Genomic DNA, 70,566 nt, shown 5'->3' on the forward strand with positions numbered 1-70,566 from the left:
TCTCGGTCGACACGCCGCTCGCCTCGAACGCCGCCCGCTGGCCGACGCCGGTTCCGGTCGGCGCCTGCCACGCGTCCACCACGCGCGGCCGCCGCGCCTGGCCTCCGTCGCTGACACCGCCGCCTCCGTCCATCCCCGACGACGTTATGCTCACCGGCGTGCACTGCCCGCCGCCAAACTAGTCTGCGCGAATCACCCTCTGCGTCCCGTCCCCGCCAATCTCGGCCAGCAGCTCCTCCAGGCTCCCCCCTCTCTGCATGCTCGGCGCCGACAACCCCCTGGAATCCGTCGCCTTTGCCCGCTCCCCGTCCTTGTCCTCCTCGTCCCCGCACCCGCCCCCGCTCCTGCTCGCACCTGAGCATGATGTGCACGCGCGCGTCGCGCGTGATCCTGGTTGTGGTGCTGGTTGTGGTGTTGTTGTTGATGCTGGTGCTGGTGTTGGTTTTGGTGGGGTCCACGTCGGCCACCACCACCACCTCGCGTTGGATGAAGGGGTGCAGCGGCAGCAGCAGCAGCCGCGGAACGACAACGGCGGCACGGTGTCGGTGCACCAGGCAGACGGGGGCGAGGAGGATGGAGGAGGACATGTGCTGCGAGGCGGAGTCCGCGAGCGCTTCGGGCGGGTGCGGGAAGACGGGCGGAGGCGGGGCCACGCGCGTGGTGGACGAGTGGAACGTGAAGGCCAAGGACGGCAGGGCCGCGGACAGCAGCGGGTCCATGTGCAGCGGCTCCACCGAGAACAAGAAGTCCAGTTGCCAGTTGCACATCACACCAAGAGCAACAGTGGCGGAGTAGTACCCTTCATGTGGCTGTGGAAAAGCATCATCTCGCTGCTCCACGCACCTGTCACAGATCATGTGAAGTGGTTACGTCGTTCGGTATTTTACACACCACAAAAGCATATTTACTTCGTGTTTTCGTCCCCGTATAGCTGTCTCAGTGCGCAAGTAGCGACAGTATGAGTCTCCGAACGGCAAAGAGAGCACGTATACTTCCTCTTTTATGCTGTTGGTCCTTGCTCGTACCAGCTCTTTTTTCGCTTCCCCGCGTTTTTGACTGGCTTCCCGCGAGGGAAAGGGATAGCTTTTGGGATCCGTAGGTTCTGACCTAATGCTACTAAACGTTTAGACTCCTTGATGACTTTGTCTACAGCGTATTGCGCCGGTATTGAGTAGCACAAGTCGTAGTACTGCTCTTTCCATGCTCGCGTTAAATGTCGCCGCGCAATGTGCTTGAACAAATTGTGGGATCCGTACTTCTCACATGTCACAGCCGTCCCATGATAGCATGGAAAACCGGAACCATCTCTCGAATGCGTGCAGCATGAAGGGGGCGTATTTGGCTCTGAACTTATAATTACACGCCTTACGCGCGTTCCGTCAACGACGCTTCGGACCGTCGCCTCCATATGTCGCGTTCCTTCTACGAACCTGACGGACTGCATATAAACTCTGGATCTCTGAATGAGAATCGCGAGGTGGTGCTCAATTTGAGGTGGGACCGGACTCTTGAAGTTAAGTATAGATGCTTGCCGCTTCAGGAAGGCAGCTCGCTGTGTGGAAATAACTCTGTCCAGCATCTTTTGCGACTCTACTGTCCTGATGTGGTTCCGCAGGGCAGCTGCCATCCCACTCTCTGCTCCTTGAGATGTTGTGATCAGATCTTGCAACAAAGAGCAAGATCTGTACAGCTCACTGTCATTAAACTTGTTAAGGTATTCTTTCATCTTCCTCGGGAAGTCGTTTTTGGCTTCATCAACCTCATCCCTGCTTGGGTTTCGAAGCGCTTTGTCATACATGCGCAAACCAACGACCTTTCCCACACCCAGCGTGGTACCGAAATTTTTTCGGACATGCAGTGGGTCCAGAAACAACTTTGCGTGCTGCATGCAGAGCTTGTACGCGGCGTCGATAGATTTCTCCTGGTCGACAATAGTCGTCCTGCCGGGTACATCAAACTCGAGGATATCGGCGGCAGCTTGGAACACTTTCTCCCATGTGTCCATTCCTTCCGCTCCAACGAAATGGGCGAATACCAAAGGGCATAATTGATGATTGGCGTCATATCCGAACACTTCGAATTTTGTTCCGTATGAGCGGCGGCCCAAACCATCGCAATGCGCGGCATCCGCTGCGCATGTCATCCTTCCCTTTCTGCAGAATGCTTCTGCGACCATCGGGATGAAGAGGAACCCCCCGTAGTATTTTCCCTCGTCTACAATGTCCGAGACGTCCACATCCTCCGCCTTGAACTCGGTGTATGATCTTTGCCTTTCTGAATATGAAAGTTTTTCCTGTTGCTTGTGTATGAATCGTGCAGCTTTGATGCGCTGGGCTTTCATTTGCGTACCAGACAGAATAAAAATGTCTACTCTGTGCCCCAATTCCCTCAGCAGACCGCAATAACCTTCTAGGGCAGCCAGGTCAACGGCTCGAGCAGCTGATATGTATCTGTTCAGCTTACGCCTCACAGCTCGCAGGTGTGAGTTTGCTGGCTGTCGACGATAAATTGACTTCGCTCTTAAAATTGACCCGAGGAAGCTGGTGGGCATGTTAGGGTTCAAGGCGAACTCATGACGAAGCGCGCGAGCAGCTTTATCAGCAGTATATGCCGGTCTATTTTGACAGGACTTGTCGTCAATTGAATTCCCATAGCACTCGTTGTTGTGCTCTTGGAACCGATTCAACTTCCACAGGCCTGATTTTGGTTGCCGATTAAAAGTGATAGTTCCGACGCAGCCCTTTCGCCGACAAAACATACGCATCATTTCAAAATTTTTCACAACATTCACTCCCTGTGGCAAACCCAAATTGCAGTATATGCTCGAATGAGCTGCTCGCAGCGCCCTCGTCCGGAAAGCTGGATTCCAAGCTTAGGGGTATACGGGACGCATCTTCGGGGAACCCAGGTCATCTCTGCTACTCTATCAGCAGCTATTTCCGCCTTTGCTCTTCTCTGACTTCTCATTTTTGACGCTCTCTTTTGCACGGAAAAAAGGCGGGCGGACCATGTTCCGCCCGCCTTTTTTCCGTTCGAATTCAGACATGTTCCGGCGGTCAAGCGGCAAACTAGTTTCGGCTTCTGCTGCAAAATCATCAGCTTCTCCTTCACTGCTGCTGTTCTCAAGTGTTACAGCTATGTATGCGCGCACATCGAAGTCATCGTCGCAAATATGTTCTGACAGAGAGGAAGGAGATTGATTATCATTATCTTCTACGGATATATTTTCTTCGTCAGTTTCCCCTTCTTGACGCATTTCCTCCTCACACGACTGATGCACTTGTTCTTGTTCAGGTGAGAGCGAGGGCTGTCCTTCCCACTCCTCCTCGTGTGGTGTCTCTTTTTCTCTCGACGCTGCCTCCATTCTCCCGCGTTCCCTCTCGTTCTCGAGGTTCTCTTGGTTTTTTTGTCTCAACTCCTGGAATATTCTTTCTTGCATCACTTCCTCAATACGGCGACGCTCACACTCACGCTCCTCCCTTTTTTCCTCTTCTTCATGTAGCAATAGTTCGAGCAGTTTTTCTTTTGAGGTTCGCATCAGCGTAAATATTAGCGTTGGGGGAACCAGCTGCGAGGTACCCTCCCCGTTTTCCATTTCCTCAAACCGAATCTCTCGCTCCGCTTGTTCCTTTGCGCGACTGAGTTTTTGCATAGCTTTATTCGCGGAGGAGCGATCTGAAGCACATTTGTCGGGATGGACAAGAACAGAAAGCTTCTTGAAACGCTTCTGCATGTTGCGCAAAGTTGGCTCCTCACTTTTGTCCGACGAATCTCCGGGATGAGCGCAGCAAAAGACGTCTATGACGGGCGTTTCACCGACTTTGACTGTCCCGAAGTGGTACAGGGCCTTCCCAGTGTCTTTGGGAAAAGACCGCATAATTATCCCGCCAAAATGTGAGATGGAAGGGGAGGAAAATGATGAGCGACAGAGGGTGACAGGGCCAAAAGGGAGATGAGGTGCGGGGGTAGGTTTCGGACGCGGGTATTTGTGGGGTGACCGTTGAGGGAAGCGGAAGCGGCAAAGCGTCTCTGAGATATTAGGGTATTGGAGACTTAATTTCTCATCCCGCGATACCCACGTTCTTTTTGCTCGGTTTTGAGAGCTCTGTGTTCAAGCGCGAAAAGTTGAGTTGGCGTACTTCTATGGGGTGATTCTGAAAAAACTGTGAGTTTCTAAGGCGGCTTTTCCAAAGTACAAGCCTCTTCCGAGACGGAGTGATACTTTACGGGTTTGTACGGTGACATACGCGATGATGGGTTTTTCGGAGGTGACGTATTGATCATATTTCCTGTTGCCCCAAGAAAAGGTCATTGTCGCCCCATGTAGAGAAAGCAAGGTCCAATTTCACCGGATCAGAAGCACGCCTTCTAGACGTGTCGCCCTATAAAAGCACTTGAAAACATAAAGTCGCATTACGAAGATTTCACTTTGGGCAGGTGTCGCCCCCTCATTTTCGCTTTTGCCCTTCTAAAAGATAAATCCCATTCAAATGCCAAAGGTGAAATGGAATGAGGCAAGAAGTGCGTTAACACATGCACATGCAAAGCCGTGGAAATGTGCTTACAGTAACAAGTAGCACACGTTGGAGAAAGGAACGATGCAGAACGACGTTAAATTAATGTCGTGATCGCGTGATTGCGTGATTGCATGATTGCCAATCACGATGAATGGAATGGCCCTGAGTTCCAGAGTGTTTTGAAAAACGGAATCAGTTTGGTCCAGGCTCTCGCAAACACAGTATTATTGTCTGGTGGATATGGAAGATGTCGATGGCAATGGGCTTGTGGCGAAGCTGGGAGCACAACCACCCCCCTAGCCATTGGTCCAGACCTGACTATTTCAGATGTTGCGTCTGCGCATACTAGAGATGCTCTGATGACCAGTGCGAATGGCGAATATGCAGTATGAGAATGGTAGTCATGCTCTTCGCCATCTGTTCAGTACTCAGATCAAATCGCGCACGTGTGCTCTCGCAGATTGATTTTGGTTCCACAGTTTTTTTCCGCGTGGCATCTCGCGTTCAGTGCAGGGAAAAGATTGGAATGAGGACAAGTGAGGAATACTGTACGTGAAGCTATTCCACATTATCCTGCAACAGGTTATTGAAACTACTCATTTGCACGTCCGGTAGAGAACAGAGAGATCGCAGTCAGACACTCTTTCCGAGATGAAAGAAATTATCGATCTGTTTGGCTTGTATGTCGTCGCCTGTGTAGACCCCTTTCACACAACTGGCGCTTCATGCGTATTACACCGAACTTCTCTGTGCAGTTTGCACGTGAAAGCCGAGTAACGCACGCGTATCTCAAACATGGTCACCACATGTCGGAATGAACTGAAGTGATCAGATAGTCTGAAGTTCACTGCTAACTTGCGGAGAGGTTTCAAGGCTGTTGATCTTCCTGTCGTTCTGCATCCTGCAATCCGTTACTGACAATCGGCCGCACATGAGTTGACCGTCTTCTGAAATTTGGTGTCCTCGATAGGACTATAACCTTCTTTTTACTGCCCACTGCGCTGTGCTATTGCTATTCGTCAAGGACGACTGCTGTACATGGTTATGCACCAGATATGGTGTACCGTATTCTAAGTGAAACAATCCTCCTTCCCGTCGTCACTCGTCGATTCGCTGGAGTCCACGGGTGCGGCAGTGTCACATGTTGATCTACTGAACTTGGTGGCACATGCACGTCGTAGATCGTTCTCATCCTGTTCTTTATCACGGTCATCCTGTGAAAAGTACGCCAGCCCAAGGTCAATAAACCACACCCTCCAGATCACTGCTCCCTCCTCATCAATCTCTCGTCTCGCCCTCATGTTCCGCGCGCCGATGTCCATATGTCGCAGTCCAGTCTCATGGAGCTCTTTAAGTGCTTCGTGCGCTGCATGTGTTAGCAATTCACTATCTCTGCTGTCAAGCACGACATTCCCACACCTCAACACTTCATTGAGCCCGTTTTCGTTTGTTTCCATGCTCAAAGATTCTCCCACATGCTCTGTCACAACCACTGTGTCTGTTACCGGTTCTTTCCAAAGCGCCACTACACGCGGTAACACTGTCCCCAACAAGTGTGGACATGTATCTGCGACTTCTTCGTATACCTCAGCCTCGTTCACGATCATATCTAATCCTTCTTGGCTAGCGCAGTTCCAGTACTTCACGGCTACTTCAATGTCACCATTCCAGCTCCGCAACACCGTCGAGTGCCCGTCCGTCGTGATGATGTCATCTGAAGCCTCCATTAAACGGCGGATCAGTTCTGGCTGATACAACGGTGCTGCATCTTGTTCAAGGAATGCGCAGTCCTGGGTTTTCGGACGCTTATGTCTGTTCTGGATACATGCTGCCATATTTGCAGCTTTAGTGCCACTACGATCAGATGTCGCGTCATTGACACGAGAGCCCAGCCCCGTTTTTTTCTTCTCGGGTTGCAAAATGATGCGACTACTTTCATTGGGCCCAGAGCTTTCACGCGGATTCTTCCTCAGGCGAGTCTGCTGAAAATCATTGAACGCTGCTTGCAATTCATCGCTGCTGTCAGAGCTGGTGTCGCTTTCGCGGAGCACCGCGATGATGCCATGAAACGAGGACTCGTCTGCGTTACATTTGTAAAGCCTTGAAACGTTGACCTCCAGTTTCCATCCGCTCCTCCCGCTGTGCGCTTCAACCTTAATGAACATGGCCTGGTTGTGGTTTGTTAAGAAGACGCACCCATTCTTCGTGTGCATGGCGTGTATCAAAGCCTGCGACATCATGCTGACGTACCAGCTCTTCCCCTCTTCTTTGTATCCGTCATTGTGCGTGGCGGCAACATGCACTGAAGAATTCTCCAGGGCAGGAGCTGGAGTGAGTGGCATTGACGGCCCCTTCACTACTCCTGCAACCAAAACAATTTGTTCTTGATTCCGGTCCATACCTTCCGAAAACAAAAACGCTGGAGAACGACGGAAGACCAAATCAATCGGTGGCGACCCACCATACCGGAACACAGACGATGGAATGCGTTCGTTGTGACCAGCGGTAGCAATTGTTGGCCTTTTGTTGAGCTTTCCGTAAACATCTGCCACAGAAGCAGATGCAGTCTTAACAATATATGACGTATCACTCTTTGTGGTTATGATTTGGTTCTGTGTTAATTGCTGTCTAGCTACAATAAAGCCGCACCCAAGCTCTACACGTTCGGTGCCAGAGAGAGAACTGATAAGAATTCTGCTATCATTACGTGCAGTTCTCACCATGCCGTCAAAGTCGGACCAAGAATTAAATCTTGTCCGCTCGGGTAAAATCTCAATTAGAGTGTTACCTGTGCTTGTATGCCCCTTGTACGCGGGAGAGACGAGCGGAAGAGTCCGTGGAAGCTGCAAGTTGACGAAAAAGTTCTCATTCTGTTCCCTAGACCAAGAGCGCAATGTTGACGGTTCCGGGGGGAACAGATGCGCCATATTCAAGAACGTAGAACTATGAAAAAGGAAGTTTCGTTCAGAACAGTCACTTGGGTGATCTTCAGAACGCAGGCGGGATGATGCTTGTCGTAAAAATGGCGCAGATGTCTTCCCGCGTCTGTCCGCTTCCGCCCTTGCACGCCCTCCCTCGCACACGGATCTTTGTTCATAAGGTAGTAGAGTTGGGTAGACCTGAAAGAAGTGCACAACGCCGGGGGAAGGGCAGGCACTACGGCTGTACTCGATATCCGATTATTTGCGTGGAACTTCAGCTCTGCTGGGGAGCTGGCACCAGTACAAAAAAACGTGAGGTACTGTAATGAAAACAGGGCGGCAGTGACGTGGTATTTTAGAAAACAGGCTTCCGTAAATACTGTAGAGGCTTCAAACTGAAGTTCAGAGTGTAGGAAAAGGCACACCCCTACAGTTGATCGTTAAACTGTGGTAGGAATGCTAGTCTCGAGCGGAAGCTGAGGCTCGGTTTCCCTGAACGTGCGCAGCGGAGGGAGCGGAACGGAGGTGATCGAGCGAGGCAAAGCGAAAGGCCACAAAAGCCACCGGGGGTCTTTTTTCGTGAGTGCGTGAATAACCCCCGGATTTCTAGTCCCTTCAATTTCCCCTTGATTTAAGTACCTGGTCAAATTCTCCTTTGTATTTTTGGGACCGGCGGCGCACCACCGCGGACAGTGCCAGTCGCTTAGGGCTAGCGCTGTCCTCGCTGTACAGTGCCCACGACATAAACAACAGACGTTTACTGCACAGACGTACAGTAACGATACAGTAAAATGAACGATTTTGGGAGATTGCCTAATCTTCCAAAATTGTGCCTCGGAGAATCGGCACCAAACAGCACACAGGCGCATTTTGGAGCGGTCACAGGAGTGAGTGGAGCCTTCTACTTTACCCTTACAGTATAGAAGTTCCTCTCTACAATACCGTAGGGCCAGAGAGTACAATACTTTGATGCATCGCATGGTTGTCCAAGTCTGAGACGGTAAATAGAGAAGGCAACCCAGGCACGAAGGGAGGTCTTCTTTTTTTTATCTTGTTCCCGTTTTGCCTCTGCGATTGCTTTTGATACTGTACAGTACCGCCAATAATTATAGCCGCACCCCACAAATATGCATTGCGGGTAAAGGAATCTTACTTTGCATAAAAAACTGCTTTGTCCTTGACGCATTCCTGCACGCCGAGTCCAAAACAATGCTCAGATTTTGAAACGCATCAATAGTTTGGAAGATATGCATCAAAAACCATTTATGGGGTGACAGTAATTATAGAGTACAGTGCTTCTAAACAACCATAACTCTGGTTCAGTACTTCGTAGGGCCACCTTTGGCCATCGCACAGTCAAAGCAACGCTTCTGCATGCTCCCTACTAACTTATCCAACGTCTCAGTGTTCATATTTTCCCAGCAGTCCATTATACATTCGAGTAGCTCATCGATATTATTAAACTGCCTTTCATGTGCGTACACTTTCCTTACCGAGATCCCCCAAAGGTTTTTTATAGGGTTGAGGTCAGGGGACTTGGCAGGCCAGTCCATAACGTGCACTTCCTCCTCTTCAAACCATTCGTAAACGCGATTAGCACGGTGTACAGCTGCACCATCTTGCATAAACGTCCAGCTAGGACCGAGCTCTTGATCAACAAAAGGAAGGAGATTGGTCTCGAGAGTCTGAATATGCTTGAGCGCATTCTGCTTCCCTTCTAAAACGACCAAGTCACACTTCTTTTTCCCAGCAAACGCACCCCAAACCATCACCGAATCACCTCCTTGCTGGCGCTTTGAAAAAACCTTTCTATCCTTTCGTAAGTCATGCCAATAAATCGCGAAGCCGTCTGGTCCGTCGAAATTAAACTTCTTCTCGTCAGATCAGACTACATTTGCCGAATCACCAGGCGTCCAGGTCACCTTATCTCGAGCCCAACTTTCTCGCGCGATTTTGTGGCGCGGAAGCATCATTGGTGCGCGTGCCATGCGCATATACCGAAGGGTGGGAGTGCTGCTGAGTATTGCACGCACGCGGCTGGACTTAACAGGGAGCTGGAGTGTCTTGACAAGTTCTGTTGATGTCATTTCTCCCTTGTGCGCCTCTCGGATCAGCGCCCTTTTTGCCTGCGCAGACAGCGTAGGCTTCCTCCCGCTCCTTTTTTGTTCCGTAGAGCTCGGGGGCTTTCAAGTAGTTAGCTACTACTTTTGCGGACCTGCCTAGATGCTTGGCGATGCGGCGTATCGACCACTGAGCATCATGCAGGCCCGCAATTTTTCCTTTTTCTTCAGCCGTTAAGGATTTACCGCGCGGCATAATTGGGGGGTCTGTTGGGTACTTTTTTACACGGAAGGCTGCTTGTGTTGAAGCGTATTGTATTGGGCTTTTAACGCGCTAAAGAACGCGGCAAGGAGTCTTTCGGTTGCCGAGTTCTTGGCGCGAGAATGTACTGTACTCTATACTTAATGTCACCCCATGAATACACATGTATTAATATCTGCAAAAGTATTTATGCTTTGCAAAATCTGATTGCAGATTCGGACTCAGCACGCATTGTTTTATCAAGAATGTTGTTGTTTTTTATGCAACGTGTGCTGCGTGCCACAGCACGGCACAAATTGGGGGTGCGGCTATAAATAATGGCGGTACCGTACCTGCAGCCAAAAGCAACGCAATTCGCTATGCCGCAGAAACCGCGCTAGCGGTCCTGAAACTGCTGTGAGAGGTCTGATATGATGTTGTTATGCTTTTCCCGTGAACGCATCTGCGCAGAATCCAACGGGAAGCAGGGGATTGGTGTGCTCTGGCTGTTGACCAAACCATTACACTTTGTTGACATCAGACACGGTACCTCGCTTCACAATACCGTATACCGGGCAACATATCAAGAGCATGATGAAAAGAAAGTGAACTTCCTTCCCATCCATTTTTACCTTGCAGTCGAGTGTGCGCTGTTACAAAAACGGAAATATTGCGATAGAATTCACTATTCGCCATGTGGCGGAGATGCTCTCACGACCTAAACGCTGCGAACACACTCCATGTTTGAGTGAAAAGCGTGCCATATAAATGTCCTGCGTGGCTGGCGGGTGCCTGCCGATCTGTGTACAAGGGCAGACATGGGCAGATACTCTCCTCTTCTGCCCTTACTGTATAAAAGGCCTGTCTTTTGGTGGGCCAAACCGCCGATATACTGAAGCCCATCGAAGTGACCGGTCTGCACGAAAAATTCCATTGAGGTTGACGCCCTCCCCTGTCCTCTCCTTTATATGGCTTACCCGTACCCCCCATCTCCATTGGCGGTCTCCTTCTCCGCCGGGGCTACTGTAGCCGTTCAGGTCGGAGTCTTCTCGCCGGAACCGACGTCGGTCGCGCGCATTGCGGCCTCTGCGGTTGCTTCTGCGCGATTCGTCCGACTCGGTGTCCTCGTCATCGGAGGGGTATCCACCTCCTCCGGCATCGCGGTATCGCGTACAGCGTGATTCGCGGTTATCATCGGAAGAGTAACCGACCCCTCCGGCATCGCGGCATCGCGCGTAGCGTCCGTCGCGGTTCTTGCGCGTCGCCCTGTGGCGAGGTCTTGTGTCTTCTTCCTCGGAGGGGTTTTCTGTACCCTTCGAGGTGTAGCCTTGAGCGCCGGGTGCGCTTCTTCTGCTCGACCGATACGGCTGTCGCTTTTCTGTACCGAAGCGCCCCAGGCGGTTTTCTGTCCCGCGGGGGCCAGCCGTATCGGCGAATACGGGAGGGCCATTTTCTGTGGGCCCTCCTGTAGCACCATAAATTGGTGGGAGGTATATGGTCTTACCCTCCGGGTGAGGGGCCGTTGTACCGATCTGGGGTGCGGCGCCGATCGGTTCAGCGTGCGTTAGCGTAGAATCCGGAGCGGTTGAGTCGCGCTGCACGCGTGCGTCGACTCCTGCTCCGACGAAGGTCGTGGCCAGAAGATTGGCCACGGCGGAGCTGATCGCTCCCTTTAGAGCCGTACCGGACGGGGATTTTTCATCCACAGTGGTGAGCGCGGTCACCACCTGGCATTGGACTTGAGCGGGTAGAAGTTCGTCCAAAAGCGGTGATATCGCGCTGCGTATGTGCGCGTCCACGAGTGCGGGCACCGTTCGGTCGAGGCATACGCGCGCTACCTGGGAGAGTTCCGTAGCGAGGAACTCCTCGACCCAGGCCTGGATGTGCGGCTGAATCGCGTCGACCATCCATTGGACGCGATTCTCAGTGCCTGCCGACACGGCCGGCGTAACATCCGATGCGGACGCTCGCGTGCGGCCCGGTCGCGGTGGCGGTCGCAGCAGGGCTTCCGGGTTCTCCACCCGGGGGCGCGGTGCGCCACTGCCACTGCTGGTGCTCAGACGCCCGGAGGCGGAGTCTCCGCCTTCTTCCGGTCGGTTCATCGTCGAATACGCTTCACGATCGACGCTGTGATTTCTCAACCTTTTCCGCCCGTACGGTTCTGCACACGATCGAGTGACTACGCGTGCGGCTCAACCTCTAGAGTAATTCCCTCCAAAAGAGTACCAAAATGTGGGATAACTCCTCTCCGCCCTGGGTTGGGTGAGAGGCGGAGGCTTCAGCGAGGGAGCACGCGACGCGGACGCGACGCGTTAATTGAACCGATCGGACGAGCTCGCGAAAAGAGAGTGGCTCACCGGCCGGTTACGCGCAGTGGCCCCGTGGTGCGTGAACGGGAGCGACCGGTAACGGGTTAGAAGCCAGCGCGCGCGATAGACAACCGAAACGGATGTATATACGCGCGAAAAGGACGGGAGCGAGCTTGCCCCAGTTTACTGGTGGGGACGGGTGTCAGGTATTAACCCCTCAGAGGAACGCCTCGGACACCTGTCCCAGTATACAGTACCTGCCGCCTAGTGCATACCAGGTAATGTACGCCATTCAAAAACTAGCCCCTCAATTCCTAATTACCGCGCGGACGCTGCAGCTACACGTGTGTACCATTGTACACACGCGCTGCTTACAGACTACTGCACGGATGCCACGTGTGCTAGCGTACACGAATAATACTAGCAGACTACCGCTTGGCCGACACGTGCACTACTGTACACGTACGCCAGATTACGACCGCTCGGCACGCGCGCGATCCCTACACGTGGGCACACCCGCCCACGTGTCCACCGTGCACGGCCGCACTGTTAATAATCTCCCCGCGCGCGCGTCCGTCGTTATACTACAGACGTCGTCCGTATGATAGCGGCGAATCAGCAAGTGCACCAAACCGGGCCACGAAATTGATCCAGCGCTCCTTAGCCATCCGGATTTTAACGCCGTCATCGTGTAAGAACTGTAATGGCGTTCCGCGTCACACTGCAAGAAATGAGCTATGAATCGTACAGCTACGCCCTCGTTGAGGGGCTGTTCATTAAAGTTGATGCTGATGTCCTTGAGAAAGGACAGCAGCGTTATCGGGGAGGAACCATCGAAGTTTTTCATCGTAGGCCCAATTCCTTGGCCGCGCTTCACGAACTTGACAATTCGTCCGGCATCGTTCTCCGAGAAGAGAATAGAAGTATCGTCATGACGAAAGAGGCGATAGTCGACAACGTGCCTTAAATCTTGAAGTAGGGTCTTCGTGGGCTCGATACCAGGCTCTAGAGGTCCCAAGTGGCCGAAGGGCGCCACCGCGAGTGGCGGAGAAGGCGTTTTCGGTCGGTATGGAATCTTGTGGGACACAAGCAGAGGGGCCGTGGCTCGCGCTCTACGAGCGTGAGCATCACGACGAAGCTCATTCGGTTCCAGACAATCGGAACCTGTAGGAAAAGGGTCGAAAGGTCGCAACAAAACCAGACCCAGTCGTGACACGACGCAAGCGTTCGCAGACGTTGAAGATATATCCGATTCTCTCTCTCGCAGCCAATTCGCGCGGCTTCGTTGCTGTAGCATAACCGCCGGCTACTGTACTATACATTAGATTTGGAATTAGATTCAACGCTGTAAGGCACGGACCTTACAGCGTGCGCGCGCGCCTACCTTACAGCGCGCGCGCACCAACACGTGTACCCCACGTGTAGCATACGGGTGCTGTCAGCCCCGACGGCTGACAGCGTTACAGTGCGGGCCGGCCCGCACTGTCTACAGTAAGCCGACTACAGTACAGTCCGTACTGTACTGTAGACGCTTAATTAACTTGTACAATAAATATAGGGAGCGACCGCCGGTGGGGAGGAAGAAGACAGGCAACCCTCCACCGACGGTCGACCACCCAGCTTACTCTACTCACACCGCCGTTCCGCGAGTAGTGACCACCGAGCGGGTAGTGGACGCGCGCGACACCGCGGCGAGCTGCGATCCGCCTCCGCCTGTCAGTACCGGATCGTCAACCGGTACTGCTCCGGGGCGTCGAGGCGTCGATCCGCTCGCCTACGCGCGCGTCCCCGCCGACCACGCTCTACCACCCGCTACCGGCCCGCTTCCGGTGGCGTTGGTTGGTTCAAGACCCTCGGTACACCGATCCGGGGTCTTCCGCCGAACATCGCGAACACCCCCTCCGCCGGGTGTGGGGTGTTTATGCGACACTGGTCTCCCGACCTAGAAGACCTTCAAGATCACGCCGAGAAGGTTGTCCTCTACCTCCGCGTCCGTACGCGTTGAGATGAGCGCCGAGTACCCGACCTCGATCCGATCCGAGCCGACGGATGTGCGAGAGGCCGCGCTACGCGTCCAAGTCGGCGACGGCGTCGCAGGTCCTCGGGACCGCGAACCGTCGCCCGACTTCTCCGAAGGACGCGCTCGCGCGATGTACGATCGCATCGCCGAGTACATCGAGGATGTCCGGACATCTCTCCGTATCGATGTCTCCGACAGCGTCTACGCCCGCTGTATGGAAGAGTTGCGCTCCCTCCGCGAAGGAAGGTTCGAGCGCGTAACTCAGTCCTTGGAGAACCTGCGTGCGCTCGTCGACCAGCTCCATGCCTGTGTGGTGCTGGTCGAGGACGCGCGCATTGATTCCCCCGCCGTAGAGGTTGCGGGTCGACCCGCGAGTGCAAACTCCGGGGTTCGACGAGACCGGCAACCCTTCCCATCTGCCGAACAGATGGGAGCGTTCGCGCACATGGCGGCAGAACTTAACTCAACGCGCCGCCGTGCCCGTGAGATGGAACAGACCTCGGCCGAGAGGCCGCCCGGAGCCTCCTCGAGTAGGCCCGGTGCCACTGTTCCTCCGGTCGCGTCCGGATCGCAAGAGTGGCGTCCGGCTGGTGCCGTCACCAGCCGGACGGCGGAGGACATCAAGCCGACGGCGGACGCGAACTTCGCGTCCGAAACTCAAGCCCTGCCGCATGTCCCCGGAAGCATGCGGCAGTCACGACGGGTACCGACCGAACTCGACCAGGACCGTGGAGGAGTCGCCCGCGGATCAGGGGAACCGATTGTCCCCTTCGATCCTCGCTGGGGCGGCTACCAGCCGGCGGATCTTACCGCGCATCCCGGCCCCGTCGACATCCGAACGTTGCCCGTCACGCCGTTCGGAACGTTGGGTCCCGCCGAACCTGGGGTCGAGCCCGTCCACACCATGATACAGGAGTTCAGCGCCGTCGCGAACTACTGGATGTATCGGTTGGACAACACCTCGAGGCTCGTTACCTCGGGTGACGCAGGACAGATCGCCAAGTACGTCCAACGCTGCCGTGGGCTCCGCCCCACGATGAAGAGCTTCGACGGTACTGATGCGATTCAGTTGCTCCCGTTCCTGAAGGATATCTGGATAACCTTCAATGCCCAGCACCTGACCGAAGGTGTGGCAGTCCGTGTCTTCGCTCACTTCCTCGAGCGAGACGCGGAGCGGTTGTATACGAGTTACACCATGCGCGCCCTCCGCGCCGGCCAGCTCCACGACGATACGAGCTGGCCTGGTCTCGTCAACCAATTTATCAAACGCTACCTAACCGAGGACGTGTTATGGGAAGCGTTTGATGCTGTTGCGTCGGCGCGACAGCTTCCTCACGAAACCGAGAACACGTTCGCGGACCGGCTGGAATCCGCCGCGTTCCGATGCACGGCCGTGTTCTCAGAACAAGCCCTCGCGCACTATTTCGTGCGCGGGTTTTCCACTGCGACCCGAGCCGCAGTGGCAGAGACGATGCAAAGGTTGCCCGGACAACAGAAGACCGAACTCTCGACGATTCGCCGTATCGCAACGGCTGAGGGAACAACCTACCGCGCCCGCCGCGGATTGCCGCTGCCGGATCCGAAGCCGGCAGCGAAGGGAGTCCGAACTCCGAGGTCGCACGGAACAAGTTCGCCGGCGACCGCCCTCCACATTGGAGAAGATGAGTGGCAGGCAGACCCTGTCCTCATTACGCAAGGTTTCGACCGCGCAGGAGGCCGACCTCCTACGCCAGCTTCCACCGGTTCGACCGGAAGCTTCGCAACGGCGTTCGCACACACGCCGAAGGCCACGAGTGGTCCGAGCCACAACATGGCGGAGCTGGATATCTCCAGTCGAGAAGGAGACCGCTGGCTGCCTAACGTGCCTCGACTCACCGACGAAGAGGCACGCCACGCGGCGACGTTTGCGTCGACCGATGGCAGCGCGTACGTTTGTTGGCTGTGCCGGACGTATGGCCACGCCATGTACGCGTGCCCGTTCCTGTCGCCTGAACAACGTCAGTTCACGGCGTACAGGAACTACCGCTATCAGATGGAGACGCACCCCGGGATGCGCAGTCTCATCCAGCAGTCTACGCGGGAAGACCGAGGCCCCCGGTGAGGAGACCCGAACCGATCGGGTGGGGGCGTCCGTTTCGTCCCTCGCGAAGGCGGGTATCGACACCCGGGAACCGATCAAAGGGATCGTCGTGATCCTCGTCAGATGGATACGCGGTATCCCCGTCGAGATGGAAGAGGCGACCGGGGCCGTGCCCAGTTGCCCCAAGGGGTACAGAACGCCATCATGTACCTCCAAGATTGGGTTGGGGATCCGAACCCCCAGCCCACGGAAGGAGGCGGAGGAGAACCGGTTCTCGCCGCCCCTCAAATATTGCAACGGCCGGACGTTGCAATTCAAGGGGGCGAAGCATCCAGTTACTTCGTAGAGGATGCCCAGACAGGGTGGAGGAACGACGCGCACCACCACGGCCAGGGACCCGTTGACGCGCTAGCTAACGAAAGCAGGGCGGGTAGCTCCGACAGCTCGGGTAGTTCGAAAACCCGTAAAGACGGTTACGTTCGCGCGGTCGCGTGAGCCGTCTTGTCACACCAACCTAGACCCGTTACGATTCAACTCCGGCGGAGGAGGGGAATGTTTGCCGATAATATTCCCCTCGACTCCGCGCGAGCGCACCGAGACTTCCGTAAGTCAGGTGCGGGAGGACAAAAGCGCCGAGGCCACCGAGAGCCCGGCACGACTAGAGGAAGAAGGCACCGTGGCCACCGTGAGCCACGCGCCAAATAAGGAGCGCATCGAACGCGCAGGCGGCCCGACCCACGTGTGTCCGGGGCCAGAAGAAATCAAGTCGCGTACGGACGCGACTTGCCGCGAGGACGTCACCGACCGACGGACGCCCCGCGACTGAGGCAGAAGACCACGGAAGAGAAGCCGGAACCGACGCCGGCGGCCCAACTGGAACGACCTGGCCGTGCCGTCGTCACCGAAGGTAGTCGACGGTGTCATCTGCTTGATAACATCGAAGATATCCAACGTCCTCGGCTCGATCGCAACCGAGGGGAACGCGTTCAAGCCTCATACCATTTCAGTCGATACCTGCTCGGGGTATAACTTGGTGAGGAAGGCCGACCTTCCTCCCGATTGGACGCGCTACGTCGTACGCCTCGCACGCCTGCCACGGTTGGCAGGCGCGAACAGTAACCTGCTCAAGCTGACTGCGGTTGTGCAGCTGGTCGTCCGACTGCGGAACACGACGTTCCGCATTCCGTTCGTGGTCGCCGACCAGCTCGCGGTGCCCGTCTTCCTGGGCACGGCGTTCATCGATGCGCACGTTCGAAGTATCGACATCGATGCGCAGAGGCTCGAGCTCCGACAAGGTGGCTCCGTCGCCATTGTCGATGGGAAGGGGGAGCCGTCTCCCCCAACCCGGCGCCACGGTCGCCAGTCAAGTCGGGCCGACGTACGCGAAGAAGCCCCACAGCCGATCCGTGTCGCCCGATGGGTCACAATCCCCGCGATGTCTCAAGCATGGGTACGAGTCACTACCGCGGGGAGCGGCCTCGTTTTCTTGGAACCCAAGCCCTCACTCCAACGTCGAAACGGAGTGAGGCTCACAAACGGTGTAGCTGAGGTCTTACCGAACCAGACCTTCGACGTGATCGTGGCGAATTTCTCGCGCCAAGCGAGGCCGCTCCCGAAGCGCACCGTCGTCGGTTACGCGAAGCGCAATCCGCTGGCGATCCTGACGCCCGAGCGCCGAGTCGGGGCGGAGATCGCACACGCGCTGCATCTCACCGACTGGGACGTGCAAGCCGGGAGAGGGGGAGCTGGCCGACCAGGCTCCCCGGAAAATAAGACCGCCGTTGGAAGTCACGCCGGCCCCGGCGATCAGCCGGCGGGGTGCCCATCATCGACGGAAGGCACCGCGCGAGTCACAAATAAGAATCCCGAAAATTCGCCGATAAATTGGGAAAAAGAAATGGACTTGTCATACATCGACGATGACAAGCTCCGCGCACGGGTACTCGACATGCTCCGTAAGCATTCGAGTCTGTGGAGCGGTGCGCTCGGTACGAAACGAGCAACGGAGCACCGCATACCACTCGAGGCGGGGACGAAACCGATTCGTTCTATGCCCTACCGAAAGGGGCCCGCCATGCGTGAGATGGTTGCTAAAGAAGTCAACAATATGTTGAACGCCGGAGTTATCGAACCCGCGAGCACCGAGTGGGCTTCGCCGGTGGTGCTCGTCCCGAAGAAAGACGGCTCCCTTCGGTTTTGCGTTGACTACCGACGTCTCAATGCAAAGACGGCAGCGGATTCGTATCCGCTGCCCCGGATGGACGACTGCATCGATTCTTTAGGGGATGCAGCCGTCTTCACTACGCTCGACTGCAATTCAGGCTACTGGCAAATCCCGGTCGCGCCGGAGGACCGGGATAAGACCACCTTCACCACGCATATGGGTACGTTCCGCCATTTGCGTATGCCGTTCGGACTGAAAGGGGCACCAACCATCTTCCAACGCGCATTGGACATCATCTTGTCCGGCGTAAGATGGCAGATATGTCTCGTATACCTCGACGACGTCATAGTTTTTTCCCGAACGCACGAGGAGCACGCCGAACACCTCGACATTGTCTTCAGCTTGTTGAGGACGGCCGGTATATCCCTCAAGCTCAAGAAGTGCGGCTTCTTCCGTCCGAAGGTGCATTACCTGGGGCACGTGATATCCCCAGGTAAGCTCAGCGTGGCCGAAACGGCGGCCGACGCCTTCAAGACGTTCACGTTCCAGAGGACGCTTACGCAGGTGCGCTCGTTCCTCGGGGCGTGCAACGTCTACCGCTGTTTCGTCAAGGGATTTGCCAAGATAGCTCGACCGCTAACCGATATGACCCGCAAGGACGCCGACCCCGACTTCGATAATCTGACGGAGGCCCAGCTTCAAGCGTTCGAGGACCTCAAGGCAAGGATGATCGCTCCGCCGATACTTGCGCTTCCGCGGTACGGTCGGCCGTACATGATCGATACCGATGCAAGTGCGTACCAACTCGGGTGTACGCTGCTGCAAGAACACGACGAAGCCAACGACTGGCGTCCCGTCGGATATTGGTCGTATTCGTTAAACGACAGCGAACGCAACTACAGCGCTACGGAACGCGAGTGCTTCGCTGTAGTGTGGGCCGTCCGCACATTACGCCCGTACGTCGAGGGCACGAAGTTCACCGTCCGAACGGATCACGACGCGCTGAGGTGGCTCATGTCCCTGACCAAGAGCTCCGGAAGACTCACGCGGTGGCGGCTACGTCTGGCTGAATACGATTTCACCATTCAGTACCGCCCCGGGCGCGTGCACCAGGTCCCCGACGCCCTGTCACGCCTCGTATCACCGAGGGTTGCTGACGACCCTCGCCCGGCTGTCGAAGTGGACGACGACATCCACACCTACGACACGTGCACGACCGTTCGTGATGTCTCGGATGAGCTCGCGGACCACGTATGCACCGCAAGCTGCGACCACGAGGCCGACCACGTCTTCGTGACCACAAGGAACCGAACGAAATCCCGAAGGAATTTGCGCGCCCGAGCGCGCGACGAGCCGAGGGGCGACGACGAAGCCCCTGCTCTAGAAGAACCCGACGCCTTCTGGGCAGAGAACGAGGAGTTCGACGCCGCGGACCTCGATCGCGCCCATGACTTCGAAGCCGATACGTCCGGTTCCCAGGTCGCCCCTCCGCAGGACGACCTGCCGGCCCCTCTTACGATAGAGGAGATAGGCGAGGAACAACGCGCGGATGACTTCTGCCAAACGGTATTGGCACGACAGTCAGAGTCCCGGGACTCCGCGTTCTTCGAGGACCACCAAGGGGTGCTCAAACGGAGACACCCCTTCGACCCTGATATCGTACAGGTGGTGGTCCCGCGGACGCTACGCGCCCGGTTGCTGCGGCTCTGCCATAACCCGGCCATCGCCGGGCATCCGGGGCAGAACCGCATGTACTACGCGCTCCGTCGCGAGTACTACTGGCCCCACTTGGCCGCGGACGTCGCGTCGACCGTACGAGGTTGTCGAACCTGTGCGATGAACCGCGTCAAGCTTCGGAAACACCTAAACCGATTAAGGCTGTTTCCAGCGACGCGGCCGTTGGAGAGCCTCGCGATCGATATACTGGGGCCGCTCCCAAAGACCAAGGCAGGGAAACGATTCCTCCTGGTAATCACCGATCGCTTTACGAAGTTAACGCAGGTCGTCGCACTGCGGACGGTAACCGCCTACACCGTCGCAGTAGCGTTTTGCGAAGCGTGGGTCTTTAAATACGGCGTCCCACGCTCGCTACTGTCGGATAACGGACCGCAGTTCAACGCAAAGTTCTTCCAAAGCACATGCCGAGTGCTGGGAATTACGAACCTTTATACGTCAGCGTACCACCCTCAGACGAACGGCCAGGTGGAACGCTATAACCGAACGATTGCGGCGATGCTCCGAAATAACGTGAACGAGCATCAAGACGACTGGGACGTGTACGTGGGACCGTTAACGTACGCATATAACTCCCACGTACACCGAACCACACGAACGACCCCGTTTGAGCTCGTGCTCAGCCGGCCCGCGCCGGAGTTTTCTCTTCGACGAACCGGCGGGGACGTTCCACCTGCCGATAGGGGAACGCAGCGTGCGGAGTTCCTCATGACCTTGGACGCGACGATCCAGAAGGCCTACGGGAGTTTGCGACGCACGCAAGCCCGTTACAAACGTGACTTCGATAAGCGCGTTCGAACGGTTAACACACGTCTCGAGCCAGATAACTTCATCTACCTGAACCCCACCGACGGGGACAAGACGTCTAACAAACTCGCCTTGCCCGCCGTGGGGCCGTACCGTGTCCTCGCCAACGATCGTCGAACCATCACAATCGATCGTAATGGCGTCACCGAGCGGGTGTCCGCAGACCGCTGCGTGTGCGCGCCCCCGCCGATGGACGTGCCACGGGTGAGCACGACGACCCCGCGTGACCTTGCCGACAAGGTCAGGGAGAGAACACAGTACGCCGTGGAGAGACTACTCAAGCATCGAGAGATGGAAGACGGAACAACGGAGTTCCTCATCAAGTGGACGGACTACGACCAACCCACTTGGACGGCACGCACCCACATCCCCGAAGAATTGGTGTCTCGATATGCGCTGCGTCTTCGAAGACGCACGGGGAGGGACCTCAACTCCGAAGTGAACGCGGACGTTCACTCTTAAGGAGGGGCCCCCCTCAACCGCTCCGTCAACCGGAAAAATTAAACCCCCCCCTTCGCGGTCGGAAAGGGCGGGGGTCTACGCAAGGACACAACGAGGGTGGCCGACCAACTTCGGGGAAGCATGGGATGTCCAGTCGACGCACGGACAACGCAAGTCCATGCGACACGAACCGCCATCACCGACGAGAAGAGGGTTGTGAGACATGGCGTACTGTGTCACGAACAGTAGCCCTGGGACGTGAAGTGAAATGAGGGAGGACACGACCTCCCAGCGAACACGACGACATGTGCCGGGGCGCTACGCTCACAAAGCCGTTGCAGTTTCGTCGTAATCAACTGCAGCATAACGCAACGGTTGTAGAGAGAAAGAGGGCCAAGCCTCCCAAACACGCGACTCAGAGACCCCGAACAGTCCGTACTGCCCGAGAGAAGACGACCCCTGAGGTAATCGATGAGGCCAGGAGCGACTGCGATGCGCTCGTTTTGTGCGTGCGCTCATAAGCAGTGATAAAATACGATAGGATCCGAGAGCCGATGTGCGAACGGAGGGGCAACTGTCTTCCAGTGCCTCGAAAGCGGACGACGCCACCAAACCGCCGCCACCTCCCTAAAAATACGAAAATATTGAACGGTGGGAAATTACGCCGGACGGCGGACAGCACGTGCATTATGAGTGCGTACAAGGCGCGCGGGCCATAAAAAATCGACGGTCGGCTGACACACGCCACCGTACACAATCTGCAACGGGCGGTGTGATGTGCTCGCGTCATCTCGGTGCGACACGCCCTCATTCCCGCCGCCAAAAGGCAGGACGCTTGTGCACACCGACCCGCATTCGAGCGCGTCGTTGCATACTTACATATCCTATGCTCGTCCACGCCACATACCCGCACACCTCCACAACGGGATCAGATGCGCGCGAGGTCACGGCCGATCGTCCTGCCCCACGTACACGCCATCTTCGGCTCAGTCCTGGGCGCGTGTACCCTACCGAAGTACGCATCCAGGCGTCCGGCCGCTCGAGTCGTCCATATCGCTAACCTCGCCCTCCCAGGGTAATTCCGCAAAGATTCGCCGCGCGAACTGTGGCGCGGGCGCGCGGGACACCATTCGTTCGTTAGGCCGGACCGCCTCACGCGGAGCTGCGCACTACCACGCCAGCGCGCATGTAGGGGCGCTCGCGGCCGCACACGGCGACGTTAAACTGGGACACTTTTCGCGGAAGAAGAATCCGTTCGCAACGAACACGACGGAAAAGGACGAGTGCCGAAATCGCGACTCCTGTCTGCCGACGTAATGGGGGAGGATGACACTGCCGCTGCCCCTCGAAGAGTCCCGCGACTCATTCGCGATGGATAGTCTACGCTGAGCGAGGCGTCGCTTCGTTGACATGACGCCGATCCGAAGGCCAGCGCGAGGCACCACGTCAGTAGCTAGCCCGGCCGCTCCACGAGAGGGAGCCCCTTTTCGTGGCCCGAGGAGACTACCTGAGACAACGCACTCGTACAGCGGTTTCCATTACCGCCGAAACGCACGCGAGCGAACTGTAGGTGGACGCGAGCGGAGGCGCCCGAACTCTCGCCATCAGCGGGGGAGTACCCCGGCGTTCGCCAGCGCGCGGAAGCCCGACGCCCCCGGCACAGAGAAGAACGACGTCGACCGACGACGCGGTCGAGGGGCGGTGGCGAGAGGGAAGCATGACGCCGCGCGGAGGAAGTGGGAGCGGGCCGAATTGGACATGAAGGAGGGACGACCCCGCAACCGTAACGCACCGGCCCGTCCCTGTTACGGGGGACTCACGACGCCGACCGGAGGCGGGGGACGACGCGAGCTCCCTTGGGGCAGTGACGACAAACCCGACCAATAGGAGCTCGCCAAATCCCCATCTCTTCGCCGCACAGTCCGCCGGAGGGACAGACGAGGAGCCTTCGTTCTCGAAGAAGGAAGCACCTACCGCACGTCGGACGAGCCGGCGGAGTCTATACCACCTCGGCGCGGTGGACCGCAAAAGGGTGAGACGCATCGGCGGAAGGAGCCGTCGGCGAAGGGGGGGGAAATAAAACGTGCGGTACGACGCGATCAGACGACCGGCAGCCTCGACGTCCACCGCGGGGCACCTTGACACGTCCCCTCGAGAGCTGTTGGGCTCCCGCGAAGCCGTCTCACACGAACGATATACCGCCGTCTCCGCCCGCCGACGGGGGTGAGCGCGCGGAAGGTTCCAAGCCCCCAGAAGAATGGGTACGTAGGGAAAGAATACCTAAGGAAAGGATCGAGGGGAGGTCCATTTATCGCACCAAAGGGGAAGAGAGACCTGCTTCTACTAGCTAGGCAGCGTCAACGACCAGCCTCCTCCCCTGTCTCCGTGATTTCGGGGCCGTACGAAGACGTCGGGCAGTAACTGGGGTGACGTGGCGGGGTTGCCCTTACCTCCGCAAGGGAGGGCATCGCAATGGCGGCGTAGCGAGCCGCGCCGACGTGGCCCCCACCACCACCTACGGGGCTCCCAGTAGCCGGGAGGTTGGACCCCAGGTGAGCGTACGGATCGCGGGGTACGGGACGGCGCCTCAGAGGCGTCACCCCCTGCGACATCGGATGCCGCCCGCCTGGCGCTGCACGAATCGCCCGGAGCTCGTCGCGCTCCGCATGGTAGCGGTCACGGTCAGCACTGAGACGCGCGACGGATTGGGAGTAACAGAGCGAGGCGGCACGAAGCGCCTCCACCTCCCTCTGAGCACGATGGAACTGCGAAGCTAGTGAGGCCCGTTCGGCGCCGAGGCGTCGAGCCTCGTCACTCCGGGCTAGGTACCAGCCTGCCATCGTGCTTAGCAGCGCTCCGGTAGACCAGACACGATCCCGGGAGTGCCCCAAAGCGCGCAGTAATTCGGGGATCGACTCGAGCTCACCCGGCAATAGGACACGATCCGCAAACTCACCCGGCGCAGGTCCGCCCTCCAAGGAACGGAGCGGCGGGACCGGCAGTATTTCGGAGGGTCCTCGGCTGCCCCGAAGAGGCGTTTCTGTGTAGATGGGACTCGCGATACGAAATGGGTTCGATCCCACTGCGAACACGTCCGGGGACTCAGCGTCCAGATCCCGGTAACGCTTGCGACGCGCTGCACGGGCAGCGGAGTCCACACCGCTGCGGGACCCCGACGACCCGGTTGGAGGCGGTCCTACGGCGGGTCGCGACGCGAACGCGTCCGCGCGAACGTCGTACAGTAAAAAGACACTCCGTTCGCCGGTGGAGAAGTCAGTCCAGGGGCGGTGGGTATGTTCCCCCACCCCTCCGGCACGGCGGAGGAGATCCAAGACGGCGGTATACGTCCACACGACGTGTGTGGACTCCCGGTCGGACGGATTCAAGGACACCTTGGGGAGCCCCGGCGTCACTCTCCCCAAGAAATCCAACGTCGGGGTGGGCTGGATGAACACCCTGCCGTTCACACCCAGCTCGGTGCTGACGGCGTTGCACACCGACCACGCCCACTCCCGTTCGCAGTTAGACAAGAGACACTCATACGCCGGGTGGTCCTCCTCTAGGAAGGCGGACCCGAAGTATTTAAGAACGTACGGGAGGAGTGGGTGGACTCCCAGCGAAAGGAAGGAGTCCCGAACCACGGCGGGGAGTGCGGGGAAATCGGCGGGGGACAGTCCATGCTCGAAGCATGCCGAGCGGAACACGTGCCCATCCTTTTCGTCGGCTCGGCGATATGCCGACCAGTCGCGATGGGCGATCGCGATAGAGTGTATCCTCGTCAGGGCACTGGCCGACTTCTGAAGCGCGACTAACGGCTTCGAGAACGCATAGGGGCGGGGGCACACGTACAGCCCCGCGACCTGGGCAAGGACGAACGGCTGCGAACCCCTTCCGCCGGGAAGGCAGAGGGCCGAGGCCATGCGATCGACGTACTCAGCCTCGGCCACGCTATACACGAACGTACGGTCACAGGGGATTTCGCCGGGGATTTGGTATCCGGCACCATCGCCCTCCGCCATGAGGCGGACGAGCCCCGCCGCGGCCTGATCGATAAGACCGGCGCCCCTGATCTTGAGGATGTGGGCAAGATCAGGGCGCACCTCGGGTTGAGAAATTATCTCGGCTATAGTCACGCCCGACCGGGCATGGCGACCCCAGGGGAACCGGAGACGGCTCAGCGGTAGGGGCGCGGACCGTTCGTAGACCGCGCCTAGCCACCTCGTCGAGCTGTGCGATGCACCTCGGTGGCCCTCCCCCGACGGACGGACAACGTCCCATGGCGATCCGGGACGACCGGAACGCCCTTGGGCCCTGTACGGATCAGGGCGCGGCGGAGGGGGTGGCGTTGGCACGGCTCCCGTGGAGCCAGAGGGACCGGCCGAAGCCACCGGCAGCGGTAGGCCACGGGCGGCAGGGGACCCCGACCCGAGATGACCTTCGGCGGCGTGGTACGCAGGACCTCCGACGACGCCGACCACGGAGGTCTCCAACTCCCCCGAGATCCTGGAATCCCGGGACGGACGGGTCTTCTGGAAGGCGGTGAGCTGCGACGACGGAGCCGCCGCTGCGGGCGAACCCGCACCCGTAGGACGGAGAGTCGGCAGCGGGGCCCCGACTGACCCCGACGAACCAGGGGGAGCACCTCTCTCGCGCGACGGAGAGGGGGGGTTGCTCATGACACGGGCAGAAGATGGCGCGCCCCACTAAGAAGACGGTCGCAAAGTAACGACGTAGAGGAATCTCGGAGGAAGGGAACGAGCCATCACGAGAGCGAGGGAAAACAGAGGTGACTGAGCCGCGGAAGTGGCGCGGGCAACGGCTCGCCACGGGGATTATACGAAGAAGGATACCCCCCGGTCGATACGACTAACCACCGCCGCCCGGTCTAAAAATAGAACGAATTACAGAGGGCAACCACGACGGCAGAAGCTCCACGGGACGGCCTTCGGTTCAGGCAGCGGTGCACCGCCCACCGAAATTCGCGGAGAACAGGCAAGACGATCGCCGAATTCAGGACCAACCCCCTTCCGCCACCGCCGACGACGACCCCTGAGACTCGCGGCGCCCCCTCGACGCGACCACCGTCGCGCGCGCGACGTAAGGCGCCGCCACTACACGGCGACGAAGAAGTGGAGACAGGCCTCTACGCGCCAGCCTATATACCCGACGAAAGAGCGCCGACCGTCGGCAAAGCCACCCCACGCTCCTCGATGCCGCGCTCTCACCCTCGGCGGTCGACCGAGCGACATCAGACGCGAGTGGCTGGGGGTCAACGGGATGAACGGCACCCGCGCCCTGGCCCGGCATGAGGGTGGCAACACGCTACGACGCGTCGAACCGAAGGTAAGCGGGCTTGGTTCGCGGAAGGAGACTGGGGGGTTGGACGACGCAATTACGCTATGCGACGAGCCACGCGGGACAGGACACTACGGGGTTCTACAACTGGCATTGGCGGGGAGAGGGGGAGAGGGGGAGCGACAGGATCCTCCCACGTCGCAAGGTACAGGACGAGACCCCCCCCTCTGCTGTCGTCTACGGCGGCTCAAGCTCGCGAGCTGTGGTGTGAGAAGGTACGGCGACCACCGCGGAGGAGGCTGACCGACGGCTATGTCATAAGGAGAGGGTACCTATAGGGCGCGGAGCTCGCAATACAAGACGGAACCACTGACTGGTCGTGGTAAGGAGGGGACGGCGGGCAATTCGAAGGATGGATGCCGCCTCCCGTGACAGTCTACCGACCCCCAGGAAGAGGACGTATACACCAAAGGAGTCGCGGAAGAGCGGGGAAACGGCGAGACGAGCCGACCTACGGCGTGATCGCATGCGACGAGATCGACGGGAGGGGGGCTCGGGCTCTCCGACGCGCTCATCGACGACCTCGCCCACGCCCTGGACCGAGTCGCCCTATTTCCCAGGATTGCGGGCTTGGCTCGCACGGCGCTTCGGGGCACTCATCACCCCCCACCACGGCGGAAACAAAAGAGGACCCACTGAAACGCTGGGAGTGGACCTCCCCCGCACAGAAGAAGGACACTCGCCGACGTCGCATTCGCGTGACGGAGGCGGCGAGTGGAAGGGCCAAGAGGCAGAGCGGTTCCGCGCGCCTCATCTCGGAGAGAAACGCGCGCACGGAGACGAATGACCTCGGAGGAGCAGCGACGGGGCGGGAAAGACGGCGCAGACACCAAGCAGTGCCGAGACGAGAACGCGACCGACAGTGACAATGATGGGAAGGATCCTGCGCGCGAAGGAGGTGGAGAAGGACCGAGGGCGAGCAAGACCTGCTTGAACCGGAGGCGCACCCCCCCTACCCGCACACGTGAACGCGGACGTTCACGCCTAAGGGGGGGCCGTGTAGCATAACCGCCGGCTACTGTACTACACATTAGATTTGGAATTAGATTCAACGCTGTAAGGCACGGACCTTACAGCGTGCGCGCGCGCCTACCTTACAGCGCGCACGCACCAACACGTGTACCCCACGTGTAGCATAGGGGTGCTGTCAGCCCCGACGGCTGACAGCGTTACAGTGCGGGCCGGCCCGCACTGTCTACAGTAAGCCGACTACAGTACAGTCCGTACTGTACTGTAGACGGTTAATTAACTTGTACAATAAATATAGGGAGCGACCGCCGGTGGGGAGGAAGAAGACAGGCAACCCTCCACCGACGGTCGACCACCCAGCTTACTCTACTCACACCGCCGTTCCGCGAGTAGTGACCACCGAGCGGGTAGTGGACGCGCGCGACACCGCGGCGAGCTGCGATCCGCCTCCGCCCGTCACTACCGGATCGTCAACCGGTACTGCTCCGGGGCGTCGAGGCGTCCATCCGCTCGCCTACGCGCGCGTTCCCGCCGACCACGCTCTACCACCCGCTACCGGCCCGCTTCCGGTAGCGTTGGTTGGTTCAAGACCCTCGGTACACCGATCCGGGGTCTTCCGCCGAACATCGCGAGCACCCCCTCCGCCGGGTGTGGGGTGTTTATGCGACAGTTGCTCGTTGACTTGAGCGGCTAGGCGCGAGAACGCGCCCATCTGCTTGTCGGTCAGGTCAGTTGACCTATCGGGGATAAGGCTCTCACAATGGACGAGTCGAGATTCGATCGTATCGACGTGAGCTCGGAGGCTCTCAAGTCTTTGCGAGAAAGATTGATAACGACCCAACATTAGGTCATGGAGACTGTCTCCGCAATTCTCTTAGACGAAGTCCTCGGAACCGTTCTTCGATACACAGACGACAGCCATGGGGGATGATGAAATCATTTTCGCGACCATGCACGGGTCACGCGTCGCCGAAGTGCATGCTGCAGCGACGAAGCAGCGCGGAGGTTCTCGGTTGGGACGGCATGATCGAGTTCGCGCGCTTCGCTATTCGTAGTATATTGTGACAGGTGGTTGTTGATGATGTGCCTCTCCCACGCTACTAGAGGACATGAAAGGCTGATTTATGAGTACCATAGCCGCGTGCCATGGTGTTGGCGCACTATTGCATGCCTGAATGAAGCGACACGCCTGCCGAGGAGTTTCGACTCGCCTTCTCGCAAGCAGGAGGCACATTTGGCTGGAATTCGGCTGACACGCATGGCACGTGTCATTCTATCGGGAATCTATTCATCGGATAGAACGCTTTTGGAATCTATCGGCGCTCGGATAGATTCCGAAATGGTTCTATTCGATTTCGGAAAGCGATAGAATTGCGCCGTGGGGTTGAAAATCGTGAGCAGAAATTCTATTGATCAAATAGATGTGCGCGGTGGGGTTGCTCTTAGAGTCTGCTGTTGTTGCCTTTGACCCTGTCTCTCATGCCTAGCTTCTAGAAAAGCTCGTTTTGCGGACCTCAAGTGCGATAAGGCATTGCTCACATCGCACTCCACACCCAGACTCTCCAAAGACCCAAACAACCTTGCTAGCACTACAGCACTCGGTACGGCCCGCCTCTTCGTAATTTCACACTGGTCTTCTGCCACACAATCATCCATCATTGTAACGGTTGAAGGACAAGCACAGTATATATGTCTTTGTAATTTTACTTTGTATAAACATACTGCACGTGTCCTTCCAGAATAGACTGGCTCCTCCATTCTTTAAAAGGATGGCATAGAACTACAACATAATTTCTATGCCATACCTAAAAGAATTGTCAAAGGAGGAGTACAGTATCCACTAGTACTAAAGAGGATGGTCGGGAAGATTGAAGGCAAGGACATAAGCAATTGTATGGAGATTAGTTGTAGAGTGAAAGGATAGTTTATTATATTCTAGCAGGTACTGTATTGTTCTAATTTTCAGCTACGATTTCTATAAAAGGCGCGGCGTTCGGACGAGGAAAGCAAAAGGGGCCAGGCACAACCACTCACTAACCCTGAGAGCCACCCAACCTGCAACCCAAAGTGTGTCCAGCTTAAGAACCGCTTTGCAAAACCATTCAACACAAGTAAGTCACTCTGTTCATTTTAATAACCCTGCGCACCGCTAAAAGTGGTAGAATCGCCAAATCGATCTAACCCTATTTTTTACCAAAACTTTTCCAGTGTGCGAAATCAACACCAACAGCGCAGATTCCACACGAGGCACAGGCAGCACCAATAGCGAGCCGGAGCCCATTATCGTCGAAAAACAATGCGAAATTCAAGCTCAGAGCCAATCTACCTCGGCTAACAAGAGTGCAACACCGCTGCCCGCTGAAAAAGAGTTACTTTTTAATATTGCTCTGGAAAAGGGTGAGCTCGACCGTGGGGCTACCTTCGAGCTACCGTCGGGTAACGCAGAACCGAGTGGAGAGAAGTGCTCCACTTGTCAACTTACCAAGCCGTACAACCAATCGTGGCCGGAGCACAACCGGTCTGAGTCCCATATAAGGCACCTCATTTTAAGCCGTGGATTTGGCCCTGCTGTGGAAAACCTTAACCGCGAGCACTCTAATATCCTTACAATAAAGTGCGATTTATGTCATACGAACTACAAGAACGCCTTATTGTTCAACGCGCATAAGGTTGAAGACGAGCACCGCCGCCGTGTCAAGGAACTACATCAACTAGTACACTTGGCATCGAGCAAGGGCGTGATTGGACGTTGGACCAAGGTTACTAAACCGAGGAAAACGAACCCCGGTGTACTCTCGAAGACCTTGGGGCACTTCAAGAAATACTCCAAACGTTCAATTTAGAGGTATTGACTACAGTAGAAATTTTGTATTAAAAAATTGCCTTGTTTGAAAATTTCAAAATTGTCTACTGTACACTATGGAGCCAGATTCAATAATCCAAATGCAAAATGAGATCAGCTCTCTCCGCCAGCAAGTAGCTCAAGCTAATCAGTCATTACAGGAGCAAATAGCTCAGACAAATCAAGCTGTTGCTATCGCCACCCAATCTATTTCTAACGTAAATACCACGAATAGCAATAGCAATAGCCTTTTGTTAAAAACTGGCAAACCTGAAAAGTTCAAAGGTGAGAATGCCCGAAGCTGGTTGAAAAGTATAGCAACTATTTTTGCAGCGCACAGCAATACAATCGATGACAATACAAAAATCAACTATGCCGTAAGCTATATGACGGGTGCGGGACTACAATGGTGGGAGTTAGCAAACCTAAATGACAATGCTATAACATCATATGATGAGTTTCAAAAAGAACTATTAAACTATTTTGAACCTGTGAACACAGAGTTGACCGCAAGAAAAATGTTGAGTGATCTAAAACAAATGGGCAAGTTAACCTTAGTCCGGGAATATAATAGAGAGTTCTAAAGATGGCTCTTGCAGATCCCAAGTATGACATCTGCGGAACAGATATTCCACTACAGCCAGGGACTTAAGACCCGCACAAGAATCGAGGTCGAGCGGGCGGAACCACAATCATTACAAGACGCTATGAAAATTGCGGACAGACTTGATAGTCTCCTCAATAGTTGTCAAAACTACTTTGGATTCGCAAGATCAACGCCTAATTTCTCCTCTGCGCCTACACCAACGCAAATTGGGAACATGAAACCGCGCAGAAGTACGAAACTGTCCCCAGCAGAAAAATCGCGAAGAATTGAGCATAGGTTATGCTTCGTCTGTGGTAAACAAAACTGCATAGACAGAAACCACTAAAACACTCAGAGGCCTAGACCTAACGCGTTCACCCAAAAGAAAAACTACTTGTTCCGTTAAATGAAGTCGGCACATTGGCGGATAAATGTACTATAGCCGAAGACAAAACTACAAAAACACAAAAAAATGATAAAAAACAAAAAGACAAAAAGAAGCAGTATTCAAGAGAGAACAACGGTAAACAGCCCGTCAAAGTATGTACATTCTCACCATACAAGAAGAGAAGAAATACAAAGAGGCAAGCTCTACTAGTATTCAACGGGAAGGTGCAAGATGCAACCGACAATTTCCGTTGCACTATTCTGGTAGACAGTGGGTGCGAAGAAATAGTAATATCAAAGGCATATGCAGAGAAATTGAAGTTGAGAAAGGAGAATACTAACCTGAGTGCAGAACTATGGGACCGAACACTTGTTCCTATGGAACGGTGTTGCGAGAACCTTATCATACGGATTGGGGAAGCTACCATTACCGTACGGCCATACGTGGTGGACTGGATTGCTTACGACTTAATCCTAGGCAAAGCGTGGTTATCCGAAGCCAACCCTTTAATCGATTAAAAAATGAACCGTATGCTCCTTAAACAGGAAGAAAGGTTACTAACTCTGGACGCAGAGGCTCATAAGCATGGGGAAGCCCGCCTGACATACATGCTTACGAGTAAACAGTTCGTGAGGTTAGCGAAAAAGCAGAAAAGCACCATATATCATGTCGTATTGAAGCCTTCTCAAGAGGAAGGAGAAAATACTATAGAGTCTAGTGAAAAGGACGATTACATGAAACAGTTAGACAGACTCCTGGGAGAATACAGATGCATATTCCCGCAAAATCTGCCTAAAGGATTGCCTCCGAAAAGATCTATTGAAATGAGAATAGACTTAGAAATGGATGCAAGACCCAAAACGGGTCCCATCTATAAACTTTCAAGAAAATAGCTGGAAGAAATGAAGAACCAACTAGAAGAAGCCCTTGAAAATGGATTCATACGCCCAAGTATAAGTCCTTGGGGTAGCCCTGTCTTGTTCACTCCAAAGAAAGACGGTGGCCTAAGAATGTGCATCGATTATCGAGCACTCAACAAAAAGACTATTAAGAACCAAGTACCCTTACCGAGAATCGATGAAGTATGGGATCAAGTAGGAGGATCGAAATACTTCCCCACCATTGATCTAAGATCGGGGTATCATCAAATAAGGTTGAGGGATGCTGATATTCAAAAGACAGCATTCCGGACTAGATATGGTCAATAAGAATACCTAGTAACGCCCTTTGGATTAACAGGGGCTCCAGGATGCTTCCAGACACTCATGAACAATATCTTCAGACCACACTTAGATAGTTTTGTCCTTGTCTACTTAGACGACATCCTTATCTACCATAAAACGAAAGAGGATCATCTGAACCATCTTAGGACAATACTGCAAATATTGAAGGAGCATCAACTATACGGCAAGCTTTCAAAGTGTAAATTCCTTTGTCATAATCTTGAGTACCTTGGCCACATAATAAGTGAGAATGGTATTCAAGTGAACCCAAGGAAGATTGAAGCTGTTCAAAAATGGGAAGCTCCTCGTAATTTAAAGCAAATTCAAAGCTTTCTTGGTCTTTGTAACTACTACCGGAGATTTGTAAAGGACTTTGCGACGATAGCAACTCCTTTATCTAATCTAACAAGAAAAGGTACACCTTTTCAGTGGGGGCCATCAAAAAAGGAGCATTCGAAGAACTGAAGAGCAAACTAACAGAGGGTCCCGTACTTCGATACGCAGATCCCAGTTTACCGTATGAAGTAACTTCTGACGCATCTCAAACAGGTGTTGGTGCTGTCTTGACGCAAACTGACGAAACCAGATGCCGCCCAGTAGCATACGCTTCACGGAAACTGAATAAAGCAGAACAAGGATACAGCACACATGAAAGAGAACTTCTTGCTATTGTGTACTCTTTACAAACTTGGAGACCATACCTACACGGCTCAAAGTTTAAGATACTGACTGACCATCAACTATTGAAATACTTGGATTCACAACGAACCTTATCCCGAAAACAAGCCAGATGGGTTGAATTCATGCAAGAGTTCGACTACCACATTGATTACATCAAGGGAAAGCAGAATACAGTAGCTGATGCATTATCGAGACATTACCAGGAAGTGCACCAGACATCAGCCAGTGTTGTGAAACAGTTGATAGCATTTACACTGGTAAAGGTGGATGAAAATATTCTCAAAAGCCTTGAACGGGAGTACAGAAAGGACCCCGATTTCAAGAATGCGTTTGAAACCCCAACTGCTCCGTTCAGTAAGAACAAAAACCGCCTTTACTTTGAGAATAGGCTCTGTATTCCGAAAGGAAAGATCAGAGAAATCGTGTTGCACGACAATCACGAATCTCTCTTTGGTGCACATCGAGGATTCAAAAAGACCTTACAATATGTCAGCAGACATTTTTATTGGCCTAGCATGAACAAAGAACTACACGAATACATCAAGGCATGCCCAAAGTGTCAAGAAGCCAAAAGCCTAACCCAGAACAAACTGGGAAAATTCAGACCATTTCCGCCACCACTAAAGAAATGGGAACAGATATCTACGGACTTCATATTCGATCTCCCGAGGACGAATACGAACAAAACTGCTATACTTGTTTTTGTGGACAAACTCTCGAAACACACGCATTTTATTCCAATTGAATCAAACCATACTGCCAAAAATACAGCAGAGGTGTTCTACAACGAGATATACAAACATCACGGTCTTCCAAGAAAGATAATATCAGACCGTGACACAAGATTCACAAGTACTTTATGGAAGGAAATCATGAAGCTACTACGAGTCAAGTTAAACTTATCAACCGCCTTCCATCCTCAAACTGATGGACAATCAGAAAGGGCATTCAGCACATTGCAAGAAATGCTACGTTGCTTTGTTAGCTATACGCAAAGAGACTGGAGTAAACACCTACCAGGACTCGAGTTTGCGTACAACAATCACATAAGTGACACAACTAAACAAACTCCTTTTTTCCTAGAGTATGGTCAGCACCACTCTCTGTTTCTGACGTCCTTCACTCTGATGGATCAGAAACACCTAATGTGACCACACAAAGGTTTTTGGAGAACATAAGAAGAGCTAATGAAATGGCAAAGCTGTCCATCACAGCTTCGAACGAACGAAACGCCGAACAAGTCAACAAACACAGAAGAGATCATTTATTTCACCTAGGAGACCAAGTAATGCTCTCGACGAAGAACTTACCACTCAAGACAGGAAGAAGCAAAAAGTTATTACCGAAGTACATTGGACCATTCGAAGTCATCGACATCCTAGCGTCCGGAAACGCATACAAGTTGCAACTACCAGAGAAATGTCAAAACCTTCATCCTACATTCCACATATCTCTTCTCAAGCCATACTACAATGATCAACATAGAAGAACTATCGGTCGCGAGTCTACATTTCAGACCGAAGACAAGATGCCGCCTACAATTGACATCATTTCCCACAGCAGCACTCAAGACTCTATCGATTTCTTAGTATCAGAAAATTCAGGAAACATACTTCAAGACAGAGGGGGAGGAGTTGTAACAGTTGAAGGACAAGCACAGTATATATGTCTTTGTAATTTTACTTTGTATAAACATACTGCGCGTGTCCTTCCCGAATAGACTGGCTCCTCCATTCTTTAAAAGGATGGCATAGAACTACAACATAATTTCTATGCCATACCTAAAAGAATTGTCAAAGGAGGAGTACAGTATCCACTAGTACTAAAGAGGATGGTCGGGAAGATTGAAGGCAAGACATAAGCAATTGTATGGAGATTAGTTGTAGAGTGAAAGGATAGTTTATTATATTCTAGCAGGTACTGTATTGTTCTAATTTTCAGCTACGATTTCTATAAAAGGCGCGGCGTTCGGACGAGGAAAGCAAAAGGGGCCAGGCACAACCACTCACTAACCCTGAGAGCCACCCAACCTGCAACCCCAAGTGTGTCCAACTTAAGAACCGCTTTGCAAAACCATTCAACACAAGTAAGTCACTCTGTTCATTTTAATAACCCTGCGCACCGCTAAAATCATAGCATCACTAGCAGACTGATTCTGTAGCTCTCCACCATAATGTATTGAATCGCAAGCATCACTAATAGAAGCTTCTGCCACAAGCTCATTAGTCTCGATCTGAATCCATTCCTCCACATCTTTCCTGCGGAATTCTGCAGTTTCTGCAAGGCCGTCTTCTGGCACCAGGCTCAGTCGGAGAAACCCTACTACACCATCCACCATAGATTTATCAATTTCTGTTTGATTTCGACCAACTTTCCGACCTGCAGCAGATGCCCAACCTCGATTTTCTGTGCAATTGTAAGGCGCGTACGCTTCGCTTTGGCGATCTTTTCAGGATTCATGTTAGGGTCTTTGAGTGAGGTGCCATCACGTCACCAAGTGAGCTGAGGCGCATGAGGAGTGGCCGATGACGACGTCGTGCATGACACGTGGCAGAACCTGTGTCTGCCGGTTTTGGCGGCACTAATTCGAGGGTGGCAATAATGAAAGCGGCACTATTGCGCGTCACCACCCCTGTAATGATAAACAGCCACTCTTCCACTGGCGCAAAATTATCTCTGAGTTCTGAAGACCCATCATCGGCACATCATGTGTGAAACGTTCCATGGAAGCTTGGCGGTAACCGCATGGGCAGCTCAGCGCGTGCGACCTCAGTCATAGTGCGAGCGTCCAGAACGAGTAAGGCAGAGCTATCCTTCAGGTTGTCCAATGCCAGCACGACAAGACAGCCCGCATCCACTTCAATACCATTCGGGTCTGGGATAAAAATGGGTTCTCCCAAAGTCTGTTGCGGTGCAACATAAGACTTGACGATTCCGGTGTCTACATCCGCTTTTCAATACTACCGTTAAACTGCTTCCCGCCGTTATTGGAAAGACCATACACATATTGGTATGCTCCTTCCCGTATTCTTGGCGAGACTGCAGCGAACTCCAAGGCTATATCCGTCAGCACCCGAGATGATGCCTTTGGCATAGAGGTCGAGTATCGGGCGCCGTCATCAGCTATGTTGGGGAGTGTGGATCGCACGGGTATGGCGTGGGCTATGTCGCCTCCCCGCGCTATATTTTCTATTCGAAGGTCTTGCAGAATTTTGCAACCGTTGAGCAAGGACAGATCAATCATGACATGGCCGTCCTGCTATAGCTGATGGCACGAGGGTGCACTATTGACGGGTATCTACTGTACCTAGATCAAATCGCGCACGTGTGCTCTCACAGGTAGAATTTGGTTTCACAGTTTTTTGCCGCATGGCATCTCGCATTCAGTGCAGGGAAAAGATTGGAGTGAGGACAAGTGAGGAAGGAATACTGTACGTGAAGCTATTCTACACTATCCTGCAACAGGTTATTGAAACTACTCATTTGCACGTCCGGTAGAGAACAGAGAGATCGCAGTCAGACACACTTTCCGAGATGAAAGAAAGCATCAATTTGTTTAGTAAAGAGTCTTGGCGTGTATGTCGTCACCCGTGTAGATCCTTTTCATACAACTGGCGCTTCATGCGTATTACACCGAACTTCTCTGTGCAGTTTGCACGTGAAAGCCGGGTAACGCACGCGTATCCCAAACATGGTCACTACATGTCGGAATGAACTGAAGTGATCAGATAGTCTGAAGCTCACTGCTAATTTGCGGAGAGGTTTCAATGCTTTTGATCTTCCTGTCGTTCTGCATCTTGCAGTCTGTTACTGACAATCGGCCGCACATGAGTTGACCGTCTTCTGAAATTTGGTGTCCTCGATTGGACTATAACCTCCTTTTTACTGCCCACTGCGCTGTGCTATTGCTATTCGTCAAGGACGACTGCTGTACATGGTTATGCACCAGATATGGTGTACTGGATTCTAAGGGAAATAATCCTCATTCTCGCCGTCACTCGTCGATTCGCTGGAATCCACGGGTGCGGCAGTGTCACATGTTGATCTACTGAACTTGGTGGCACATGCACGTCGTAGATCGTTCTCATCCTGTCCTTTATCACGGTCATCCTGTCCTTTATCACGGTCATCCTGTGAAAAGTACGCCAACCCAAGGTCAATAAACCACACCCTCCAGGTCACTACTCCCTTCTCATCCATCTCTCGTTTCGCCCTCATATTCCGCGTGCCGATGTCCATGTGGCGCAATCCAGTCTCGTGAAGCTCTCTAAGTGCTTCGTGCGCCGCTTGTGTTAGCAATTCACTATCTCTGCTGTCAAGCACAACATTCCCACACCTCAACACTTCATTGAGCCCGTTTTCGTTCGTTTCTATACTCAAAGATTCTCCCACATGCTCTGTCACAACCACTGTGTCCGTTTCCGGTTCCTTCCAAAGCGCCACTACACGCGGTAACACCGTCCCCAACAAGTGTGGACATGTATCCGCGACTTCTTCGTATACCTCAGCCTCGTTCACGATCATATCTAATCCTTCTTGGCTAGCGCAGTTCCAGTACTTCACGGCTACTTCCATGTCACCATTCCAGCTCCGCAACACCGTCGAGTGCCCGTCCGTCGTGATGATGTCATCTGAAGCCTCCATTAAACGGCGGATCAGTTCTGGCTGATATAACTGTGCTGCATCTTGTTCAAATAATGCGCAGTCCTGGGTTTTCGGACGCATATGTCTGTTCTGGATACATGCTGCCGTATTTGCAGCTTTCGTCCCACTACGACCAGATGTCGCCTCAGTGACACGAGAGCCCAGCCCTCTTGTTATCTTCTCGGGTTTCAAAACGTTGCGACTACTTTCATTGGTCCCAGAGCTTTCACGCGGGTTCTTCCTCAGGCGAGTCTTCTGAAAATCATTGAACGCTGCTTGCAATTCATCGCTGCTGTTGGAGCTTGTCTCGCATTCGCGGAGCATCGCGATGATGGCATGAAACGAGGATTCGTCCGCGTTACATTTGTAAAACCTGGAAACCTCAACCTGCAGTTTCCATCCGCTCCTCCCGCTGTGCGCTCCAACCTTCATGAAGATGGTGTCGTTGTGGTTTGTTAAGAAGACGCACCCATTCTTCGTGTGCATGGCGTGTATCAAAGCCTGCGACATCATGCTGACGTACCAGCTCTTCCCCTCTTCTTTGTATCCGTCATTATGCGTGGCGGCAACATGTCCTGAAGAATTCTCCTGGACGGGAGTTGGAGTGAGTGGAATTGATGGCCGCTTCAGATCTCCTACCACCAGAATGATTTGTTCTTGGTTCTTGTTCTTACTTTCCGAAAACATAAAGCCTGGAGACCGACGAAATACCAAATCAATCGGTGGCGACCCACCATAGCGGAACAAAGACGATGGTATGCGCTCGTTGTGACCAGCGGTAACCAATGTTTGCTTGTGGTCGAGCTTTTCGTAAACACGAGCCACAGAACAAGAAGCATTCGAAACAATATGCAACGTATCAGTCTCTGTGGGTACGATGTAACTCTCTGTCAATTGCTGTCTAGCTCCAATGAACATTGCCCCAACCTCCAATCTCTCGGTTTCGGGGAGGGAAGCGATAAGAATCTTGGAGTCCCTGCATGCAGCTTTTACCTTATCGTCAAAGTCGGACCAAGCGATGAATCTTGTCCGTTCAGGTAAAATCTCAATCATAGTGTGCCCGGTGCTCGAATGCCCCGTGTAGACGGATGAGACGAGCGGAGGAGTCGGCGGAAGCTGCAAGTTGGCAAAGCAGTTCTCATTCTGTTCTCTAGACCAAGAGCGTAATGTGTCATTTATGGGGGGGCACGGATACGCCATACCCAAGAAAGAACTCTGAAAGCAGTATTTCGTCCAGAACTGCCACTTGGGTGATCCTCAGAACGTTCACGGGATCAGGCCTGTCTTAAAAAGGCGGACAAACGTCTACCCGCGTATGTCCGCTTCTGCCCTTGCGCCCGCTCCGTTGAACACGGATCGTTGTTCATAAGTCAATAGATTTGGGTAGATCCAAAAAGAAGCGCACATCGCTGGTTCCAAGGCGCGAGAGCAGCCCTGCTTATTCTAATTGCGTATAAATTCAGCTCTGCTGGGGAGCCGGTGCGAAAAACGGTGAGATACTGTAATGAAAACGGGGCAGCAGTAAAGAGGTGTTTACAGCGGATGCTGTCGTTGACTACTGTAATGCTTGAGACTGGACTTCAGAGTGTGAGAGCATCCCCACCGCATCTCAGCCCAAAGACCAAAATCTGTTGTGCTACTATTGGCCAGACCAAAATACGTTTTTGGGCTCTTTCCTAAAACTCGATCATCCCCACTGGTGTTCCATCCATAAGAGCATCCCCACCGGCATGAGCAAAGAGTTAAAAGGTAAAATTTTAGCTTTTACACCCTGGTGAATCCGCTCCACCGGGGAGTTAAAAGGTAAAATTATTTAGCCCGGGGGTATTTCCAGGGTGCAAATCGGTCGGTTTTGCACCTCGAAAATAGCCCAGAGCCAAAAGTGCACGACACAAGTGCGAAGCAGTTACAGGGGGGGTCGCGATATAGTGCCATATTTGTTAGTGCCAGCTCCGATATAGTGCTACCCTTCTGCGTGTGGCACGAATTTTGAGCCAAAAACGAAGGGTCTCCAGGGAGGCAGTTGGATGGACATGTGTGTACTGCCCGAGAGCCGCTGCCGCCGCGGAAAGATATTATGCAGTTGCCAACTCGAATAGAAAGTATGGCGGAAAAAGGCAGGGTCGATGATGCAATTGGACATCTGCAAAAGTGTAGGCTGGCATTTATGGCGGCGAAAAAGGAGGAAGTCAATGCAACGGCTCGGCAGCTACTAATAACAGAAATGCTTGATTAGACTTGAGTCTGTAGTGAAGATACAAAGCATGAGTGATGGCGTCCTGCGAGCGGTCTTTCTGAGCAGTGATGCAAGGAAGTGGCTGCAAAAAAGCCGTAAATCTCATTATCTAACAGTGCGTGGTTCGATATAGTGCTGTTTCCGGCCCACTGACACAGGGTAGCACTATATCGCGACCCCCCCCTGTATTGGTTTCTGGTAGCGGGAATCTGCTCGTACAGTACCAAGGGTACTTCCCGTTCTCCTACCTTTGGGTACATGTTTCACTCGCGTATTGCCGCGCTTCCCTCTCCAACCTGCGCCTCTCCTGCATCGATTCGCAAGGTACATGCGATCTTGCCCAACCACCACCCTGTTTATGCGCTCCCTTTCGCACACCGCTCTCCCAGGTGCAGAACATGCTCTCACCAACCCACCCAATCATTGCCTCTTCCATCTCGAGCCTCGTTCCCATCACAATAATGGCCGGCACAGAGCAGCCGAAATCCAGAGGATTTAACTATTCCTCCAATGAAGACTGCTCCATTTGAGTGCGTCTCTGCATTTAGCTCTGGCAACACCGGTGGAGTGTGTTGATGTCGGAGCTAAAATGCCAAATGTGAACAAATGCACCTGGGCATGCGCACCAGTATTTGAATGACAAGTGTTGAAAATATTTAGCTCTTTGCTCATTTATTCTTCAACCGGTGGGGATGCTCTAAGTGTGGTAGGTGCGAAACACACTGTGCCTGCACTAAGTGCGCCGCTAGTAGGTGCCGATCCCCGGCAACATGCCGGAGGTGCAGGGGGTGTGATGGTCACTGTAGGTGCGGCGAGCAGGCTATCCGGTATGTTGACCCGGAAGATCCTCACCCCATGGTGAGAGGACTGCATCCATCGCTTAACGACTACCGTACGGCCGGGGATGGCAGTGCATTTCAGAGCCCCCGAACATGGGGAGATGCGCCACTGACCCCCCCGTGTAGGCCCGACTCACCGTGGTCCGAGGGAAGTCAAGATAGTGATGACGACGTCATCCACGTTTTAGGTGAGGATGACCCCCTGCCGACGTATGGAGTCAAAGGGGAAATTAGTTTTTACGACATTCCACGTAGCAGAATCTCGGATGTATGGGAGAGTGGACACGGTGGCAGCCGGGGAAAAGGACCTACGCCTGTACCATGGGACGAGAGTGACCTCGCCTTTGCTGACATCCCAGTTAGGCCGGATTACAAAATGGACAGATGCTTCGTCATAGACGATGAAGGGACACTCATAGCCGACATCCGAGAACTGACCGTACGCATCCGGATGGTTTGCGATATGTACGTGGCCCCTTGGTCTACGGACCTCAAGGAAGGATGGCCGGGAGATGCCGGGGCTTCGAGCGATATGATAGACGAGTTCATAGGCTGGTAGAGAGGGGAGAAGTGACGTTGTACGAGGAGGGTTGTGATCCGCGTAGCCTGCCCGTTCCCATCTTATTTGATCTGCCGATCCCGACAAGTCCGGGAGTGAGTGTGCTCAGCTGGCATGCTAGGCCTATACAAACGGGGGATGCTTGGAGGTCAATGGCCAAGTGGTTCCAGGATACGTGTGCGCCGCCCTGGCTTAAAACGCACGCGCTGTGCCCGACTTGGTGGCCCCAGGCCTGCTATCACGGTAGAAGACAGACCGTAGGGGGGTACGTGGACGGGAACCTGGCTCCCCGGAGTGGAGACTTGGCAGGAGGGAGTGACGTTGCCATTAAAGTTGGGGTTATAGAGAAGGGGACGAGTCTATATCGATGTTCGCGTACCTCGTAGATTTGTACGATTCTAGCAACACCGCAATATGGGTTGACTTGGAGAAGGTCCTCATGAATAGCGTGGTTAGAGGGCTCCGCTCTTTTATCGTGGGGTCGTGCAGAAATAGCTGCTTCATAGACAAGAGAACGGACAGGCTCCTCCACACCATTGCTGAACCGCGGACACTAAGGCTCAACGGGCACCACCCCCGCATCAAGTATCCAAAGCTAGAGTCGTGCAGGCGTGTAGGAGTGAGCCTTAAGAACCCAAAATCTGAGAAAGGGTTAGGGTGGATTGCGATGGCCAGCCGTCTGAGCGTGGACGGTGCCATTAGGGCCATCTCATTGAACCCATACGTGCTAGCGCTCGGAGCGTGGGAACTGCTTCTTTGCGCTCTTCCGAGAGTGTGCCAAAAGTGACGGTCGTACCGTAGGACCCGTTAGTGCGACTCAGATTCCCAACTGCGTGCTGTTCCTACCGGACGACTTCTTCCTCCGCATCACAATGAATGATAAGTGGGTGGCTGCTGAGGCCGGACATCTTAGGACAGTGCCTTCATACCATACTGGAACGCCGAGAGAGGTTCTCTCAGGTTGGTACGGCCTACCCGACCCATGGGACAGGCTAGAGCCATTATTCACTAGGGTGCCCCCACAGGACAACGGATTCGCTATCAGCTTTTCAGAGCCGGGAAAGTCCTCGGCGGAAAGCAGCGTCTCAGAGGGAACCATCACTATAGCACAGAGTGGGGTCACCAGACTGACAGTGACAAGTGACTGCTATGGCAGGTTCTACGACGAAAACCCTGATGAGGACTTGCCCAACAGCCGCGCAGCGCTGAGCTCTGAGGAAGCCGCTATCGCACGTCGAACTTCCGCCACCCCCGCTCGGGTCCGGCGTGCAGTGGCAGAGCGAGGGCGAGCAGCATGGTTGCCCTACCGAATCCGTGAAGGAGACTGTCACCTGCTGCTAGCCGATGAGATTTTGGCCGGGCGTATAGGTGGAGGCGATGGATGCAAGTTGCACGGCAATGCGAGTCTGGTCAGGCTCCGGGACGTACGCCCTTGAGGGCCGGGTTGATGCCTGTGAAGGAGAAGAACTGGTGGAGCTCGAGCGTGTCCGGGTCGACGACGGCGTTGACGTTGGCGTCGGTGCGCAAGATGACCGGGCCCTTGGTGGGGACGTACTGAACGGTGACGTTGATGTTGGTGGTAGGCTTTTGAAAGGATTTTCGCGATAGCAGATATATCTCCTTCAATAAACGTTTTTTCTCTCTTCATTTTTCCGTGAATACCAATCAGCTTATTGGCGCTTCGTGGCAGAAGGTCTGGTCTGCCTTGATCCAAAATCTGGCAAGCGTTCTCTCAGAAACGTCTTCCGAGGCTTCCAAAATTAAATCACAGACATCTAACATGGGCGGGTCATGACTCATGACTCATGACCCTCATCCAGCCCTTTCATTCCAGCTTTCATTTTTGGCTCCTTCGCGAAAAAAATCCCGGTGTTCTACTGTTGCCGACATGGGCTCAACTAATCGTGATTTATATTAGAGCTTCAAGGCTGCAACCGAGCCTAAACAGAGGTTCATTTTAATGTTGGGAGATTTTGCGTTTAGTGGGGCGATCGTGGTCTTTTTTGTGGCAAAAAGGGGGTGAAATGGCTTTTCTTGTAGTGTTGAGGGGGTGACGCGGTCAAATTTGCTGAGGCACCCATCCGATTGAGAAATATTTGTAGGGATCGTATGGGTGACGTCTTCAACATGAGGGTGACAGAAAAGAATTTGGTTGTTCGTGAGGGGCGACAGAATCTGAACAAAGTGGACGGTGCTATAAATTGTACTAAATGACAGGCGAAATCGGATACGAAGGCGTTACTAAAAGAGCAGCTACTGGGCTACTCTGCAGTATCCCCATACAGCTGTTTCAGAGAGCAGTCCTTCACTGTGTGATCTGCCATCCGACACAAAGAACAGGAGTACACACGCTTCTTCTTCGCAGCAGGGCCTTTTTCGTACCAGATTTTTCTTCGCCTACCAGCCCTCCTAACCGGACGACCCCTTGGCGGCGGCAAAGCTTTTGGAATTTGCAGGTTCTCCTTCGTAGTAACGAGCTTCTTCGCATTGAATAAAATGTCGTCGACCCTTGCTTGTGAAGGAAGACTATACTCCATATTGGCGTACTGCCTAACCCAGGCATATGTTAGATGACGCGCTTCAATAAACCGATAGAGATTGCTTGGTTCATACTTTTCGAGAAGAACAGAGACGCCATGCCAACAGGGGAATCCAGACCCATTTGTAGAGTAAGCGCAGCAAGAAGGGGGGGTTTGGGTATTATTGCTAAGCCTTACAAGCCGCAGAACGGTTCCATTTTGCTGACTAGCGACGGTGGCTTCCATTTGCGACGTACCATCCAGAAAATGCACAGAAGACCGATATACGTGAGCTCTCTGAATTAGGTATGCGAGATGGTTCTGTGTGCGAGGAGGGACGGGAGATTTACAAGACAGGGCACTGTTCTGGCGACGCAAAAAATTTGTTCTCTGCAGAAGCACAACCCTTGAAAGCATCTTCTGAGGCTCCACGGAACGAATATGATTCCTAAGATCAGCTGACATGTGGCTTTCAGCCACCGTGAAGTTGTTATACGGCCTTCTAAGCTGGAAAATGCCCTGTACACTTCAGAATCTTCGAATCTATCCAGATAGGTCTTTTGTGTCGCAGAAAAATCTGTTTTCAGAGCGTTCACCTGTTCTCGAGACGGAGCATATACTGCTCGTTCATACAACCGTATTCCAACGCCCTTGTTAGATCCTAATCGCGCGGACATGTTTTTTTAACATGAAGAGGATCCAGGAATAACGGCGCATTACTTATGGCGTCCGGGTAGGCTGCGTCGATTGACTTTTCCTGATTGACAATTGTCACCCTCCCATTAATGTCAAATCCCGGAATTTCTCTACATGCCCGAAAGACCTTTCCCCAGGACTCTTTGTTCTCAGGACCCACGAAGTGCGCAAAGACCAAAGGACAGAGCTGATGATTTGCATCGTACCCGATTACCTGAAAAGTAGACCCATACGATCGTATGGGTCTACTTTTCAGGTAATCGGGTACACACTGCGAAGGGGTAGGAATGCAGTCGACGGCATTCCTACCCCTTCGCAGTGTGCGGCATCCGCACTGGGCGTTCGTCGACCATGTTGGCAGTAACTCTGCGCGGAAGAAGGAACAAACAGCAATCCCCTGTAATAGCGACCGTCGCCTATATCAGATACGTCCACATCTGCGGCATTAAAGGAAGCATCCTTCGGTAAATTGTCTGCCTTCTTGCACTGCTCGAATATATGACGAGCCGCCTTAATCCGTTGTTCCCTCATCTCCGCTGCACAGCAAGTAAACATTTCTACCTTATGCCCCACCCCTCTGAGCGCATCTGCGTAACCTTCCAATGCGGCCATGTCTACGGCGCGCGAAATGGTGAAATGACGGAGCAACTCTGTCCGAATACGCCGATAATGACTATATGGAGGCTGACGCAAATACAGGCGCTTCGCTCGGACAACGGAAGCGATCGTTTTGCAAGGCACATTCGGATCGTCTTGTACGTGTTCTAAAATTGCTCGGGCAATCTGATGTGGGGTATATGCAGGGGCACAAGAAGACGATCTTGACGCAATTTTCATTGGACTGTCCGCGACATGTTGCCCGAAGCACTCATTGAGGTGGTCTTGGAACTTGTTTAGTTTCCAAAAACCGGTCCTCGGTTGCCAATCGAAAACAAAAGTCGCATGGTACCCATCTGTGCGGCACTTCATGCGCACTTTGACAGTATTCTGCATAATGTTAACTCCCCGTTGCGCCCCGAGGTTCGCAGTTTGTGCTCTAATCAGCTGCTCACATCTCCACCGGCCCTTCAAGGCGATCCCCACTTTCGGTTTAACGTCCAAAATTGGACGGGGCTTCCTTGTCATGGCAGGCAATCGATCTGCTCGCACTGCATCTTTCGCACGAATCATGGTTCGTCGCTTCGATTGGCGCTCCTGTAGCGTTCGACGGGTTTTCTTGTCGATATCATCCGGAATAGGATCGGCAGCGCGCTCTTCGACATCCTCTTCTTCTTCCTCACATTCGATTGCAATGTGATTCTTCGGGTCGAAGTCCTCGTCCGACGTAACGTCTTCTTCGGAATCAATTTCCAAGCACCCGGCCACCTCTCTGTCTTCCTCGAAATTCCTTCCTGCCTCACTCCCAAGATCATCTCCTCCATCTTCAAATTGTACTCCGTCGATGCATTCTTCCATTCTCTCCACGTCTGCGAACACCCCTGAATTTTCGCCATCCTTGCTGACATTTTCCTCGTCCATTTTGTCCGCGCTGCTCTCGCGAGAAGGATCGTCTGCTATGCCGCGAAATCGGCCGAAAAGACGACGGGATGGTGGTGGAGCTATACATTTCTCTACCTCGTCCACATCATCGTTACGTTCACCGTTGGACATACTATCTTCATCCTCTCCATCCTTGTTGTAGTATAAACACCCCCAACGGAGGGAGGTGTATACTCAGTTCTTGCGGAGACCCCGATCGGAGAAGGGAAGCAACCCCAGCTAACGGAACCGGAAAGCGGGCTCGGGTAGCGTGATGGTAGAGCGGGTTCGGACGGGGACGCGCGCACGGGCTGGTCGATCTACGCCTCGACGCCCCGGCGCAGCGGTGGGTTACGTACCAGCGCTGACGGGCGGAGGCGGACCTAGGCTCGCTCGTGTGCTCGCGCGTCCCCTGCCCGCTCGGCTCCTAACTAGATACGGGCTATTGTATGCAACCCGATCTAGAATAAGCGGGGCGAGCTTGACCAAAGGCGTAGGTTCTGGACAAGCTCGTGCTTGTCCTCCCCCGTCACCGTCGGTCCGCTCACGTATTTAATGTACAAGTTAGTCTATCATACTACAGTACAGTACGTACTGTACTATAGTGCTACTGTGGTCGGCTACAGTAGTGGGTGCGGGTCGCGCGTACTGTAGGGCTGTCAGCATTCGGTGCTGACAGCACGCGCGCTCGTGCGCGTCGTACTGTAGAGCTCGGGCTCTACAGTAGCTGATCTAATCTAAATGTAGTCCCAGGGGGTTATATTACACTTGTCAGTACCATCATTTTCAAGCACCGCCCGCAAGTGAGAAGCCATTTCTCTCTCTGTTCTCTTCCTTTTCTCTCTGTCCCTTTCCTTCTGCAGCTGCGCAGCCCTTGCTCGTTCTTCCCTCTCCTTCTGCAGTTGAGCGGCCCTAGCTGCCTCTTCTCTCTCTTTTTGCAATTGCTTCCAGGTTCTCGCCTGCCTCTCCCGTACAGCGTCTTCCTCGCTGTCACTGCAAACGTCTGACGCGCCCTTCGAAGCCTTCTCGTGCTCTTCATTGTTCGAGCATTCTCTTTGGCGTTGAGTCTCCCTGACATTGTCTTGTTTCTCTTGCGCAGCGCGTTCCATTTTGTCGAGAGAGAACTCTCTTTCGGAAGAGGTTTTGCCAAACGCGATGAATGCCGGCAGTAACACGACCTTACCACACTGAATATCCTCATCGATTTCTATGTACCGAACTTAGCTCTCCGCCTGCTGCATGGCACGCTTGAGTACTTTCATACACCTGTCCGCACAGCGCGGTTGAACTGCCCGCACTTTGTCGGGGTGGACGAGAACGGCAAGACGCTTGTACTGTTTTTTCATTTCACGCAATGTTGCGTTGCGCGCAGATACGCAAAAAACATCCATGAGGGGTGTCACACCTTCTTCCACAGTGGCAAGGTGACGGATACCCTGCGCCATGGTCTGGGGCAATAAGCGCATTTTGAAAAGACGAATTAAAAATGACAGCAGAGGAGGGGCACAGGGGTGACATGGCCATGGGGATAGGGAACGATGTCTGTCGTGGAGGTGACAGTCGATAAGGGGCCACACAGGCGTGGCGTTCATTGATCAACAAAAGCCATTTCACCCCGTTTTTGCCACCAAACTACTGTACACCCATCGCCCCACCACAAAAATCTCCCGTTATTTTATTGCGCGTTGGTGATTTCGCACAAAAAGGTACATGCGCATGGAAAATCGTCGCCGATTACCAGCTGCACGAGGAGGCCGATGTGTGGGGCCACACCGGCGTGGCCGATCACGAGATTAATTGTCCCTACAGTATCCGTGTTCTAGAAATGTTGAGTTTAATAGCTCGATTACTTGCCATTTTGGATTACTACACAGGCGAAGAATCCCAATTGTGTTGTTTGGGACGGGTGACCAAAGGCGACATTTCAGTGGTCGGGTCTAACATACTACTGATATTCTTCCCTTCGCCCCCCTTATGCAACAAATTCGCGCAATTCACCCCCTCAAAACTACAAGAAAAGCCATTTCACCCCCTTTTTGCCACAAAAAAGACCACGATCGCCCCACTAAACGCCGCATTATTTCTTTAATGTTTTATCGAGAATCACCCTCTCCATGCTAGCGGAAATGATTGGACAGCGTACACTGATACCCTGTACAGTATACGAAATGAAGATAGTACAGTAGGTCTTAAGTGCGAATGGGTGACGAGTGCTCAAAGGCTTAGTGATGGTGCATTTGACGTGCCATAATCGTACAGACTGGGTGCTCATCAGGTGATATACCGTCATCAAATTTACTCATATCCTTCTAAAATGATGACTAAGTCATAAAAAGACAAAGTAATTACGCAAAGCCGACAACACTGCCAAACGCCGCCGTGTTAACCTTGCAACTGTAGGCCGTCATAGCTTGGCTGGCTATCTGGGTACTGCGGAACGGTAGACGCGCGAAACATTACATTCATACAACCCTAGAAGAAAAAAATTAAATTTTTTGAGTGCACCTACAGTGCAATTTGAGATTTTTAGCATATTTGAGTGCACTGTGAACGCGAATTGTTGCCGCTGTTGGCCACACAACTTCCTATTGGTGGCACTTGGAGTGCACCCAGAGGGCGGCATGAGTGTATGATAGTCCTGCACTCATACTGCCCTCCGAAAATGCTATGTAACCTGGAGTGCGAGGTGAGTGCAATGTGCATTGCATGCTGCTCCGCATTTCGTAGTGCACTCACTCTGCACGCAACTTGCGTCCAAGCCCATAGTTTAGGTGGAGTTTGGAGGCGAGGGGTGGAATTTGGAGCTCGGCGGTCAACTTGGTATTCGTGGAGACGAGAAGATGGTGGGCAAGTCACGTGCAGCAAAGCAGTACCACTTTGCTGTTTGCACTTCTTGCTGTGGTTGATGGGCTGTGTAGAGGGCCAGATGTTAGAGGAACCGATGCGCTTCAAGTGCGTAAACTGTCACAGTAGCCTTTGAAGAAGAAGGTGTACCATCGCTCGGGCTTGATGTGAAGGTACGAGAAATGTTGTATCGAAGCTGTATTAGTGCGACCGGGAGTATGCGAGATTTCCGTCAAGCTTTACGAGAATTTAGGCGCATCTATTCTCTGGCTTACTACATTCTTCCTATATACCCTTCTCCGTATTTCTATCATTCGCACAAATATCTTTTCAACATTGTACTGCTTTACTGCTTAAGAGGCGACCTTTCTAGGTGCATATGCGGATAACATTGAAGTACGACTAGCAAAGTACCTAGTAGAAGAAGCCAGTTAATATTACTTTCAAAATACAGTCTTCACTTCATGGTGCAGGCACTTCGCAATATGCTCTAGTCCTGTGTGTTGTCGGCAGGACTGCTGCTCGACAGGCGATGGCATGCATGTGCACAAATATGGGGTTCTGGCATTCCACAACTGTATTTATGGAGCAAAGTCGCGCCGCTTTCGAGGGCAACTTACTTCTTCGAATCCTTGACTTCGGATGCTTCTGACAACTCGCCGTTATCGAACGACGTCTGCAAGTCCCACATTTGGGCGTATGACCCCTTCTGCCGTATCAACTCAGCATGGGACCTTCTCTCAACAACGGTACCAAGGCCCTCTTCTGCGCCATCTGTGCCAAGGACAATGATCTCGTCCGCTATCATGATTGTGGACAGTCGATGTGCAATCACGATCGTGGTTCGGTTCTTGCATACTTCCCGCAGGTTTGCTTGCATTTCTCTTTCCGTTTGCGTGTCCTGTGCATCGGGGCGGTGATGAGGGGTGTGGATTCAGAATGAGGTCAGAGATCTTGCACAGCGTGTCGCGTATAGCCAAAGTGCCACAAAAATTTCTTTCAGAACAGTGCTCAGCACTTACCAATGATGACGACGCCTCGTCAAGCAGAACAATAGCTGGTCCCTTGACCAGACACCTGGCGCACCCTATGCGCTGTCGTTCCCCTCCTGATAGGCGCACTCCCCGCTCTCGGACAAGGGTGTCTAGCTTCAGCGGGAGAGAATCAACGAAGTCTCACAAAGCAGCCGAACGTGCAGCGTCATAAATTTCAGCATCACATGCATCCGGTTTGCCGTATGAAATATTGAATCGCAGAGATCGGTTGAACAAGATCTGAATGTAATTGTCAGAGGCGCCGAGAAGAAAAAAAGAAAAGCCCACATTGTTAGTATTACAGGACATGGAAGGGCACCTCGTTCGCTCGCATTTGTCTCCACTCATGAGCGATAGAATTTCGTACCGTATCTTGGGCGACAACTCCAATTTGCTTGCGTAGACTCTTGAGAACAGTTCTTCACATTCTCGCCATCGATCAGCACTGACCCGCTATCGACATCATAGAATCTCAGCAACAGCCGAATGATTGTGCTGCAGCACGCAAATGACGACAAAAATATAATCGTGTACAAGAAGAATGTTAGCTTCTCCGCAATTGCAAAGACAACTTTTGCGTCTCCCACACCATCCACAGCCTTCACAAAACCGCCCCCAGACAGTAATTCAAAACTTACCTCTTGCCCGCTCCAGAAGCTCAAACGAACGCAACCATTCTCCCTGGAGCAACATGGAAGGAGATGTTACGCAGGCCGACTCAGGTCTTTCGTCGAAGGGTCCCTCGGCTGCCGAAAAGTACGGGCGACTGGCGTGCTACAACTGGAAGGCACGAGGCAGCGAGGAGGATTTGGATTTGTACTGCGATTGGTATGGGCGCAGCGTGTTGCTCATGCCGGAAGACATGGTCCGAAGCGGGGGGAAGGGGTGCGTTGAGTTTGACGTTGAGCGACAGCGTCGCGACGCTGTCGCTTTTCGCGATAATTGCGCTGCACAGTACGTCTCTTTTCATGTCGGGGCACCCCAATAGAGTACCAACGATTAGCAATTTGCCTAACCATCGCCCCATAATCAGCCCGCAATGGATTGCAGTTGACATGAAAATTTGTCAGTGCGACACACAAGCGAAAAACACTGTCGTACCTAGCTTCCGCCCACTTCCACTTTTCCCAAGCACTGTCCATGCCCCACAAAGCCGCCAGAAATAATTCTCCACGATGAAACGGTCGTTTGAAATGTGCCGATTTGTTGAAATTTGAGCAGGGGATAGAGCACCATTGTGTAGTTTTTTACTGGGATGCACAACCCTGCAAAACTCAGCACTGCCTTGGTAACCCTTTTCAGCTAGCACTGCCGAAGCGTCCTTAAATTCTTCCCCCAAAGGCCCATCGTCTTCCAATGTGTCTTCGTCGTTTTGCTTTTGCAAATTGGTTCGGTGCCACGGTTGCATCTGTTGAAACATAACGAGGTCAGAGACAGACCCAGGCTCATGATCACTGCATCCGATGGCTATTCCAATTGGCAAGACGGAGACCTCCACCTTATAGCCGTACATCTTATGCTTTCCGCTATAATAGCTCTTACCCTCTTGTACGCTTCCGGAAGGGCGAAAGCAAGGTTGAAACGTCACATCAGTGGCGTACCGCGCCATAGGGTAGTGAGAAAAACATTTTTTCTTTGCAACGAGCTCCTTGATCGTCCACTTTTTCGCATGATACTCCACGTAGGATTCGTAAAACGTACCGCAAACGAGATCAACAAAATTCCAAATCATGCGCTCCATGGTAGGGCCTTTGAAATTGAACATGTTTCCAAGAAATGCCCAGTCACCGCCATGTTTCATGACAGTCATCGTCATAAACAACATGTCTTTGGCCGTGACGGTGCTCTTCCGACCACGACCAGTGTTGTAATGATCGAGAATAAAATTTTCAAAGTCAGCCCATATGCCTTGGAATTGCAATGGGTCGAAGTTGATCATTTCGACGATACCGTGCGAGCCGTGGGCGTTGTACTACTGATCGAACATGGGTGCATCCGTGCCATTATCGTCATCGGAGGGAGGATGAATCAGATCACTGTAGTTTTGCAACTCATTTTGACGCTCGATGGCGAGCTCCGCAAGAATTTGTAGGGAATTATTGGCTCTGTCGACGGTAATTGAGGCCATCTTTTGAGGGAGATGGGGAGTGGGGGGTAGGAGGGATGGGGAGTTGCGGGTGGGAGGGATGAGGAGTTGGGGTGGGACGGATGGGGAGTTGGGGTGGGAGGGATGGGGGGTTGGGGTGGGAGGGATGGGGTGTGGGGGTGGGGGGGATGGGGAGTTGCGACCGTGATGGCCTTTATTGGGTGTCGGGTTTTGGCGGGGAAGCCCACATATTGCCCATTTTGGGCGCCATTTCCGAAATCACTTCGTCTCTTTTGTGAGAATTGTGTAGCTGCGCAATACGGGTCATCTCTGAAATTTGCCACGTAGTTGCGCACTACTGTGTCCAATTGCAATATATCATAAATTTGTTGAAAATATCAGTAAATGTTGATACACCTCGGCATAACCGTTTTAGGATTCTTTTTTGCAAACGATTGGCACTTTCAGCAGTTCCCGGATATTTGTGACAAAGGTCTAGTGGTCCCGCGTTATTAAGTCACCCCCGTGCCTTCATCCTTACAGTGTTTCTTACCGAGGCGTGTCTCTCAAAGCATCGGCGAAAGAGGCAGAAAAGTATCCTAGATTTTCTTAAAAAATAAAAAATAGGGCTCGTGCACATTTTTTGATCGCAGATCTCATCCCAAAACGGGGCATGTTAAGACACACCCTGAGGGAGTGCCTTAACATGCCCCGTTTCGCTGCGGTTTGCTTTGCTTTGCCCAAAGAAGTGATTTGACGTGCTATGAGTAGCTCCTACGTTTTAATTTATGTGTTTAAGAAAAGCAAGGGCTTAAGAAGCATACGGTATTTGTTAATAATTTAAAAGTATTCCTGGCAAAACCGGGCAAGGCAAAGCAAAAACCAGCCAGTTAAGACACGCCCTGAGGGCGCATACGAACTCTTGTCACAGATTCTAGCGTGTTTCTTACCGGGGCGTGTTTAATAAAGATGGGTTTAATAGCGCGGGACCACTGTAGTAGCTTTATTGGTCGGACTCCCCTTCACAAGACATCGGACGGGTGGGTAGTAAAATTACGCATACACTATCGATTAGACTATAAAGGAAAAAGTAGAGAGAAAAGACATGTGAGGGTGAAGCGAAGAGGAGGGCGGGCCAGTGCGGGCGCGGGGCTGGGTAGGAGAGAAATGTACATAGCAAGGAGGAAACTGGTTGCCCCCCGCCACCCGCATTTATGGCAGAGATGGCGCCGCAGTACGAGACGGCGACGCACGGTAGGTTACAAGTGTTCGTCAGTCACTCGCTACTTCCCGACGGAGCTTCATCCGCGTACAATACAGTGTACACCGACGCGAAGACCAGGTAACGCACGGCCGCACGCCCGCGCGGACGGCAAGAGTGAGATGGATATGCGCTATGCGCTGCGGCCCGGCGTAAGCATATGCGCAAAGAACCACCTCGACGCAGCGGTGACAGACAGGCGGCTGTCAAAGTAGACCTGCAGCATGCCAGCCGACCAGTCCAACCTATTCATTATCCACACTGGCTCGAAACCAGGACACAGTAGCTCGTTAAACCGCCAATGCAGCAGCTGTAGGAGGCATAGTAGTGTCCAGGAGGTGCTTGTGTGCCAGTGAGGGGGAGCGCGCGATCCGAAGCCTTGCCAAGGTGGGCGGCTCCGACTCGAGCACCGACGCACACGTTGAAGAAGCCGGAGCTTGATGTTCGGACGTCATTCCACTTGCGCAGCAAGTCAATCGGGCTAAGTGATGCGGCCCATGCATTGCTGGACGGGTAGGAGAGACGCAATGGAAGACGATGCCCTCTCCCCTTCCGATGTAGTTCCACCCAGATAGGGCATCACCCATAGATAGGGCACCGCCCTTAAGGCACCAATAGGTTGCACGCAAATAAAGCCGCCGGCGCTCCGACCACCTTTGAGGGTCGGAGGCATCGGTCTGATCTTGGCATCACAGGTTATGGGCACCAAACACACCAAACGCACCACTGACAATCGATCCGCGGCACACAGACAATCACTCTCAACCGCGATAAAAGAGTGCAACGACTAACGCTCCACGCCTCCACCTTTTTTCTACCGCGACTACGACATGACAGAACAACAAGGATCACCTATGGGACAACTCCCAAGACTGGAGAGCAGCAACTTCACATATTGGTACGAAGCTCTCAAGATCTACGCAAGGAAGACCGACGCCCGCAACCCACCTCACCACGCCGCACACTACCGATCCCGATACAGATCAAGAGGCCGCACATCAGCGCAAAGCGGACAAACTCCGCAAAGCAATAACGCAAAGCCTCACAACAGAAGTAGTTAGGATCCTTCCCCCACACGTACTGAGGTACGATCGACACACAATATGCCGCATCATAAGCAGTGTAGTGGCCACCTCCACGACCGATCACCACGAAATACTGGACGCCGAAGCCAGGGGAATCAAGTACGTCCAAGTAACACAGCTACAGGACTACGTGAAACAACACAGGTAAATGCGATACAAAATGCAGTTCGCGAATTACCCAAACATCAACGAAGAACGCACCACCGTTCGATACATGCTGCAAGGACTAATTCATCACCCTGAAATGGGTTCACTGGTCATGGTAACGGCGGGCCACCCCCCGCTAATAATCCAGGCCTTCACAAACCACATACAACAAGTGCAACTCATGCAGGCCAATGCACACAGATCGCAGCACAGAACGCAACACAGCAAAGCACCCCGCCGCACCACAACACGCGCACCACAGCAACGTCCGCCCATAGACAAACCCAGCTACACCAAACCAGCAGGCCACCAAGGGCAATGGTGCGAAATCCACGGCAGCATAACACACATAACAGAGAACTGTTACACACGCAGATACAAACCGCGATCAACACACCCACGCGCGCGCACAGCCCACGCCGACACCGGCAATGCAGAGTATCCTAACAGCCCCATGCACGAGTTGCAGGATCGGCTGACAGCACTCGAAACAACGCTCTATGACACCGGCGAAACCAGCGACGGTAAGCAAACTTTCATACTGGACTCCGGGGCAAACCCCACGCATACCGCTACACCCTACACCTCGATGCAAAAAAGCACCGAGACACTAACTACAACTGCAACTGGCCATCGCGAACCTGAACACACACGGGGCACATAACTATCGCGCAGAGGAATAAGAGAATCACGGTACCGGCCGTTCACACACCCCAAAATCAAGGAGAACCTCCTTTCAGTGTACGACCTCACTGCCCACGGCCAAGTGACATTCTCAAGAAAAAGGCCACCGTTCACAAGCCTCGAAAAGTACCACAAGCGATTCTCACAGCAACTTACAGTGAGGGCCAATACAGAGTCGACCAACACGGCACGGCCAAAGGAGCTCTAACATACTCTCGTAAAACCCCGACAACGAAAAAGAAGCGAACCAGAGCCACCCCAACTACAACCCCGAGCACACCCCCCACGCGCAGCACACATCCCCAATTCCTCTCCATACAACCGCCGCGTGCCCAACGACAAAGACCCACGCTGCTTACCGCCCCTGCACCACACAAAGCAAATCGCAAGGACACAAGGGCATAACAACAAATGACTGAGTGGCACCTCAAACTAAACCACACACACCCCAAAACAATAGCACTCATGTCCAAAAAACAGATGCTCCCTTGAATTCCGACAAGTCTCAAGGACAACAGCGCCACAATGACATGCACAGGCTGCATCAACGGCAAGAAATCAACACGCCCGCACAAGCGCACATCGGATGTGAATAGGGCCAGGCCCTAAAGGGCTAGTTCCAAGCCTACTCGTCTTTGGCGTTATGCCACGAGTCCTCTTTCCAAGCTTTGATCAGCTACCCGTTCAAGTTCAAAGGATGATGGCAATGCAGGCGGCACGAAAGGACATGTCCAAGGAGATTGCTCAGAATCGCTTTACGGCAGCGATGAAATCAAATGTGCCCGCCGCCGCTCATCATGACATTGGCATCGGCTTCGAAGTCTTAGTTTACAAGGAGCCTCCACTAAACAAGTGGATCGGCCCATTCCGCGTTCTAGGCATGAAGGGAAAGGCTGTGTTCATTGAGAACGAGGGTGGCATCACACAGTTTTCCATCGACAAAGTAGAGGCTTACCGACGGCCCAGCGCGGATGAGCTTCCTGATCTCGAAGGGCCTCCGGTGTCTGCCAGAACCGATAACTACCGAAGCAGAAGCTTATCACCGGCACAAGCGTCAGACGCTTGGCTAGACTCCTTAAGAGACTCGCTGCAAGACTTGTTCTCAACGCGGCCTGACGAAAGCGCCATATCGTCTGATGAGTTCTTCATGGACAGTGTAGTACATACTACAGAGATGATTGCACCATCTGATCCCCGTTGTACAAGTGATGCATTCTTAATAGCGAAGAAGAAAGAAGTAGAAGGGCTGGAAGAACGTGGAGTCTGGGAGAAGACCCCGAAGGTATTGCTACCGAAGAATGCCAACGTACTCGGAGGCCGCTTTGTCCTCACACTGAAAAAAGTGGGCACAAAAGACGAAACCTCAAAGGCTCGTTTCGTCGCACAGGGTTTCTTCGGCAGAGAGAAGGATTTCATTATCCACAACGTTACGTCACTTCGGCAGAGCTCCGTGCGGATTATAGTGTCCTTTGCTGCATCGCAAGGATACCGCGTATTCAGCCACGACGTGACTCAGGCTTATGTGGGAGAACGGGTACCGACCGGTGTCGGTAAACGTAACGACCCGGAGGGAGATCCCGTAAGGGTAACCAGACGATACTGGGAAGAAAGGGGATAACTCAGCTTGTACACGGGGTGCACATACCACCACGGGTGACAGGTGGCGACGGACTGGCCACGTGTACCGCCGTACGTATTACGTCCCGATAGGGTAGAGTAGACTAGGAGTTACTACTGTAGGGGCGTAGAAATTTGTGTAATAGGAGTGTCAGCCGGGGGAGTCCCAGCTAGCACACATGGCCCGCGTTCTGCCACGATTGCAGGTGGCAGGAAACCAGCCACGTGTGCCGCTGTGCCGAATACTCCCCGGTGGAGTACAGTAGAGGTACTCCACTGTTGTGATCCGAAGTAGAAGTGGATCACTACTGTATTGCCAGGCCGCCGGAGGTCGACGTACTTAGGGACCGAGGCAGTACGCTCCCAGAGTAAAGGGGGATAGCGACCCCTTTTGGCCAGAACTGAGGAAAAACGGGAAGAAGCAGATCGTCCCGTGCGGGTTATTCTTGAGGGCCGCAAGCACACGCTCCCTAGTTTGGTCCACCGCCCGGTGGAAGCGTATGCCCATTGAGCCCCATCCCCTCCGGGGTCGCAATTCCACTCGCCCGTTTACCGGAATCATAACCGCTGCCGTCACAAAAAGGTTGGTGGTGTTGTAATTTTACCGCTACCGTGGACACCCCCTCCGTGACGGGGTAAAACCGAACCGGAAGGATCCATACTATTACAGCTTATACGCAGAGTGATGAATGTCTTTCCCGGGAGCTCTTTCTTCAATCAAAGCCAAGGGACGCCGCACTATTTCCTCCCTCCGAAGGTGAGACACTGAAATTGGTAAAGCCAATCTACGGAACAACAGATGCAGGCGATTACTGGAATGTGACAGTTGATCGACACGCCAAGAAGCACCTAGGTATGGAATCGATGACCGAAGATTTTTCGCTATATGTTAAACCCGGGCAGGAAAGCGAAGCAGAAGGCCTTATGGGCATGTTCGTCGATGATGGCATGCTGTGTGGAAATGCTAAATTCCAGCGTCTAACCGAGGCTACGTTAGAAAGGTCCGACTCTAAACCGAGAGAATGAGATACCGTGGAATTCTATGGTATGAATATTGAAACGATACCTGGCGATGGCTTTGTGATAGACCAACCCGACCACATCGAGAGGATACAACTATTGCCGGACGATGCCAACTTTGATACGTTTCGTAGCTGTCGGGCTGCACTGGGCTGGATCACCCATACAAGTCCGGACATTTCTTGCTACGCCAACAAGGCCGCACAAGTCACAGAAGAATTTTTCGATCAGCAAAAGGTCAAGGAATTTAACAGCTGCATCAAGTACGTGAAGAAAAATCAATTTCCATTGCGCTTCAGGCCCTTAAACACAAGCACGTTGCAGATCCGAGTATATGCAGATGCCGCATTTGGGACAAACTCGGATTGTAGCTCTCAACTCGGATTTGTGATTTTACTCTGTGATGCCTCCTATTCTTCCCATGTCGTCTATTTTTCTAGCAAGAAGTCCAGAAGGGTTGTCCGATCGATAATGGGAGGAGATATGTTTGCTTTGGCAGACGGGTTCGATCGAGCGTTTATGCTTCGACATGATTTAGAAACAACTTACTCCAAACGAATTCCTTTGTATGTACTCACGGACTCAAAGCAGGTCTTCGACACAATCACGAAGGCATCGAAGACCACAGAACGGCGATTACTCATCGATATCGCTGCTGCTCGCCAGGCCTACAACCGTCATGAGATCTCCAACATCGTCTTAGTAGCGTCGGAGGACGTTATTGCCGACGGTCTGACAAAGACCAAATCTGGTTCTTCTTTGATGAAAGTGCTCACCTCTGGAAAAAATGTGCTCAAAGTGAAGCAATGGATCATCAGAAACTGATGCTTTACATCACGAAATTATCCGGTTAGTAATGTTTAGATATGTTTGAACGAACTTGCACCCTCTGCGGCAAAGTTCCCGAAGAAGTGTCTTGTTCCACGTTTGGAGAAAGTGCTAGTGTGAATCGTGTGGATGATATTACCAGGATATAACGGTATGCACACATCTCCACGCTGTCGCCGTGTGTTATGATAACAAGACACTCCCCTTCTAGTACATAAGGCCTGCCGGCCTTCGAGTAGCGAAGACAGGTAGACGTTTTTCTAGGAACACAGGATACAGTACTCTTTCGAGTCGTTTGTCGACTCGGGTACAGTAAACTATCTGCCGGTCGTCGGCAGATTTCCCAGAACCCCTGTTCCAAGTGGCGATTTCCACAAGGGGGGCTCCCAATTTTTGAACAGTGTCCTAATGTTCAAAACACCAATATTATTGGAAAAAAGTATCATTTTCCGGGCCTGGGCCCGAAAAAGACCCATCTATTCGAGCTTTCACGTCTCCATGCGGTAGTCGACGTGGATCAATTAAAAACAAATAAGTAAATTAGTTTCGGCGATTTCTCACAGCTGACAAAATTATGGCACAATATCAACCAGGGGACGAACCTCCAATATCAGCACAGTGCGACAGTGCTGGCCCGACACGCAGTAAAGTTTATGTTGCTAAACGCAACGCACAAGCATCTGCATGTGTGATGATATTGTACACCTGATCACAGTATCTAACCTGGGCCAGGTTAATTTTGAAGCTCATATTTCCAGATGCCCTCAACAAGTAATCTAGACCATGTTAATTTTGAATCCAGGCCAATTCCTGTGGAATTCCAAAATAATCTGGACCATTTTGGTTTTTGGTGATATATTTAACCTGAACGCAGTCATCATACGCATTGCTACGACTCTTCATTCGATTGGAGCACTATCAAAATTATTGCGATGTTCCGCAATAAAACTCCCTAATGGCCTGCAGCTCATGATACAGCTGCTTTTCCTCCCACAAACTGTTTTAATTTAGGGCCAAACCGGTTCGAATCATCCGTAATACTGTATTAGCCGGCAATATGATAAGCGGAGGAGGAGGGCTGGTAACAACAGTTAATCTGGACCATATTAATTTTGAATCCATACTATTTTGTGTGTCCAAGTTAAATACTGTGATCAGAGTAGTGACGTTGAGGGTCATGCTCAGTTCTCAGAATCTCCTGCAAAACTACTGTTATGGACGGTGCCCTGTAGCACCTCCAAAAACAGTAATTTTTCCAATATTGGGGAACGGATGAAACAAAAAAGACTGGATACGAGGGATGTGCGGAGGCGATCTCGACGGAGACAGTTTTGACCTGTGAGGTTTTTATTCAAGTGGGTATGCTTTCCGCAGGAGTCAGCCGAGAGACAAGTGTGTTGTCACACGGGGTACATTCGGGCCGATATCACTTCTCAGGCGTCCCATGTGTAGCATAAACACCCCTAGGCGACTGAGGGTGTATGCGCAGTCCGACGTAGACCCGTTCGAACGGGAAGAAGGGTGAAGCATCAGCTAACGAGACAGGGAAGGGGGCCCTTGTAGCGTAGTAGAGCGGGACGGTCGGGGACGAGCGTACGCGCGGGCCGATCTACGTTACACGTGTGCACGTGTATGTGCGTGTCCCTTGTCCCCATGGTGTACACGTGGACATGCGCGGTTGTACTGTAGAGCGTCGGGCTCTACCGTATGAGATCCTGCTGTTGATCTAATCTAACTAAAAAGCCCCAGGGGGGGTTACACTACACGGCCCCCCCCTCAAGACTGAACGTCGGCGTTCAGTACTCTCGGGCTTGTAGAGGTGACCATGTCGGAACCGCTCCCTGTGATCCTGGACTTGACCCGGATTCCGCCTGACCCGTCCCCATCACCGCGTGTATTCCAGTCCTCCGACGCTCCCGTGTCCAAGCTCCCCTTGAGCTCCCCTTTCCGTCGTCGCGCTCGCGTCTTCTAGCGGGTGAGGGACTCCCGTTCTTTGCGGTCCGGCCCCGGCAATCCTTGCTACACTACTGTGATCGTCCCCCTGTTCGTAGGGAGTCTCGACGTTCGGGTCATTATGCCGACCCCTCTCGAAGGTCCTCCCTCCGCCTCCGTTACTGCCCGCCCCGTTCTGGGCGGACCGGAGATTTCGTGCCCCCCGGCGCCTCTTTCTGGGGCCGTCGGACCCCTCTTGCCGACAGTCGCCGGCTTCGTGCCACAGAGGGTCATATCCCAAGGCAACCCGGCGCGGTCGGGCGCCCTTGGGCGACAAGTCCACCCTTCCAGGAGGTTCGCGGCTCCCGTGAGTCGACGTCGTCCGTCGAGATCGTTCCCGCCTTAAGCAGTCGTCACGCCACCTCGGTGTCGCTCTCTGCTGACGATCCGGTGGTGCATCAAGTCGGCTTGCCGCCTCAGGAGTCGGTGGGAGAGCAGCCGCCGCCGCCTCTTCGAACGGTACGGCCCGGCGTGGACGCGGGTGACCCCCCTTCGGGGTGGTTCGGGGTCCCACTGGAACGATCAACACCGCTCCCTCTCGACCGCCTGAAGTTCCCCTCGTGCCGGTATGCCCGCTCGGGGGATACCGTCGGGGAACTGCTAGCGCGTGAGACCCTTCGCCCAGACTTTCTACGTGTACGCAAGTTATATGAGGCTGGGCGAGGGGAAGAAGCCTCTGTTGTGTTGGGGCGTCTTCTTGCCGAGGGGGATGGAGCGGCCTACCAGATCTCTTCTGCGATCGTCGGTGATCGTACTTTTGCTTATAGCTTGGCCGAGGCAGAATACGTTGATCGAATGGCGGACTATCTTATTAACCGTGGGTCGACGCCCTCTCGCGAGTTCGTCCTGTCCACAGTCGCGGGACTGTACGTAAGCCCCCGCCCCTTTGCCTACTCAAAGACGCCCGTCGCCTTGCAAAAGTCGGCTTGTTCGCTCATGAGGCTACACCGCGTGGCCATTGCGCCCCACAATTGGGCGGCCTACCCGCACTCTGGGGAAGCGGACGGCCGCGTTTTCCGGTCGGCCGTCCTCGAGGACGGTCTATCCCCAAGTGATTTTACGTTACTCCCCACGGTGGTGGGGAAGCACTCCCCTCGTTGGGGGTGCATTCCCTACTTCCTTACGCCTTAAAACACTTCGGGGTGGCGTGTGCTGATCCGACGTATCCCGCGTATGCCGCTCAGATGCACAACGGAGAGAGGGAGTGGGCATGGGCGCTCGGTAACGCCTTCATGAACTAATTATCGATCCATGGACGGGTGTTCGTTCAGCCCACTAGAGTATTAGCCCAACTGGGGAAAGTAGCGTGGGACCTCCCCAACGTGCCCCTACATCCGCTCGAGCGGAGTTCCATGGACGTACCCTGGACGTACGCCTTCACCCTCGAGTTGATGCATGGAGATTGCGATGCCGTTCCCCGCCACCTCCACCACTGGACGGATTTCACAACTGGCTTCCAGTCCTCATTTCTGGCCTACGACTACCGATCCGGCGCCTTCGTGGCGCAACAGACAGTTGCGGCCCCTTGTCCTAGGCAGTAGGGAGGCGGGGTCGGCTCGGCCTCACGACTGGCTCTTAAGAAACGGTACCGGGATCTAGACGGGGAGCTTCCGACTTTCTCCTTCGCGGGTACGAACCCGCCATCAGGACTGTCGGTGCCCGTGGGCGACCACCGCCCCCTGGGGAGTCCTCAGGTCCCCCCCGTGCCTCCTCTCGACCCGACCCCGGCCAGTGCCGCTCCGAGCGGGCAAGCGGTACGTCGCCTGACGCTCGAGCGGGCAGATATCCATGACACACCAATATTACATCACGCCCTCGGGAACGCGAGCGATCGTTCGTAGCAAGTAGAACGTTTGATCAGCACCCTTGCCAGCTGGTACTTAGTGCGGGGCGAGGAGGCACATGGCCTCGCCGCGCAGCATGATTCGCACATGTCCGAACTGCGCCATCTACGTGGCGAGTTAACGAGGGTGCCCGATGCTATGGCCACGCAGACCCGGGTCCTCGAACGGACGACCGCTGATTGGGACCGATACCGTGCCGAGCGGGACGCGCTGCGTGGTCTCCGCGAGGCGCCTCCGGCTGCGTCGCGTTCGACTTTGCGAGACCCTTTCGAAAATCAGGGACGTGAGGCACCGGTGGTCGATCGTAACACTGCCCTTGAGGGCGGTGAGCTGCGCTGGAGCCGCGATAACGAGATAGACATGCCTCCTCTGGAGGGGTTGGGCTGGGGGTTATCATTTGACCCCAGTTATTGCCCTTCGGGTCTCTACAGACCGGGTCCTACAACGGGCCCTAACGGCTCAAGCCGTTAAGCGCGCGGTGGTCACGGAGCCCTGACCGTCCATCTACGTAAAGACATTTCCCCCTTCCCCCTTTTTTTGTTCCCCCATTCCTCCTTCTTCCCTCGGGCTATACCGCTGAGGTATTCTTTTCTGTCGTTTCCCTCCTCGAGGGCGGTCCCGAGGGAGGGAGACCTTTTCGCCACGGCCCCGGGGTCGACCTCGCTCGAGGTATCCATTTTGCTTGATCTCGAGATCTCGCGAACGGATCCGTTCGCGTCGAGGTATAGATGATGCCAGAACCCTCCAATTCTTGGTCTCCCTGTCACGGGGGTACGACACCGGTCGTTTCGTTCGTAGGGGGCAAGGTGTAGTTGGTTTGGTTAAGGCGGAGGTTGTCGAAGTAGGTGCCCCTACGGAGGGGTAGTACTGCCCTCGCGTAGCTTCACAATTCCCTCTCTGGTCGCCCTTCGTTGAGTCATGAGGAAGTCGGTACGTCCTGGGGCGTTCAGGGGGAGAGGGAGGTCTGTCGGGAGGCGCGTTGAGGCCGAGATCTCCCTACCCGTCTTCGCACGAGCGGGCGGAGGGTGCTGTTCGAGGGCCAGTGCACTTGAGTGACACTCGGGGCGAGCTATTCCCGATGCCCTTGGACTGCGCCTGCGACATTTGTTGCCTGGCCGGGCGTTCTCCCCAGTTCCCTTCTTAAGGCTGCACGGAGCTGACAATACCATATCACGAGCACAGGAGCCTCGTCCTATTTGGGGGCCGTGGTGCTGTCGACATGCGCCAGTCCGTCCCCGTCCCGGCCCAGTGCTGTACGAGGCGAGGGGTTGACTACTGCGGCTCTTGCGGCTCTCGTGCGTCGGTACGCGGTTCTTTCGGACGCGTGCGTTCTCCCGGACCGTTGGTATGGCCAACGGACGACCTAGTCGTGTACTCGTTCCCGTCGTGTCGGGTGGCGGCGCCGTTTCCCTTCGGCAGGGCGCTATTCGAGGCGTCCCCCTCCCCACGACATACTGTCCGTCCAGTAGGTGCATTCCATCTCCTCCGAAGTGACGGTCTCCAGGCAGATGACCGGGCTCGGCGTAGTCTTCAACGTGTCCGTCCACAGCTCTTGCGGCGCTGTTCGCGACGCGTCGGCGATTCTGTGCGCGGGAGGCTGTCGTGCACTACAGCCACGTGTGGCGGACTGTACGCAGAGCGACGCGCGTTCGGACGCGTAAGGGGATAACGGGAGACCACCCCGTGGATGACCGGGACCGGGATCCGGGCGCGGCTTGCGCGGTAGGGAACTAGAACTAGAGTCAGCAATAAAAAGGAATAATTAAAGGAAAAACAGAGCTAACGGCGCGGGAAGCACAGTAGTTAACGTAGGGCTCGCGTGAGTGGGTCGACGCGCGCAGAGAAGGCAGTTGGGATTCTAGGGGTGTAGATGGCTCGGTCGGTATGGGCGGGCCAGTACCGACTCGGTACCAGAAACTCGGAGTCGAGGCTACAACCTTGAATCCAGAAACCAAGGTAAACGACCCGAGGCTTCGTGCCTCTTTGCTTTGATTATCGGGTTGACTATATAGTCCCCGTCGCCGTAATGGTGAAGCTTAATTACACTATAAATTAGAATAACTAGAATATACGGGTGTAGCCCCGGGGTGTAGCAGAGGGATTACACGTGTCCACCGGTGGGGACCCGGCCGAGGGACAGGGTGTAGTGCAATGTGCCTGGCAGGCCGCGAACACAGTCCGACGGTCAAACAAAAAGAAGAAAAACAACAACAGCAACAACCACTGCCGATGGCACGCGCTACGGAGCGTTCGAGACTCCCTTTCCCCTTGTGTGGGCTTGCGGCCTACGGTAGCTCAACTCCAACGGGGGGCTACGGGAAGATGCCCGGCCCGGGAGGATAATGGTGGTAGAGACTTGTGAAGACTTGAGCGCTCGACGAGTGCGGGTTGGGCTTGTCTACGAGGATGTAACTGCGGTTCGCTGGGTTGTAAGGCCAATGCTCGACGAGCGTTTTCAGCACCTTGGGTATAATTCAAGGTCTTCGACGGGGGCTTGTTCAGCACTACCCGACGGGATCGTAACCGTGTAGCATCGCTACTACCGACGTGTTGCCCGATGGCTAAAAATACCCTCACCAGCGCGATCGCAATCGCGATAGCTGGTACCAACTCTGTCTTATACAGTAAGACCTTCGACGGAGGCGTCGTTGCAACAGCCTTCCGACGGAACTTGAAACAGTAGCACCGCTACACAACGTGTTTCCCGATGGCGAAAACACCTACACCGGATCGGTCGCAACCAACTCCAGTGGAACCAACACAATTAAGGGAAATATAGAGATAGAGGTAGAAAAGAATAGGGAAATAAAGGAAAAAGAAAAGGGGAACCCCCGAGCGCAAAGGATAAAGTAATGTGTGGTAAAAGGGAGCGTCTTGGGAAAGACAGACTTCGACCAAGGCGATATTCAACTCTGGCAACTCGGGTTACCTTTACTGACTTGGTCGTCAGAGGACTAAGGTATATATCGCCCCGCCGGAGTCACTACAGTAGCTCGCGGCGATAGATCCTAGATGTAATCTAGTGTCAGCAAAATTAATGACAATTAATTAACTAAATAATATAAAATAATTAAAAATTAAAACTGTGCAATTATTCACACATGTGTCCCCCAACGCGGACTACTTTTCATATCCAAATATTTTCCTTTCTTTTCACCCCCCTTTTCAGGTGCGTATTGCACTACACAGGGTGAGTGCACGTGTACCTGGGGTACACGTGGTGGCGGTCCAGCTTGATTTTGGCTGGTAGGGACAGCTGTCCCGTCATAGTGTACAGTGCACTACTGATCCCCCTTCTTAGAGAACCACGCGTCCCCGCGTGTAGGTACGTAGAAATTATCGCCAAATTATCGGGGGTGCTGATATTGGGGCGATGTGCAAGGGAGGGCGCCATAGCGGGGTTGTTGGATCAGCGATCGAGGGTAAATCGAAGGCGTGCGTTTCTGCAAGCCAGCTTGTCGGAGGCGGTCTTCCGCAATATTCCAACTTTCCATCTAGAGCGGCCGGCTTGTCTCCGCCCTCCTCTTGCGGTTTCCTCGACACAGTCCACGCTGTCACGGTGCGCGGAAAAGAACGATTTGTCATCGGAGAGGCGTTTTGCCCGGGTCGGCGCGGCGACGATGGATCGGTTCCGCAAGCCCTACGGGGAACTGGAGGTCGCGGAGGAAGCAGAGGTGCGGGGGTGGCCTTCCCCTCGGTTTCCGCGTGGCAAGGGCATGTCCGACGATCCCTTGCTATTCGAACGTGCACCATTCCTTGCTCCCGAGGGGTTACGGGACACACATCTCGTGCGGTTGTATGCGGATGTGACTGGTGCTCTCCCCGGGGGTCTCAGCCTACGAGCTGTATAGTCACGCGATTTTTGCTACCGTCTCGTGGTGGACGGTGAGCATGTCTGGCCGAAGTACCGCCGTATTGGGCGTGACCGACGTCAGAGATATATGGCGTTGTTGGTTCGTCGGCTGTCGAGGACGCCGTGCAATCTCCCAATTCCCGTGGAATGGGACTTTGATGCGTGGGCGTATCTTACAGAAGGCGACCGCGGTTATGTCGCCAATCTGCGGAGATTGTTGGATCATCTACCGGAGCGGTTTGAGGAGCCAAGGATCGCGTACATGGCTTGGGACAAGACCATCCTCCCTCCTCGCTACGAGAGGTACGTAGAACGGGAGAGCAACCCCGGGTACTACGACATGCTCAAATACGAGCGTCGGATGCGCAACGCTCTCGGTGTGTTTGTCGCCTACGAGTGGATCGAAGCAACGAATTTCGAGCCGCGTTCTCGGTATGAGCGGTATCCTCAGATACCGCATTGGTTTTCGTAGTACGAAGTCCCTGCGGACTTCGTTGCGGAGGTCCCACCTTGTCTGGTGTATTTCGGCTTGAGTCTGAATGACTCGCCGCAGTCTCCGCGTTTGATGATATTCCTCACCGAATTGATCGTTGTCGTGGCGAAAAGGTTCATTTTGTCGTGCACTGAGGGGGAAGGGTGGGATCCCCCTCTGGCAGAGCGCGCGCGTTCGGGGGCGCGTGTAGGGGATTCGGGAGACCACCTGTAAAGGAACCGGTACGGAGCCGGGCGCTATGCGCAGTAGGGAATTGGAGAGGTAAAAGGAAATGGAGGACACGCCCAGGAGGGGTGGAGCGGTAGGGACAGGCTGGCGCGCACGCCACAGTAGGGCAGCAGGGCGCGCGCGCGCTAGAGATAGGTGGGAATCGGGACGTACATGGCTCGCAGGGTACCGTCGTGGGACGGGGACCGACGCGAGGCTACGACTCCGTTCCAGAAACCCAAGTTGTAGACCCAAAGCTTCGTGAGGATTTAGTTAGGGTCCGACGTCGAACTATATAGAAGTCGACGTCGGGATATAATAATAATACTAATTAAAATAAAAGGGGCACGACACTCGTGACACGTGGTGGTGGGCCACGGGTAAACGTGGTTAATTGGCACGGATAAACATGATGTATAACACGGGTACACGTGGGTAATGGCACGAATAAACGTGAGGTATAACACGGGCACACGTGGGTAGAACTGTCAGTACTGCGACAGGGCTCCATGGAGCTTACACCCGGCCACGAGCTGGGGATTGGATACACGGTTACACGTGGTATATATATCACTTATGATAGTGAGGCATCCCGCATGTGCTACAGTACAGCATCGCGATTACGCGGAGCGATCAGTGCTCTACACGTTTGGTCATCTCTGGACGGCCGTTTGTGCGTGTTGCCGACCATGATTGTCAAATGGTTGCGCAAGCTCGACTTGCAGGGGGTCCTCTGTGGGGATTCGGTTTGCGAGCAGCTGAATACGCTGCTTGATCTTCATGACCGGGTTGATTGGCCACGGGTGCCTTATGGTCAGGTGTGGCGGGAGTGAAACGCCTCAAGACGGCGGCGGACGCAGGGGTTACCACGGTCGTGGTGGACACCCCTATGGGAGGGACGGCTCCGGCGGCGACGACGGTCGAGGAGGACCCCATCGATTCTGAGTAAGGGTCGATTCCGTCGGATGCGCCAGTGGCGCCGGTCGCCGGGGTCGAGGATGACCTCGTCGACTATGAGGAGTCAGGATAGTTGCTGGTATGCGTCCTCGTAAAGGAGCACCCCGTGGTAGCGCGTAACGCACGAGTCAGGCAAGAGGGGAGATACTGCGACGGAGGTATGATGGTTAACCATAAACAGAACCTATCTTCTCATGATTGCCTTACGTAGACGTTCGCAGATACGCAGAGCTGCGCGCGGTAAGTTGATGCCGGGATGCACGACGTGAGGGCCCGAGTCGTTGTCAATGACGTTTATATCGGCGGGATCTGTAGGTGGCTGGTAGTCCGCGTCTCCCCTTCTGGTAATCCGGCTCAGGGACGAACGTGGTGGTGACGTCACCCCGGGAACGATTTTCCCGCGATGCCCGTATACGACGCGAAGAATCGCTTCCTTTTTCATTATGGCGAGTGACGTTTGTTCTGCCGGTGGTGGCGAACCCAGGGACGGGGTCAGTCCTCTATTATGGTAACTCCAAAGTTGACTCCCGCTTATCTCGTGTGTCGAGCTCCAGAGGGGACGCACACGGCGGGGGGTCACTTCGGCTCGCCGCTACAGCGGGCGACTGCGGAAAGTTGCTCGCGAGGACGGTAAGGTCGGAGAGGCACAGATTTGGCGTAACGTCAGCGCGTTGCCGACCGGTAGAGGTCGGGGAGGGCGTGACGTGACCGTCCTAAAGCATAGTACCTGGTTGCCGCACGCAGTACTCAAGTGAGCGGGGGGATGCCATATGACGGGGCGTGACTTGAGGCGTCACAACCAAGGAGCAACCACGACTCTTAAGTCGGAGGGCGGCGCTCGTGAGGCGTGACCACGCCAGTTGTGGCGTATAACCGGTTGGACTTGACGTTGTCCCGACAGACCAGTGGGTATCGTGCCGCTCTCGGGCCCACGCGAGACGGATGACGGAAGTGCTATGACACGAGGGCCCGTATGCGGTCAACGGGGTCAGAGACGGAACGGATCACCCGTACCCCGGGAGGGGGCGGTTTCCCGCCGTCCGAGGGATTATGGGGTCTCCGAGGGAGGTGCTGCCGAAACAGCCAGGTGGACGTTGCCGCGACCGTGGCAGAGTGAGGGCCGTCCGCGACGATAGCGGGAAAGGCGGGTTCAGCCCTTACTAGCCACTGTAGTGGGTGGTCGTTACGTGGGGACGAGACGCACGAGGTCTGGATGATGGGAGTCAAGCGATGCGGGGCGGGGTCGTCGTCAGGAAAGGACACGGGGCACAACACAAACAACTAGATGGTGGGCGTGTGAGCTAGTTTTCGACCCCCACGCTGTCCAGGGTGGACCATAACTACAGGTCCGGGGTGGGGGGACGCTTGCACTTGCAAAACCGCCCAACGGTATTATAATCGATGTAATTTGCGGGTTCCCAGGTTTCATCGTCCACTGTGTATCCGTACCAACGGACTCGGAAGAGTGGTATCTCGTCCGGTCCCGGCTTGTCTTCCGTCAGTGCCTGAACCACGTAAGTCTGTGTGGCCTCCTCCGTAGGGGAAGGAGGTCGTTTTGTCGCCTTGGCGGGCGTGTTTGACGCGTTTTGATATGAGGAATCAACTGCGGTTGACGGGTGAGGAGGGTTTTCCGGGGACATGAGGAGGGGTTGACTGAAGGCAGACATAGACGCAAATTTGGCGACGTGCCTCTTGGCAATCTCCTCCGTACCTGGCGGTGTCTCATTTGGGCAGCCAGTGGAGTCCGCGGTCACCGCCGGTGCGGCGGGCTCGGTCGGGGATATTTTCTTTTGAATTTTTCTCGGGTCTCGTATCCACGTGTCCTGTGGCTTGGCGGTGAAGGTACGCGTTCGTTCGTTCGGCGACTTATCGCCGTTCGGGCGCCGGTCGCTCGCCGGGGGCGTGTTGCGTTGAGCCTCGTCTCCATGGCATGCGTGTCACGGTGACGTGGCGACTCTAACCGTGACGGTAGCCGTGAGGGAGGGAGTCCCTCCATAGACACGGATTCTTCGCCTACAGTGGCAGATCTCCTATTCAATTGGGAAATTACCCGTGCGTGCGCGCCGTCTCGGAGAGCGTCCATTAATCTGGATGCAGGAGGGCTCCCTGTGGGCTCGCTATTTGATTTCGACCTTGAAGGTCGTGTTTTTTCGCGCCATGCGTCGCGTTTTCGACCTCATTCTTATCGCAAGTAGTGTCTCAGTCCTCAAGATCTGTTGACTTTGGCGGAGATATATCCGGGTTACCTGTGTCGAGGTCGTCTCT

At 53.9% G+C, this 70,566-nt stretch overlaps 7 protein-coding genes across 7 annotated transcripts; 2 read left to right on the forward strand and 5 right to left on the reverse strand.

Moving 5' to 3' along the window:
* Window positions 1-5,178: 5,178 nt before the first annotated feature.
* Window positions 5,179-7,614, reverse strand: CHC_T00004943001 (hypothetical protein). The gene is made up of 3 exons (XM_005716712.1): window positions 7,585-7,614; window positions 5,620-7,387; window positions 5,179-5,264 (listed from the first exon to the last, which is right to left on the reverse strand). The coding sequence occupies exons 1-3, from the start codon at window positions 7,612-7,614 to the stop codon at window positions 5,179-5,181; spliced, it is 1,884 nt and encodes a 627-aa protein (XP_005716769.1).
* A 28,665-nt stretch (window positions 7,615-36,279) lies between these two features.
* CHC_T00004944001 (hypothetical protein) lies at window positions 36,280-36,582 on the reverse strand. Its single transcript, XM_005716713.1, has one exon. It carries the CDS (start codon window positions 36,580-36,582, stop codon window positions 36,280-36,282), a length of 303 nt encoding a protein of 100 aa, XP_005716770.1.
* A 722-nt stretch (window positions 36,583-37,304) lies between these two features.
* CHC_T00004945001 (hypothetical protein) lies at window positions 37,305-39,182 on the reverse strand. Its single transcript, XM_005716714.1, has one exon. The coding sequence runs from the start codon at window positions 39,180-39,182 to the stop codon at window positions 37,305-37,307; it is 1,878 nt and encodes a 625-aa protein (XP_005716771.1).
* Window positions 39,183-40,728: 1,546 nt separating this feature from the next.
* CHC_T00004946001 (hypothetical protein) lies at window positions 40,729-42,002 on the forward strand. The gene is made up of 3 exons (XM_005716715.1): window positions 40,729-40,752; window positions 40,957-41,612; window positions 41,765-42,002. The coding sequence occupies exons 1-3, from the start codon at window positions 40,729-40,731 to the stop codon at window positions 42,000-42,002; spliced, it is 918 nt and encodes a 305-aa protein (XP_005716772.1).
* A 53-nt stretch (window positions 42,003-42,055) lies between these two features.
* On the forward strand, window positions 42,056-42,403 carry CHC_T00004947001 (hypothetical protein). The gene has a single exon (XM_005716716.1). The coding sequence runs from the start codon at window positions 42,056-42,058 to the stop codon at window positions 42,401-42,403; it is 348 nt and encodes a 115-aa protein (XP_005716773.1).
* Window positions 42,404-42,433: 30 nt separating this feature from the next.
* On the reverse strand, window positions 42,434-42,715 carry CHC_T00004948001 (hypothetical protein). Its single transcript, XM_005716717.1, has one exon. The coding sequence runs from the start codon at window positions 42,713-42,715 to the stop codon at window positions 42,434-42,436; it is 282 nt and encodes a 93-aa protein (XP_005716774.1).
* A 228-nt stretch (window positions 42,716-42,943) lies between these two features.
* CHC_T00004949001 (hypothetical protein) lies at window positions 42,944-43,264 on the reverse strand. Its single transcript, XM_005716718.1, has one exon. The coding sequence runs from the start codon at window positions 43,262-43,264 to the stop codon at window positions 42,944-42,946; it is 321 nt and encodes a 106-aa protein (XP_005716775.1).
* Between the last annotated feature and the right edge of the window lie 27,302 nt (window positions 43,265-70,566).

This window comes from Chondrus crispus, genomic scaffold (assembly GCF_000350225.1).
Source record: "Chondrus crispus Stackhouse genomic scaffold, scaffold_26, whole genome shotgun sequence".
In the NCBI taxonomy this organism is placed as follows: Eukaryota; Rhodophyta; class Florideophyceae; order Gigartinales; family Gigartinaceae; genus Chondrus; species Chondrus crispus.

Coding starts and splice junctions, on each gene's coding strand:
- CHC_T00004943001 (XM_005716712.1), bottom strand. CDS start 7,614: ATGAACAAAGATCCGTGTGCGAGGGAGGGC. Junction 7,388..7,584: donor ATCCGTGTGCGAGGGAGGGC/GTGCAAGGGCGG, acceptor TCTAGGGAACAG/AATGAGAACTTTTTCGTCAA. Junction 5,265..5,619: donor GGACTCCAGCGAATCGACGA/GTGACGACGGGA, acceptor CAAACTGCACAG/AGAAGTTCGGTGTAATACGC.
- CHC_T00004944001 (XM_005716713.1), bottom strand. CDS start 36,582: ATGATTGATCTGTCCTTGCTCAACGGTTGCAAAATTCTGCAAGACCTT.
- CHC_T00004945001 (XM_005716714.1), bottom strand. CDS start 39,182: ATGGCGTATCCGTGCCCCCCCATAAATGACACATTACGCTCTTGGTCT.
- CHC_T00004946001 (XM_005716715.1), top strand. CDS start 40,729: ATGAAGACTGCTCCATTTGAGTGC. Junction 40,753..40,956: donor AGACTGCTCCATTTGAGTGC/GTCTCTGCATTT, acceptor GCCTGCACTAAG/TGCGCCGCTAGTAGGTGCCG. Junction 41,613..41,764: donor ATAGACGAGTTCATAGGCTG/GTAGAGAGGGGA, acceptor GGATGCTTGGAG/GTCAATGGCCAAGTGGTTCC.
- CHC_T00004947001 (XM_005716716.1), top strand. CDS start 42,056: ATGAATAGCGTGGTTAGAGGGCTCCGCTCTTTTATCGTGGGGTCGTGC.
- CHC_T00004948001 (XM_005716717.1), bottom strand. CDS start 42,715: ATGGTTCCCTCTGAGACGCTGCTTTCCGCCGAGGACTTTCCCGGCTCT.
- CHC_T00004949001 (XM_005716718.1), bottom strand. CDS start 43,264: ATGAAGAGAGAAAAAACGTTTATTGAAGGAGATATATCTGCTATCGCG.